Source organism: Hypanus sabinus, chromosome 1 (genome assembly GCF_030144855.1).
Source record: "Hypanus sabinus isolate sHypSab1 chromosome 1, sHypSab1.hap1, whole genome shotgun sequence".
Lineage (NCBI taxonomy): Eukaryota > Metazoa > Chordata > Chondrichthyes > Myliobatiformes > Dasyatidae > Hypanus > Hypanus sabinus.
This window is the reverse complement of record NC_082706.1, coordinates 97,843,227-97,915,315: the sequence shown is the minus strand read 5'-3', so window position 1 is coordinate 97,915,315 and position 72,089 is coordinate 97,843,227. Positions and strand designations below refer to the sequence as shown.

The 72,089-nt window shown below is 44.6% G+C and overlaps 1 protein-coding gene across 1 annotated transcript; it reads right to left on the bottom strand.

The window, feature by feature from the left end:
- Nucleotides 1–36,546: 36,546 nt before the first annotated feature.
- On the bottom strand, nucleotides 36,547–48,779 carry LOC132406667 (uncharacterized). Its single transcript, XM_059992532.1, has 2 exons — nucleotides 48,695–48,779; nucleotides 36,547–39,190 (listed from the first exon to the last, which is right to left on the bottom strand). The coding sequence occupies exon 2, from the start codon at nucleotides 38,763–38,765 to the stop codon at nucleotides 37,392–37,394; it is 1,374 nt and encodes a 457-aa protein (XP_059848515.1). The 5' UTR covers nucleotides 38,766–39,190; nucleotides 48,695–48,779; the 3' UTR covers nucleotides 36,547–37,391.
- Between the last annotated feature and the right edge of the window lie 23,310 nt (nucleotides 48,780–72,089).

Genomic DNA, 72,089 nt, shown 5'->3' with positions numbered 1-72,089 from the left:
CAACATCCAGGGATATTCAATATTCAGGAGGGATAGACAGGAAAGAAAAGGAGGTGGGGTAGCATTGCTGGTTAGAGAGGAGATGAACGCAATAGAAAGGAAGGACATTAGCCTGGAGGATGTGGAATCGATATGGGTAGAGCTGCATAACACTAAGGGGCAGAAAACGCTGGTGGGAGTTGGGTACAGACCACCTAACAGTAGTACTGAAGTTGGGGATGGCATTAAACAGGAAATTAGAAATGCATGCAATAAAGGAACAGTAGTTATAATGGGTGACTTCAATCTACATATAGATTGGGTGAACCAAATTGGTAAGGGTGCAGAGGAAGAGGATTTCTTGGAATGTATGCGGGATGGTTTTCTGAACCAACATGTCGAGGAACCAACGAGAGAGCAGGCCATTCTAGATTGGGTATTGAGCAATGAGGAAGGGTTAGTTAACAATCTTGTCGTGCGAGGCCCCTTGGGTAAGAGTGACCATAATATGGTGGAATTCTTTATTAAGATGGAGAGTGACATAGTTAATTCAGAATCAAAGGTTCTGAACTTAAAGAAGGGTAATTTTGAAGGTATGAGACGTGAATTAGCTAAGATAGACTGGCAAATGATACTTAAAGGGTTGATGGTGGATATGCAATGGCAAGCATTTAAAGATCGTATGGATGAACTACAACAATTGTTCATCCCAGTTTGGCAAAAGAATAAACCAGGGAAGGTAGTGCACCTGTGGCTGACAGGGAAATTAGGGATAGTATCAAGTCCAAAGAAGAAACATATGAATTAGCAAAAAAAAGCAGCACACCTGAGGACTGGGAGAAATTCGGAGACCAGCAAAGGAGGACAAAGGGCTTAATTAGGAAAGGGAAAAAAGATTATGAGAGAAAGCTGGCAGGGAACATTAAAACTGACTGTAAAAGCTTTTATATGTAACCCCCTGGGTCGCCTCAGGCTCGCTCAGCTCGTTCTCGTCTAGGGGGAGCAGCCTTCGGCCCCACCAAACTGGGTAATCAGCTGGTGTGGATGCTGTGTGATGTCCCCGCCTCGCCCAAAAACAGACAGTACACCATATGCGATTAAATGAGTACAATTTATAAAGGTTACTATAACTAAGTGATTAATAACGATACGGTATATATGAAGAGAAAAAAAAATAAAGAAAAGGCGCCAAACTTATCAAAGTCCAAACCACTTCGTGCACAACCGTTGGAGCTCAATTTCTGAAGTCTTCTGCCACCATTCGATCCCCTCCGAACTCCTCGACTCACAGCTCAGGACCCTCCGAGTGGTCAACCAAGCACATCTAGCTTCATCCCCCCTCCTTCGAGAACCTCCCGGCCTCGGACCCCCGCTTGGGGTCCGATCCTCGCCCAACTTACAGCATTGCGTCCTCTCTCTCGACCCCCTCGCGCTGATCTGCCCAAAAGCCCGTCAACAAAAGCTTACAGACTCAGAAGAAAGAACATTAATCCCCACTTGGTTTACAAAGGAATACCATTCTCGTTATCAGTAAATTAGCATTCCTGCTAGTTAACAAAAAGAAGAAACCCTTTCCCAACAGTAACAAAGAAAAAAAGAAACCCCCTTTACATATAGATACGTGAAAAGAAAAAGATTGGTCAAGACAAATGTAGGTCCTTTACAGTCAGAAACAGGTGAATTGATCATAGGGAACAAAGACATGGCAGAACAAATGAATAACTACTTTGGTTCTGTCTTCACTAAGGAGAACATAAATAATCTTCCGGAAAGAGTAAGGGACTGAGGATCTAGTGAGATGGAGGAACTGAGGGAAATACATGTTAGTAGGGAAGTGGTATTAGGTAAATTGAAGGGATTAAAGGCAGATAAATCCCCAGGGCCAGATGGTCTGCATCCCAGAGTGCTTAAGGAAGTAGCCCGTTTGTTCCTGAGGATTGGAGGGTGGCTAATGTAACCCCACTTTTTAAAAAAGGAGGGAGAGAGAAACCAAGGAATTATAGACCGGTTAGTCTGACATCGGTGGTGGGAAAATGCTAGAGTCAGTTATCAACGATGGGATAACAGCACATTTGGAAAGAGGTGAAATCATCGGACAAAGTCAGCATGGATTTGTGAACGGAAAATCATGTCTGACAAATCTTATAGAATTTTTTGAAGATGTAACTAGTAGAGTGGATAGGGGAGAGCCAGTGGATGTGGTATATTTAGATTTTCAAAAGGCTTTTTACAAGGTCCCACATAGGAGATTAGTGTGCAAACTTAAAGTACACAGTATTGGGGGTATGGTATTGATGTGGATAGAGAATTGGTTGGCAGACAGGAAACAAAGAGTGGGAGTAAACGGGACCTTTTCAGAATGGCAGGCAGTGATTAGTGGGGTACCGCAAGGCTCAGTGCTGGGACCCCAGTTGTTTACAATATATATTAGTGATTTAGATGAGGGAATTAAATGCAGCATCTCCAAGTTTGCAGATGACACAAAGCTGGGGGGCAGTGTTAGCTGTGAGGAGGATGCTAAGAGGATGCAGCGTGACTTGGATAGGTTAGGTGAGTGGGCAAATTCATGGCAGATGCAATTTAATGTGAATAAATGTGAGGTTATCCACTTTGGTTGCAAGAACAGGAAAACAGATTATTATCTGAATGGTGGCTGATTAGGAAAAGGGGAGATGCAACGAGACCTGGGTTTCATTGTACACCAGTCAGTGAAGGTGGGCATGCAGGTACAGCAGGTGGTGAAAAAGGCAAATGGTATGTTGGCATTCATAGCAAAAGGATTTGAGTACAGGAGCGGGGAGGTTCTACTGCAGTTGTACAAGGCCTTGGTGAGACCACACCTAGATTATTGTGTGCACTTCTGGTCCCCTAATCTGAGGAAAGATATTCTTGCCACAGAGGGAGTACAGAGAAGGTTCACCAGATTGATTCCTGGGATGGCAGGACTTTCATATGAAGAAAGACTGGATCGACTAGGCTTATACTCACTGGAATTTAGAAGATTGAAGGGTGATCTTATTGAAACGTATAAAATTCTAAAGGGATTGGACAGGCTAGATGCAGGAAGATTGTTTACGATGTTGGGGAAGTCCAGAACGAGGGGTCACAGTTTAAGGATAAAGGGGAAGCCTTTTAGGACCGAGATGAGGAAAAATTTCTTCATACAGAGAGTGGTAAATCTGTGGAATTCTCTGCCACAGGAAACAGTTGAGGCTGGCTCATTGGCTATATTTAAGAGGAAGTTAGATATGGCCCTTGTGGCTAAAGGGATCAGGGGGTATGGAGAGAAAGCAGGTACAGGGTTCTGAGTTGGATGATCAGCCATGATCATACTGAATGGCGGTGCAGGCTCGAAGGGCCTAATGGCCTACTCCTGCACCTATTTTCTATGTTTCTATGTTTCTATCAGCAACCTTACAATCTTCCAGAACCTCTCCCGTCCCCGCAGATGATGCAAAGATCATCACCAGAGGCTCAGCAGTCTCCTCCCTTGCCTCCCACAGTAGCCTGGGGTACATCTCGTCTGATCCCAGTGACTTATCCAACTTGATGCTTTCCAAAAGCTCCAGCCCATCCTCTTTCTTAATATGTACATGCTCAAGCATTTCAATTGGCTGCAAGTCATCCCTACAATCGCCAAGATCCTTTTCCATAGTGAATACTGAAGCAAAATACTCATTAAGTACCTCTGCTATCTCCTCTGGTTCCATTCACACTTTTCCACTGTCACACTTGATTGGTCCTATTCACTAACGTCTTATCTTCTTGCTCTTAACATACTTGTAGAATGCCTTGGTGTTTTCCTTAATCATGTCTGTCAAGGCCTTCTCATGGCCCCTTCTGGCTCTCCTAATTTCTTTCTTGAGCTACTTCCTGCTAGCCTTATAATCTTCTAGATCTCTATCGTTACCTAGCTTTTTGAACCTTTCATAGGCTTTTCTTTTCTTCTTGACTAGATTTACATTGGCCTTTGTTCACCACGGTTCCTGTACCCTACCATCCTTTCCCTGTCTCATTGGAACATACCTATGCAGAACTCAAATATCCCCTGAATATTTGCCACATTTCTTCCGTACATGTCCCTGAGAACATCAGTTTCCAATTTATGCTTCCAAGTTCCTGGCTGATAGCCTCATATTCCCCTTACTCCAATTAAATGCTTGCTTAACTTGTCTGTTCCTATCCCTCTCCAATGCTATGTTAAAACAGATAGGGTTTTGATCACTATTTCCAAAATGCTCTCCCACTGAGAGATCTGACACCTGACCAGGCTCATTTCCAAATACCAGATTAAGTGCAGCCTCTCATCTTGTAGGCTTATCTACATATTGGGCCCAGAAACCTTTCTGAACATACCTAACAAACTCCACCCCATCAAAACCCCTCACTCTATGGAAAAGTCAATCAATATTTGGGAAATCAAAATCTCCCACCACAACAACCCTGTTATCTTTGCACCTTTACAGAATCTGTCTCCCTATCTGTTCCTCGATGTCCCTGTTACTATTGGGCTGTCTATTCAAAATACCCATTGGAGTTATTGACCCCTTCCTGTTCCTAACTTCCACCCACAGACTCCATAGACAATCCCTCCATGTCCTCCTCCTTTTCTATGGCCTTGACACTATCTCTGATCAACAGTGCCATGCCCCCACCACTTTTGCATCCCTCCCTATCCTTTCTGAAACATCTAAAGCCTGGCACTCTAAGTAACCATTCCTGCCCCTGAGCCTCCCAAGTCTCTGTAATGGCCACAACATCATAGCTCCAAGTGCTGATCTACGCTCTAAGCTCATCTGCCTTGTTCCTAATACTCATTGCATTAAAATAGACACATCCCTTCCCAATCACTTGCCTATTCTCCCTCTTGAACTGTCTCCAAGCTTTCTCTATTTGTGAGCCAACCACCTCTTCCTCCATCTCTTCAGTTTGGTTCCCATCCCCCAGTAATCCTAGTTTAAACTCTCCCCAATAGTCTTGGCAAACCTCTCCACCAATATATTAGTCCCATGCTTCTGTACTGGTCACTCCTGCCCCAAAAGAGGTTCCAATGATCCAGAAATCTGAATCCCAGCCCCCTGCTCCAATCCCTCAGCCACGCATTTATCCTCCACCTCACTCTATTCCTATGCTTACTGTTGCATGGCACAGTCAGTAATCCCGAGATGACTACCTTGGTGGTCCTGCTTCTCAACTTTCTTCCTAACTCCCTGTAGTCTGCTTTCAGGACCTACTCCCTTTTCCTACCTATGTTGTTGGTACCAATATGTACCACGACCTCTGGCTGTTCTCCTTCCCACTTCGGGATATTTTGGACACAATCAGAAACATCCAGGACCCTGGCACCTGGGAGGCAAATTACCATCCATGCTTCCTTCCTGTGTCAATAGAATTGCCTGTCTGACCCCCTAACTATAGAGTCCCCTCTCACTGCTGCCATCCTCTTCCTTTCCCTACCCTTCTAAGCCACAGGGCAGGACTCTGTGCCAGAGGCATGGCCACTGTTGCTTCCTCCAGGTAGGTTGTTCCCCCCCAACAGCACTCAAACAGGAGTACTTATTGTCAAGGGGTACAGCCACAAGGGTGCTCTCTCCTGCCTCTGACTCCTGCCCTTCCCTCTCCTGACTGTTACCCACTTATCTGTCTCCCCAGGCCCCGGTGTGACTACCTGACAATAGCTCCTCTCTATCACCTCCTCACTCTCCCTGACCAGGAGAAGGTCATCGAGCTGCATCGCCAGTTCTCTAACAAGGTCCCTAAGCAGCTGCAGCTTGACGCACCTAGCACAGCTGTAACTGTCCAGGAGGCTGGGAATCTCCCAGACCTCCAACATCTAATGCTGAGCACAGAAAACCAGCCTCACACACATACTTCCTATCTGTATTCTCCTCAGGCAAACTGCCTCTCCTTGACCCATTAATGCCAAAGCCCCATTGAGCCAAAGCCTTCCTACTCTGTCTCCCTCTACTCCTACGCCCGCCCCTCCGACGCCCAACAGAAGTGATGACCTCCTCCTGTCAGAAATATTATTTTATTCTTTCTTACTTCTCTTCTAATATTTGTATATTTGTATATCTATGCTATTGTAATGCTACTGTGACACCATAGTAGAAAGTATCAATCTATCTACTGCTCTCTTTCCAATGTTCCCACACCACTGTGTGTAGCGGAACTGCATACAATGTTCCAATTATAGCCAAACAGAGGCCATCAGACATGAGAGCAGAACTAGGCCATTCTGCTCATCGAGTCTGCTCCACCATTCCATTACATCAGAGTTGATTTAGTATCGCTGTCAACCACATTCTTCCCACTTCTCATATCATTTGACACCCTAACTAATCAAGAATTCATCAACTTCTGCTTTAAATGGACCCAATGAACTGGCCTCCAGAGCTGACTGTGGCAATGAATTGCACAGATTCACCACCCTCTGGCTGAGGAAATTCCTCCATATCTCTGACAGAAGTGTGTGGTTATAGCCCAAGTGCAGCGGGAAAGATGCAGAAGTGGATGAACACTTCACTGATTTTTCATAAGAACCATGTAGAGTTAAAGGAAAAACCTACAGCACAGTCTATGTTTGTGACAACATCCTTCTATTCTGAGGCAGTGCCCTCTAGTCCTTAAGTTCCCCACTATGGGAAACATCCTCTCCACCTGTGCCTAAGGAGGCAAGCAAGCAAAACAACTACTCCACATCCTATCCACCTGTAACTATCAACTTGCAACATCAGGTCCTCTCCTTTGTATATCAAAGGTATCGAAGCCCCTGGCATTACTGTACATGTCTGGCCAGAAGTCGACGATCCAGGATGCATTACCTCACACTTGCCTAGATTAAATTCCATTTGCTTCTGCTTCATCCAATTTTCCAGTCTATCTATGTCTGAATTAGTCTATGAATTAATACTATTCTTAAGCAACTCTCCTCACTACCTACAACTCTCCTCACTATCTACAACAGCATCAGTCTTTGTGTCATCAGAAAACTTACTTTAATCGGACCACATGTTCCCAACCTGTGTCAAAAACGGTTTAGTTTGAAGGAAACTATAAGATCAAGTGTCGATTCTAATAATTAAGGCTGACATTTCAGTACAAAACAAGAGAGAAAGCTGGATTTATAGAGGTGCTGCGAGATGAGGCCTTGCATGGATAGAAAAGACCTCATGGTAACACTTCAAAGAAAAATGGTTGAATTTTCCGTGGTGTTCTGCCAGCATTTATCCTTCAATTAGCATTCCTAAAAGTGGATTATCTCAATAGTATGAGAGTTTGCTCTACTCAATGTGGCTGGTCTTATATTAATATAATACAATTATTATATTTTGAGAAGAATTAATACAGATCAGTAGTTTTCCAATAGGATTGCAAAATCGTACAGCCTTGTTTTCTCCTCAACCCTCCCCACAAAGTTTCTTGATTAAAGCAGGACTATCAAAAAATTTACAATGTGGCTTTGACCCAGGAATACTTCATTAAAAGGAGACTGTCTTTTGGTAAGTGGCTTTGTAAAATGATTTACCAGATTGCTAAACGTGAATGTTATTGGTACCACCTGTGGAGTGCTGCAGCCTTTTCTGATTCAAAAAGAACAAAAATGAATATTGAGAAATAAGAATGTATTTTCTCCAGTTCAAATCCAAAATGCAGACAGGAATGCCAAAATGAAGACGTTCAGAAAAGACTGCACATGGCAGGATGTAATCCATTTTCCCCTGTAAATTCCTTACTGATATGACCCTTTAAGGAAAGAATTGGCAACCGTACATCTCTTTGAGAAACTACCCCTTCTGTAGAAGTTGCTCAAACAGTTAAAGCGCTAGATGTGCCTCGGTGTGGACAGATTGTCTCCACAATTTCATAATGTGGACCTTTGAGGGGAAGTACTGAAACCCTCATTACGTGAACACACATAAAAAGTTTGCAACAAACTTCTTTATCCTCTCTTTTCTGATGTAGCTCACTACCCTCTATGCAAATCTCTGTGAATAGCATCAATAGGATGGAACTGAAGGCATGAATAGCATCCCCACAGAATGCAGAGTCCTTTGATTGTAATTGTCTTAACGCCGTGAAATGAAGTAATGCATAAAATTGATAATAAACGAAAATGCCCGTCCCCTGCGTGCAAATGAGCTGCAGCATAGACACGGCCATTGTTTCCCATGGAAAAGGAGTGAAAATATTTACAGAGTGATTTCAAAGTACAGCATCTGCATTTTTATTATTTCTGTCTTTCAAAGGAGGAAGAAAAAGAGGTGTCCCGCACTCATGATGGATCAGGCCTATAAATACCTGACGCAGCCATAAAAAAAGCACACACACATACTTTCCAAGGGCTTGCCCACTAGTAAACGAATCATTGGTAGTAAAAACCCTAAAGAGAAAACAGAAAGGCAGAAGAGTGATACTGTCTTAAATGCCAATCAGCCTAGGGAGTGCCAGCGTAAACTTTCCCAGAGTCCTCCAGTTACAGAGTGAAATTAATGAATACTGAGCTGAAACTCTTTCGATTTTCTGTGTTGTTATCCATGATTTCACTCATTTTTTCATCTTGTTATTTTTCTTAGTGAGTGGAAGTTGATATTTTTGTTGCTGTTTGTGTGATTTTTTTTGGGGGGGTTGATGTTCTTGTTGCTGTTTGCATGATTTGTTTATTTGTGTGTGGGAGGGGTTGATGTTCTTTGCAAAAGTTCCATAGTTTTCTTTGTTTCATTGCTGTCTGTGGAGAAAATGAATCTCAGTGTTGTATAGTGCATACATGCTTAGATAATTAGTGTACTTTGAATCCTTGAAACTTCCTGACTACTGGAGGAAGCTTTCAAAATTTGGAGAAACTTTGTCCTTTTATTTTACACCCACAACAGCATCAGTCTCTGTATGAGCCAGGTTTTTCAGGTTTCTGTATCAGGAGAATACAGAGGCCATGGGGTAAAGGAAGGGTGCAAATAAAGCTAAAGAGGGTGCAGGAAAGATTCACAAGGAGACACAAGAGACCGCAGATGCTAAAGCCTGGGGGGGATAAAAAGCAAACAGCCAGAGAAACTCAATAGGTAAGAGAGCATCTCAACCAACTGACAATCTCTCACTGCTCCAGTTGGAGGTTCCCACCTAATTTCAAAAGGGCAACAAACATACCAGTGCTCAAGAAGAGCTGGGTGAGCTGCCTCAATGACTATTTCCCAGTGGCACTTACCCCTACTGTGATGAAGTGCTTTGAGAATTCGGACATGGCTAAAATCAACTCCTTTTAAAGCAAGGACCTGGACCCACTGCTATTTGCCGACTGCTGCGTTTGGTGTACTGCGAATGCGATTTCACTGGGTCTCTACTTGGCTTGGATCACCCACACAACAGTAAAATCCTATGTCAGTTGTTTTATTATTGACTACACCTCAGCGTTCAACACAACGATGCCTCCGCTTCTAAACAAAAAGCTCCAAAGCCTGGGCCTCTGTATGTCACTCTGCAACTGGATCCTTGACTTCCTCACCAACGACCACAGTCTGTGCGGATCAGAAATAACATCTCCTCCACGCTGACAATCAACATGTGCATCCCAAGGATGTGTGCCTAGCCCACTGCTCTACTCTCTCAACGCCCACAATTGCGTGGCTAGGCACAGTTCAAGCACTATCTATAAATATGCCAACCACACAACTATTGTTGGCAGAAATTCAGATGGTGACGAGGAGGTGTACAGATTATAAGATCCATTTTCTCAGCCAGCCAGGAGCACAAGTGCCCTGTGAGGCTTGACTGTCTGAAGAACTCAATGAGTAAAGTGTTAGTAATTGTTTACATATTAATCTGTTGAAGTTTTGTATCATTTTATAGCTGTAGAAGATTATGTACCAATTAAAAGATCCTGAAAATTAAATGAAAATTAAATGTTAGATTAAGTTAGAAAGACATGATGTTCCAGCAAAAGGGTAAGATTTAAAAGGCACTTGAGGAGCAATTTTTGCATGTGTAGGATGGTGGCTATATGAGCTAGCTGCAACTTTTAAAAGATATTTCGAAAGATTTAAACAGATCCAGGCCAAATGCACGCATGTGGGATTAGCTCAGGTAGGCACCTTGATTGGCATGGATGTGTTGGGCCAAAATGCCTGTTTCTGTACTGTGTAACGCAATGACTCCAAGAAAAGATATAAATGAATTACAACCAATCAGAGAAAAGGTGATGAAAGATAAAGGGAGACTTAAAATATTCAAGATCCGGCAAATGCTCCTTTGAAAACTTGGAACTGGCTTAAAAAAATCGTTCCAAAGAGTAGGATTTGAGTAAATGAGTTACAGGGAAAGGCTGGACAAGCTGTGACTTTATTCTTTGGAGCGAAGGAGACTGAGAGATCACATGATAGAAGCGTATAAAATCATGAAGGGGATAAATGGGGAAAATACACTCAAACTTTTTTCCAGGGTTTGAGAAACAAGAAGTTGAAAGCATAGATTTGAGGTAAGCAGGGAGAGTTTTGATCGGAACAAAGGGTAACTTCTTACTTAAAAGGTGGTGTCTAAGTGGAATGAGCTGCCAGAGGAAATGATTGAGGGAGGTGCAATAACAACTTTTAAAAGACAGTCAGACAGGTACATGAATTGGAATGCTTTAGAAGGACACGAACTAAATGCTGGCAAATGGCGCTAACTTAGATGGGGCATCTTAGTAAGGACCAGCTGGGCCTAAGGACCTGTATCTGTTCCAAGTAACTCAATGACTCTATGTGTTGCTAATTAATCATTATAAGAAAGGGATTATAGCTCCTTTGTACCTGTAGATAGCAAGTCAAACTGGATCAAAATTAAACATGATGCTGTGGCGACCCATTTCCTGGCACATCCGAACCGGCTCACAATTAGATAGCCTGCGGGGGTTTGCGAGCACAGAGCTTTGGAGCCTCTGCGCCACGGGGGGCAGGTTGAGGGAGGCTTCAAAGTGAGGCTGAGGATTTCGAATAAAGTTTTTTCCTTCGACTGCAGTTACCGACTCCGTGTCGTAATTTTAGCGCTGCGTGTAGCACACCGCTACAATGCATCCTATAGTACTACAGTGCATACTATCGAAGACTTAACTTTTTTTTTCCTGTCTGGACTCTCCAGAAGAAATAGACCCAGACATTTGTGTTCATTCTACTTTCGATGTTTTATGAAGCAAAATGGAATTAACACTTGTTCATTGCATTACATTAAAGAGTGGAGCAGAGAGATCAGTGAAAATTGCTGTAGGATCAATGGTATCACAAGTGATTAATTTGAGCAGATACTGATTGGCATATATTGATGGGCAGCATGGATAGCACAATACAGTACAGATGATACCGGTTCAATTTCCACTACTGCTTATAAGGAGTTTGTACGTTCTCCCTGTGACCGTGTGGGTTTCCTCCGGGTGCTCCAGTTTCCTCACAGTCCAAAGGCATACCAGTTGATAGGTTAATTGGTCATTGTAAGTTGTCCCGTAATTAGGCTCCAATTGAATCGGGGAAGCGTGGTTCGAAAGGCCAAATGGGTCTATTCTGTGCCTTATCTCAACAAGCAATAAATGAATTTTTTTTTGCTAACCTGTTGAATGACTTCACATTCCATCACAGTTGATACCTACTGAAGCAATAAACAATTAGATAGAGGATCTCAGTGGGTTAAACAGCATCTGTGGGGGGGGGGGGGGAAGAATTGCCAACCGTTTGGATCAAAACCTTGCAATGGGATTGAGGGTACCAGTCTAAACAGGTGGAGTGGTGAAGATGGCGTCTGAGGGGACTGGTGGGCTGAGGAAGGGTTATGGCAGGTAGGGGAAGGGAGGGGTAGAATTGGGAGACAGCAGCAGGCAAATAGTAAATAGAGACAAACAAAGAGAGAGAATGAATCAGAATCAGGTTTATTATCACTGGCATGTGATATGAAATTTGTTAACTTAGCAGCAGCAGTTCAATGCAATACATAATGTAGCAGAGAGAAAAAAATAATAATAATAAAAATAAAATAAAGCCTAATAATAATAAATAAACAAGTAAATCAATTACAGTATACGTATACTGAATTGATTTAAAAAATGCAAAAAACAGAAATACTGTATATTTTAAAAAGTGAAGTAGTGTCCAAGGTTTCAATGTCCATTTAGGAATCGGATGGTAGAGGGGAAGAAGCTGTTCCTGAATCGCTGAGTGTGTGCCTTCAAGCTTCTGTACCTCCTAGCTGATGGTAACAGTGAGAAAAGGGCATGCCCTAGGTGCTGGAAGTCCTTAACAATGGACGCTGCCTTTCTGAGACACTGCTCCCTAAAGGTGTCCTGGGTACTTTGTAGGCTAGTGCCCAAGCTGGAGCTGACTTGATTTACAACCTTCTGCAACTTCTTTCAGTCCTGTGCAGTAGCCCCCACCCCCATAGCAGACAGTGACGCAGCCTGTCAGAATGCTCTCCACTCTGCAACTATAGAAGTTTTTGAGTGTATTTGTATTCATGCCCAATCTCTTCAAACTCCTAATGAAGTATAGCTGTTGTCTTGCCTTCTTTATAACTACATTGATATGTTAGCACCAGGTTAGATCCTCAGAGATCTTGACACCCAGGAACTTGAAGCTGCTCACTCTCTCCTCTTCTGAACCCTCTTTGAAGATAGGTCTGTGTTCCTTTGTCTTACCGTTCCTGAAGTCCAAAATCAGCTCTTTCATCTTACCTGAGTGCCAGGTTGTTGCTGCAGCACCATTCCAGTAGTTGGCATATCTCATTCCTGTACACCTTTTCATCACCAACTGAGATTCTACCAGGAATGGTTGTATCATCAGCAAATTTATAGACGGTATTTGAGCTATGCCTAGCCACACAGTCATGTGTATATAAAGAGAAGAACAGTGGGCTAAGCACACACCCCTGAGGTGCACCAGTGTTGATCGTCAGCAAGGAGAATATGTTATCACCAATCCGTACAGACTGTAGTCTTCCACTTAGGAAATCGAGGATCCAATTGCAGAGGGATGTACAGAAGCCCAGGTTCTGTAACTTCTCAATCAGGATTGTGGGAATGATGGTATTAAATGCTGAGCTATAATCGATGAACAGCATCCTGACATTTGTATTTGTGTTGTCTAGGTGGTCTAAGGCTATGTGAAGAGCCATTGAGATTGTGTCTGCCATTGACCCATTGCGGCAATAGGCAAATTGCAATGGGTCCAGGTCCTTGCTGAGGCAGGAGTTCAATCTAGTCATAACCAACCTCTGAAAGCAAATCATCAATGCTGATGTGAATGCTACCGGGCAATAGTCATTAAGGCAGCCCACAGTATTCTTCTTAGGCACTGGTATAATTGTTGATTTTTGAAGCAAGTGGAAACTTCTGCCCGTAGCAGTAAGAGGTTGAAAATGTCTATGAATACTCCCGCCAGTTGGTTGACGCAGGTTTTCAGAACCTTACCAGGTACTCCATTGGGGCCTTCCACCTTGCGAGGGTTCACTCTCTTTAAAGACAGTCTAACATCCGCCTCTGAGACAGAGATCACAGGGTCATCAGGTGCAGCAGGGATCTTCACAGCTGTAGTTGTGTTCTTCCTTTCAAAGCGTTGAGTTCATCTGGTAGTGAAACATCGCTGCTATTCTTACTATTGGGTTTTGGTTTGTCGGAAGTAATGTCTTGCAGATCGTGCCAGAGTTGCCGTGCATCTGATAAAAAGTGAAAAAAAGTAATGGAGCAAGCTGCATGTGCAGCCTCTTGTGTCTCCATTCTGCCTGCTGAATTGCTAACACATCGAAAATTCTAAAGAACATTAATCCTTATTTCAGGATAATTTTGAAAGCGAAGTGGAAGAGAAGCAGTTTGGGCAAAAGAAAATAATTATTCAAGGAGTAGACTGAGACAAATGGTTTGATGAAGATCCCATATTACATTAACTAGTAAATCTGGCATTCAAAAATGGATGGGATAGGGAAATGACAAGGGGAATATATAGGCATAATGATATCTTGTGAAAAGAGGAGATGGTATTAGACCATAAGTCCATAAAACATAGGAGCAGAACTAGGCCATTCAGCTCATCAACTCCGCTCCACCATCCTATCATGGCTGATCCTGGATTCCAATCAACTCCATACTCCTGCCTTCTCGCCATATCCTTTGATGCCCCAACCAATCAGGAAACGATCAACTTCCACCTTAAATATACCCACGGATTTGGCTTCCACCACAGTCTGTAGCAGAGCGTTCCATGAGTTCACTACTCTACTGACTAAAAATATTCCTCCTTCCCTCTGTTCTAAAAGGTCACCCCTAAATTTTGAGGCTGTGCCCTCTAGTTCTGGATGTGCCCACCATAGGAAACATCCTCTCCACATCCACTCTATCTAAACCTTTCAGGATTCAGTAGGTTTTAATGAGATTCCCCCCCCCCCCCCCGTATTATTCTAAATTCCAGTGAGTACAGGCCCAGAGGTGCTAAACGCTATTCATATGTTAACCCCTTCATTCCCAGAATCACCTCTGGACTCTCTCCAATGACAACGCATTCTTTCTGAGATATGGGGCCCAAAACTGTTGACAATACTCCAAGTGCGGCCTGACTAGTGCCTTATAATGTATTAGAAGTTCCCATAAAATATCTGCAAGAGATATCCAAGCACATTGCAAAGGTTTATGTGGTTGAGAGTGAATTCCAAAAGTTAATCCATAGGACACCCTGGAAGAAATGAGAAGTGATGCCTTCCCCTAGTCATGAAATGAATGTAACGTCAACAGGAAATGTCTCCTTGAGTAGATCAAAGAGATCCAGGAAAGCTGTAAACAACAAGCATGTGCGAATTGGTCCTCCTTTTCAAAGGCAGGAATGCACTGTTGGCGTTTTTAATAGGCAAGTAATCCGGGCCTGTGTTGTATAGTTGCAACAGAATATACAAGGTACATGTGTTTCAGTAGTCCTCCATGTGTTTTGCTGATTCATTATACTCTCAGCACCTCATTCATGTTAGAATACAAACCCACAATACTAAATTAGCCAACACATTTTACAACTACAATTTGAAAGGATTCTGTTGGTTATTAACAGTTCTGAATGAAGGGATCTATTTACCTAAAACATACAATGCAGCACTTCCCTCTGATAACTCAGAGGAAGTGTCAACTTATTTTCAATATTTAAAATAAGTTGACATAAGTCCGAACTCAGAAAACTTCCCACTTAGAGTTGGAAGTACTACTTGCTTGGTCAGAGATCAACTATTAGTAATCATCAATGTCTTGTTGGCTTAATGTTTATATTTAAAATTAATTTAAGTAAACCACTTCATGAGGAATCACAGGATATACCTGGAAAGCAAAACTGCTTTTGCTTCTCAAAAGCTTCAAGCTGGTATCCGCCTTCTCCTAGACCGAAAAAGTGATATCTTAGTCAATAATCTGTCAATGTTAAACTTAACATCAGGTGCAGCAGATCTGTCAAGGCTCTAAGTGTGACCTGTGTGGATGTTAGTCCTCTTTCTGGATTTGACCATCTTGGCAGAGCCATTAGACACTGTCAGTAGATGTTAAAAAGGGTCAGGTGTCAATTTACCTGGAAAAATATTGACTTTAGCCGAAGATATCGATCAGCTTGCTCCAGCAAGAAGGGAAGGATAAAAATGTTTAAAAACAGCCTGCAAAGGGGCACATGTCTCTTCATTAGAAGGTTATTTGGATCTGTCCTTTCCAGCTCTGAGCCACAGTACTTTAAAGCTTGGATCTGCTCACAGGCTATTATTGATTCAGGCAGACATTATTTGGGTGATCACTTTGAAATCAAACGCATAAGTGTCAAAGTTTGCAAGTTAGGATGTGGACATTTGTTTACCATTTTATTCCCCTCGCTGACTTTTAATACTTCCCTCTATTCAAAAAGACAGCGCCTCAATCCTAGAATGCATTTCCTGGGGTAATGGCAACCCTTTGATAGAATCATAGAACACTACAGTGCAGAATCAGGCCCTTCGGCCCAACCATTCTCTGCTAAAACATTAATCTTCCTCCCCCCATCAAGCTGCACCTGGACCATAGCCCTCTATTACCCTTTCATCCACGTACCTAAGCAAATTTCTGTTAACTGTTGAAATCAACACTACATCCACTACTTGCACTGGTAGCTCATTCCATACTCTCACCATCCTCTGAGTGAAGAAGTTCCCCCTCATGTTCCTCTTGAACATTTCACATTTCCCCCTTACCCATATCCTCCAGTTCTAATTTCACCCAACAGTGGAAAAAGCCTGCTTACATTTACCCTATCTATACCCCTCATAATTTTATCTACCTCTATAAAATCTCCCTTCAGACTTCTATGTCCGAGGAAATAAAGTCTTAACCTAATCAATCTTTCCATACAACTTAAGTCTTCAAGTCCCGGTTACATCCTTGCAAATTTTCTCTGCCTCTTTCAATCTTATTTACATCTTTCCTGTAGGTAGGTCACCAAAATTGGACGCAATACTCCAAACTGGGCCTCAATGACATCTTATACAATTTCAATATAACACACAACTACTGTACTTAACACACAAAATGCTGGTGGAACACAGAAGGCCAGGCAGCATCTATAGGGAGAAGCACTGTCGACATTTCAGGCCGAGGCCCTTCGTCAGGACTAACCGAAAGGAAAGATAGCAAGAGATTTGAAAGTAGGAGGGGAAGGGAAAATCCCAAATGATAGGAGAAGTCCGGAGGGGGTAGGGTGAAGCTGAGAGCCAGAAAGGTGATTGGCAAAAAGAGCTAGAGAAGGGAAAGGATCATGGGATGGGAGGCCCAGGGAGAAAGAATTTACAAATTGAGTGAACCCAGCCATTATCAATATTCTTCAGTTGTGCCTGACATCAGTTGTCGCATAATCAGGGCTTGTGATATGCACCAGTTTTCTGTATGACCGTCCACCACCTGCTCCCATTGCTTCACATGACCCTGATCCAGTGGAGGTGGGTGCTAAACAGGTAATGCACTTTACCCAAGGTTGGCCTGCAGAGGGAAGGAATGCCTTACACCTCCTTTGCTGGAGATGTATTTCCATCCTGCCACCCATTAGGTTAATTAGACAATGTAAATTGTCCATAGTGTGTAAATGAGTTGTAGAATTGATAGAATTGGTGGAGGTGTGGTTGTGGTATGGGGGAAGGAATAGAATGTGGGAAATTAAAAAAGGGTATTAATTTAGAGTTGCTCTATGCGGGTGGTTGATGGTTGGTACAGATCCTTTGGGCTGTCTCCATGTTTCCATGCTGTATCCCTGTCTCTAAGTCCCTGACTCAAGCTGTTCTTAGAGTGAGGTAAAGAAACAAGCAACATTTCATCTGATGCAGACAGAAGAGGTTCTGAATACCTGTCACACTAGCTTTTAAATCGTATAGAGGGAGAGATAGATGAGATTTCCCACTGTTTGAGTTCCTAGGATTGAACCTACACTGAATCTTGCCACCAGACTGGAGATATCGTGCTTCAAAATCTGTAATAATAAAATCAAGATGGACAGGAACACTTCTGAAGCAAAGTTCTGTATGGAGCATTGAAGTGAAAATTGTGTTCAATTATAAACTAATTCATTAGCTGTAACATTACTTGAGGTATCATGGGGTTCAGAAAGATACTATATAAACACAGGATTCCTTTCCTTTCAAAGAAGTGCTCGATGAATGCATGGATTGTGTGACATTATGTTCTGTCATATAAACTGGACTTGTATGTTTCATGGCTGATCTTTATGATATGAATTCTGTTGTATTAAAACAGCAGTACTCTGCAAAGACATAACATTTTCATAAATTACAGAATAAATAGATAATACAAAAGAAAACAGTCAGATGAAATAAAAGACAGAGAACGCAAGGAATATTCAGCAAGTCATGTAGAAATCTGCTGAGTCAGGTTTTCAAGCTAATGATTTGTCTTCAGATAGCATTTTTTTGAAGAAACTCACATTTGAATTTCAATTTTGCAGGATAGGGTGATTTTAAGTTTCCTGGGGTTGAGGTGGTTCTATATGGAGCTTAGAAGAGAAGCAGTTATCTGAATGCATACTAAGGACAGATTGATGGAATGTAAGATGAGAGATTTCCTCCTTTTAGTTGGAGAGTCTAGGATGAGAGACCCTAAACTTAAGCCATGGTGGACAGAAAGGAGATGAAAACTCTTTTCTCAGAAAGTTGTGAAGATTTGCAATTCTCTATGTCAAAAACTGTGGAAGTTCACTCATTGGCTGTATTCAAATTTGGAAGTGGTTAAAAGGATGTGCTTGATTGAGGGACCAGGAATTGAGAGAAATCAGATAAATCACATGATTTTACAGTTTACAGTAAAGTCAACTTTCTCTTCTTTTATTCTCAGTCAGGATAGACTGGAGAGCTTGTCTAAGAAAGGAATAAGAAAACGTGTCACCATATTAATGGCATTGTTTTATAGACCAGACAACAGTCAACAAGATTTTGAGGAGCAAATTTCTAAGATACCACAGACTTTTGCAAGAAAAATAGGTTGTGATAGGTGATTTTAACTTTTCACATATTAACTGGGACTCTCATACTGTAAAAGGGTTGGATGGGAAAGAGTTTGTTGAATGTTTTCTGGAGAATTCCTTAATCAGTGCATAGAACTCCCAGCTAGAGAGAGGGTGATACTAGATCTCCTATTAGGGAATGAGACAGAGCGGGTGACAGAACTTTGCGTAGGGGAACACTTTGAATATAGTGATCATAAGGCCATTAGTTTCAAGATAATTATGGAGAAGGATAAGTCTCGTCCTTGGGTTAAGATTCTAAATTGGAGAAAGGTCAATTTTGAAGGTACCAGAAAGAATCTGGCAAGTGTGGATTGGGACAGGTAGTTTACTGGCAAGGGTGTACTTCATAAGTGAGGGGACTTCAAAAGAGAAATTTTGAGAGTTGCTGGTTGAGAGTTCCAGTAAGAGTAGCATAAATTGGGAGATAGATTGTCTGCACAGACTTGATGGGCTGAATGGCCTGCTTCTGTGCTATTTCTCTCTTTGACTGGATGATCCTATCAATGTCAGTATTCCATCCACTCAAATGTTATCATGCTGCAGAGCATGTTTGACTGCAGAACAAACAATGGCCAAACTGCATAACTGTGTTTATATTTTCTCAATGCTTGTCTACAAGTCGCTTTTATCCTTATGTTTGTGTCAACTTTGTCCCTTCACTTTGCCAAGGGAAGGGCACTGCAATGTCTCCAGCTCCTGCTTCTTTGTGGTCACATTGGAGCCTCTGCTGCTGTTCGCTGTACCTCTGTGAGGTAGATCATTTTACACGGTAACAGAACATTGTCAACAAATTGCATCACTTCTGCCTCAGTGACACGGGACAATGACATGCCATATGCCAGTGGCTGGGAAATGAATGGAGCTTATTTACACTGGCACTGGGTGTCTTGAGCCCTGCCACCCTCCCAGAAGAACAAGCTAGTCATTGACACAGACTCTGAGGAGGAAGAAATGCAGCAACAAGGACATAATTAAACACAGGGGTGAAAAATCTACACTCCCCTCCAGCCCCACCGCCTTTTAAAGTTAAAAACTTGCAATTATTCCATATCAAAACAGGTTTCCCTGTTAATCTGACCTGTATCTGACCCCTTGCATCTTTTCGCACTGGACTTATAGGCGAACCTAAACTAATATTTGACCTCTGACTTTCTAGTAACAAATCGTTGCTTCCCTTCCTGGAAGCATTTGATGATGGGTGATGATTAAAGATCAGACTCTCCGTTGACGTTAGGACGTTTAATGAGGATAAAATGAGAAAGTCACTGATCAATCCCACTTGGCAAGGATCTAACCCAGTGTTAATTGTCCCTCACATTTTTAGGGTCTACAGTACACACAAGTAGCAGTCATATAGCTCTTGACTTCATAATTGCTATAATTAGCTTTATAACTATTACAGTAATTTTGATTAAACATTGGGGTCAGCAATGTTTCATTTTGTCAGTAGCCACTGCAGACAGTCCCTTGCAATAGCGCTTTTTTTACCTCGAGCAGGCTGCTTCCTGACAATTAACACGCACAGGAAAAAAAACACTTTGCAACAAACCATTTCCTTTGCTTACACCTGCAGCACATAGCCTCCTGCAGTCTTGTGTAGCCACAAGGCAGCCTCAATCTGCCAGGATGACCCATATCTTGACGTGTTGATGAATCACAGCCCTCGCAAGGGCCAGCAGAAATTCTCCCCCAATATCAAGGCTTCTTTTATGGAGGAGGTTGTTCCTACCCTGTCAGTTTAGTCCTTGCTCTTAGTTCAGGGACAAAAATAGGTAAAACAATAAGTGTGTGTGTGTGTGTGTGTGTGTGTGTGTGTGTGTGTGGTTGAGTATGATTGAGACTGCAAATGTATGTACTTGTATCAGTGATTGTAAGAGCATGACTGTGCTTAGTTGTGTGTAAATCTGAGTATGACTGTGTGCGGTCAGCACGTGGAAATGTGAATGGACACGCAGATATGTGTAATGGCGTGTATGTGCAATTATGAGTATGTACATATAACTCTGAAATTGCATATCCCTCTGTGTGTGTGTGTGTGTGTGTGTGTGTGAGAGAGAGAGAGTGTGCATGCCCTGAAATGCATGTTCAGATCTGCATGCACTTTTGTACGTATGAACGTCGTGCTTAAAAGTCTCGGCATCTATCTGTACAAGAGCCAGTGCTTCTTCTCAGGGACTTTTTCACTGCTTCATTATTATATTCAACAAGGTGATGGAGTGTAAAGCTAGCAGCAGTCAAACCTTTTACTGAAAATCAAATACCCACAAGTCTGTTTGTAATTGAGTGTTTACATGCAGTCAGGGACATCAATGGCTGGATGCTGAAAGCTTCAGAGGAAGAGGGAGAGAGAGACAGACAGACAGAAAAAATGAGCCTGCCAGTAGTTAATTGAGCATATAGATTCCTAATGTGTCAGACATTGCCCTCCCCGATGAAGGATGACACTTTTTAGAAAGCATCTTCCTTTGTTACCATTTTAAGACTAATGAAGCTTACAATTCATAAACCTGATGCTGGGCACTAATCTCCTAGCAGGCAATGCAAACAGAATTGAAGAGCCCAAACTCCTTTCCTTTATATCACCACTCCCTCTCCCTCCACACACAGAAACAGGCCTTTGTACTTGTAGAGGCTTTTTGTACTTTTTTTGGTTAAACGGGTCTGTTTACTTTTATGGCCTTTAAACAGCGAGTATCCATTATACAACAAGTTTAATGCCTCCGGTCACTTATTAATGAGCTAAGTAATGAGAAAGGATGGAAGCTATTAGACCAGGATATGGGCAGCGACATTCTCTGTGTGTATGCTGAACACTTTACAGGCTTTCCTGGAAAATAGGAAAATAAAAAGCTTACAATCATATCATTTGGCATTTCTGAAGTGAAGGAGATACTATTTTGCATTGGTTTGGTCAGCGTAGCTTGGTTCGTTGGTTTTCAGGATTGGGCTATCCATGGCCACAGGGACAAACAGCTCCTGACCTTTGTAACCTTATTCAGGGCCGCTTTTATGGGTTTCCCATCCAGATGTCCAAGCCATCAAAGGTTTATAGGCGAGCTTCCTTTAACACCCCTTCAGCCCATAGCCAAACTGATTAAAAGTATGTAAAGTGGGTGATGCTGATGTCACCTACAGAGAGGCACATCTTCTCTTATTTATTTGCTCTGTCTCTCTATCTCTTGATTTTTTTCTCTCCCCTTTCACTCTCTCTCTATCTCTGTCTCCCTTGTTCTTATTTCTCTTTCTCTACTCACTTTACTTTTTTCTCTCTCTCCCCTCCCTCCCTTTCTCACTCTGTCTTCCTCATTCTCTTTTTCTCTCTCTCTCTCTCACACTCTCTCTATCTGTCTCTTTCTTCCTCTCTCTCTGTAATTTTGACTCACTCTTTCCCTCCCCCTCTCTTGCCACACAAACACATACACTCACCCCTCTCTCACCACCAGCTTGGTCTTTCATTCCTTTCTTTGCTGTTGCCTCTTTCTCCTCATTTCCAATTTCTCCTCTCGTTTCCTTTCATTACTGCACTTCAGGTTTATCGTTCTGGTTTGTCACTTTCCTGCCCGTACACTATTCCCTCATTAATAACGTGTCAAGGCTGCAAAAGAATCACCACAATCAACTAAACCTCCAGTTTCATTAATCGTGTTCTTATGCTTTGTATCTTCAAACCATTAAACTAATTCAGAGGAAGACTCGGGAGTCCGAAATGCAGGTCTAACTTCGAGTTTATGTAAGTGAGGAACGCACGTATCACATAGTAGCATGATGATGTATGCAATTCATACATTCATACATATAACCCAAAATGAATTATTTAGAAGAACAGGAATGCTTAATACAAGATTACTCAAATATTATAGTAATATTAAATACACAACACGTGTTAAATCCACAGTGAAACAAATGGTTGAAGTTTAATCCTAAGATTTGGCTGCACTTTTGAAACATTGAAAGATTTTGATGATTAAAGGACTTAAGGCGTGCTACCATAAACAGTTAATTAAGCAGTGGTATGAATTTTACTGCAGTTTTTGGGAGAATTTAAATTCAAATAATTTACAAAATAAGGAACTAAAAGGCTAATATCAGTAACTTCACTGAATTGTAAAAACCCATCTGGCTCACTCAATATCCTTCAGGGAGGCCTTTATGTGACTCCAGGCTTTGCCTCTGAAGTGGTGAAGCAGAGGGCAATTAGAGACAGGCAATAAATGATGTCAGCTGATATCCATTAGGAATTAAGTTGTGCCAAGCCAATGAGACAATTCTGACGAATGACTGATGACGGAGGTGGTTGTAAGGAATCAGAGCCACAGGAGAGAGTGGAAAGCTGAGAGATCACACAAGCTTATCTGCAGCTACACACAGGGATGTATATAAATGCTGCAAGTAACTTCAGCCCCTGAGAAAGGTCTGAGGAAATGGATACGTGAATGCACATTTGAATAGAATATTCATACCTGTGAGTGTCACTCCAAAGATCAACAGATGTAAATTCAAGTGGGATCCCCTGCCTGTAACATCCCAAGAAACATCATTAAAGTTATTACTCCTCTCCTCCAGCTTATTCCTCATTAACGTACAACAGAGGAACTGTTGTAAGGTACATAAAAAAACACACTTGCTTTTCATCACAACGCAATGTTATTTCATGAGATAATTCAACAGTGATGAAGTGAGGAAAAGAAAGATTGACTTGCCTTTACATAGCACCTGTTGCAGTCTCAGCGTGTTCACAAAACATATTACTTATTGGCCGTCCTGGTAAAGCTGCCATCTCCTGGCTCGTGTGATTGGAGTTCAATATGTCCTCTGATGCTCACTGCATGGAGCTTGCACGTTCTCCTTGTAAACAATGTGGGTTTCCTCTGGGTGCTATGATTTCCCCCAGTATCTCACAGGGTTAATTGGATGTGTTCAGTGACTGTTGGTGTAGCTGGATGGTAGATTCTCTCTTTCTCTTGCCCCCTTGCTCAGATGAAGTTATGGAGTTACAGAGTATATCTCACGTGTGACTCCCATTCCATACACCCACGTGCATCATTAGTCAACTATTCCATGCCAAACAAGGTGGCCATCCAAACTAGTCCAACTGGCCAGAGTTTGGCCAATAACCTTCTAAACCTTCCCAATTCATGTACCAGTCCAACTGTCTTTTAAAAATTGTTATTGTAACCACTTCTTCTGGCAGCTCATTCAAAATAATGACCACACTCTGAGTAAAAATGTTGTCCCTCAGTTTTCTATTAAATATGTTCCCTCTCACCTTAAACCTATGCCCCCATAGTTCTTGATTCCACAACCCTGGGGAAAAGAGTGAATGCATTCATCTCCTCTATGCCCCTAGTAAGTTTATACACCTCTACACCTCTCAGTCTCCTACACTTCAAGGTATAGTGTCCAGTTTCTCCCTATAAATCAGTGCCTCAAGTCCTGAGAACTTTCTTGTAAGTCTTTTCTACACCTTTTCCACTATAATAATACCTTTCCTGTAGCAGGGTGGCCAAGAGTGATACAATACTCTGTGTCTTTTAGAACTGCATCATAAACTCCTGACTGCTAGATTTGGTGCTCTGACTGATGAACGACGGAAATTGTTGGAATATGCAAAGAAGTTAGAGGGAAATCTCTTGGGGAAGGGTATTACCATGTGAGTTGTCATGGGCTGAAATGGCCAGTTTTTATGCTGTAAGGGACTATGAGATGTAAAATGCTCCCTTACAGGAACACCTTAAGTCAGCAACCACAGAACATGAAATTGCTTGTGTTTTATATCTTCAGCACAACACATTTTTTAGCAATATTTTTCATTAATTTTTCTTCCTGTGCATCTGGAGTGTAATGTTCGTCCTCAGCAGAAATGCTGGGTTCCTCCAGCATTTTGTGTGTGTTGCTTGGACTTCCAGCACCTGCAGATTTTCTCTTGTTTGTAATGTTAGTCCTGTCCTGACTTACTTACTGCCCATTATGCCGCTGACATTTAGGGCAGCGATGAGTGTCCTCCATCTCAGGTGGTCCTTCATCGTGGCAATAGCTTCCTTGCAGTTTTCACTACAGTCAGTCATGCAAGTCCTGGCTGGAGACTCAGTAATACCATCATACTGAGATGCAGGAAGGTTCTTCATTGCTGTTTCTGAAGCCATTTTGTTTTACCAGTCAGGGTTGTTAGCCTTGAGCTGAACTCCCAAACCTGGATGATCAGTGGACTATTCTTAGCCTGGCCTCTACCCTTTGATCAATTTGGCATGAGTGACACTACCAAGAGCCAAAGCATAAAGCCCAGACTTTAGCCAACATAGCTTTCTGGGTCATCAAGGCACACAGGCCTCCAAACCATGACAAGGTTGTTGTCTTCTTGGAGGAGTCCTGTCCTGTGCTAGATATTAATTTCCCCTTCAAATTGTGAATTGGTGATGGTATTAACTCTCTCAGCTCCTTCCCTTACAGTGGCCATATTCCTTAGTCTGACCAGTCTTAGAACGACGACAGATAACCAAATGTATTATTTTAGCATTGCAATGAGAGAGAATGTGAATTAGGGCAGAGGCCTACTGTTATGGAATATGGACATCTGTGTGCAGAACTCCTAATGATTCCATAAAATAGGTTACACTTCTTCCAGCAGTGTGGTCTGCTGATGGAGCAACAAATTCAAAAGACACGTCAACTAAGTTATAAGTTCCCATTCTTGCAAAAGGCAAGCCTGCAATTGTTTGTGCATGTGTGAATGTATGTTCGTAGTTATATACATATGTGTGTGTGTGTGAGTCAGTGTCAGATTATGTGTAAGTGTGTACATGGTGAGTGTGAGCATGTGTGTGTATATCATTTCTACTATCTGTTCATATTTTCTGTTTATTACAAAGCAATTTGTAGCTATTGAAGTACTGCTGAAGTGTATTGACTGTTGTGATGTGGGAAGTTTGTGCACGTCAGAAGCAATGAGATGAAGTGATGAGTTGTTTCACTGACAATTGATGGACGAATGCAGTACTAGCCTGGATGAGGGATCTGAAATCACCCTGCTCACCTCCAAGATGGCATCACATGATCATTAACACACACGGGGTATAGTTTACTACATAGTCCAAAAGAGATTGGACAATGCAGCACCCCTTCCGAACTGCACTGTAGAGCCATACTCGATACTTGCAAACATGAGGAAATCTGCAGATGCTGGAAATTAAGCAACACACACAAAATGCTGGTGGAACACAGCAGGCCAGGGAGTATCTATAGGGAGAAGCACTGTCGACGTTTCGGGCCGAGACCCTTCGCCAGGACTAACTTGCACTCTGGAATGGGACTTGAATTCCATGATATTCACACCCAGAAGCAGAAGCACAACCTGATAAGTCGTGAATGACTTCAATACATTTGCGAGTGCATGATCAGGTGTTGATTATGTATGATTATATGGTATGATTGTATACAAATACATAAATATACTTACATACATAGCACATGTAAAAGTACAGTGAATGTGAATGCTGGGAGCATGCAATGAATGCTGGGAAGTATCCTTGATGACTTACTTTGGCAAAAGCAGACGAGGATTCCACAAACCTTAACAACTTCTTAATCAAAAAAGAATCAAACCTGACAGCAGTTCAAACCTGACGTCCCAGTACATTGTGAGAGACACTGTCTCCCCAAGAGGAGATAAAGGCTTCCATGGCTCTATATTGAAGATGAAGATGTGTCGTGAATATCACGGATCAGTGAAACTCACTTTAAAGTGGGCAATCGGCGCAATGGGATTTGTGGGATCTTGCTGTGCACCAGTTGTTGGCTGTGTTTCCTGCCTTACAGCAGTGGAGACGTTTGACTAAAATACATAATGGATGCTGGGGAAGTATACAAGTGTAAGTGTCACTTTCATTTAGAAATTTTGAATTCATACATTATGAATTGAAAATGAAAGACATTTGGCTCTATGCACTGCACACGAGCAGCTGACAGTGTGTACTTCCAGCAGACACATCTCCACCTCAGCAGGAGCAGAGGTCTGTAAAATCCACCAAATAATTGATGTACATTAACACAGGTAAAGAGTAATCATAGGTTAATATGGTCTCAGCAAGGAGCCTCACCTCTCACAATAGGGTGGAAACAGGGAAGAAAATTGGACCAAAGCTGTTGTTTCAGGGAATATTCATGATTGCTAATTGTATTCTTTTAAGTAAAGACATGCCTTTCACAAATGGCACACAGTTATAGGCCCAGCCAGCTCCATTATGTTAACACCCACCCCACCATTGAGGACATCTGTAAGAAGGTGGTGCTTCAGGAAGATGGCATACACCACCAAGTACTCTCACCATCTGGCACATGTCTTCTTCTCATTGTTACCATGAAGGAGGAGGTACAGAAGCCCGAAGACTAAACAATTCAGGAACAGCCTCTTCCCCTCCACTGCCAGAATTCTAAATTGTCCAGCTTTACCAAGGTGACACTGGAGAACAGACAGACATACTTTATTGATCCCGATGGAAATTGGGTTTTGTTACAGCTGCACCAACCAAGAATAGTGAAGAAATATAGCAATATAAAACCATAAATAATTAAATAATTAAATTGTTCATAAATAAATACATACATACACAAACAAACAAACAAATAATAACCACTGCAATGTGCTGCAGGCTGCACATGGTGCCACAACAACAATCTCTCACTCGATGGCAGCAAGACCAAGGAGATGATTATTGACTTCAAGAAGAGGTCCTTGAGCCAGTCCTCATTAAACGATCAGAGGTGGAGAGGGTCAGCAACTTTAAATTCCTTGGTGTCATCATTTCAAAGGACCTGTCCTGGGCCCAGCACATAAGTGCAATCATGAAGAAAGCACGGCACCTTAGGAGTTTGAGAAGATTTGACATGACGTCTAAACTATTGAGGTGTGGTGGAGAGTATATCGACTGGTTGCATCACAGCCTGTATGGAAACACGAGTGCCTTTGAATGGAAAATCCTACCAAAAAAATAGTGGACGTGGCCCAGTCCATCATGGGTAAAGCACACCTACACCAGTGTGCACATCTACACAGGGTGCTGTTGCAGGAAAGTGGCATCCATCTTCAAGAACCCCATCACCAAGGCCAACTCTCTTCTCGCTGCTGTCCTCAGGAAGAAGATACGACCAGGTTGAGAAACAGTATTGCCTCTCAACTTTGCTCCTGAACCAGTGGTGATAACTTTACTCAACCTCACTCACTCTATCACTGACCTGTTTCCACAACATATGGACTCACTTTCAAGGGCACTTCATTGCATGTTCTCACTATTTATTGTTTTTTTTATTTGCTATTTGCAGTTTGTTGTCTTTTGCACATTGATTGTTTGTCCACTCTATTGGGTGTGGTCTTTGATTGACTCTGTTGTGTTTCGTGGATTTACTTTGTATGCCCGCAAGAAAACGAAACTAATTGGTGACATATATGTATTTAGATAATAAATTTACTTTGAACTGTGGTCCATGAACCAATGAACACTATCATGTTATTGCTTTTATTTGCAATTTTTTTTTCAATTTTATAGTAACTATTATTTTATGTGGTACTGCTGCCACAGAACACCAAATTTCACATCATATAAATCGGATCCTGATTTTGACAGAGGACCTCATATTGAGGCTGTGCCAGATCCTAGGGCAATTCCATTAATTCTATTCTCCAACTTTGTTCCCTGTGACCTACCCTTGCACACAAGAATATCATATTCTCTTGGCTGTCGTTGTCCATGCCAACCAAAATGCCCATTCCAAGCGAATGCCCTTAAACTTCTAAATCATTCCAGTCATGTACCCATCCTACTGTCTTTTAAAAGCTGTCATTGTACCTGTTACAACCCCTTCCTCTGGCAGCTGATTTCACATAGATTCCAACATTTGTATAAAAAAAGTTGTCTCTCAAATTCCTATTAAGTCTTTCCCCTGTCACCATTGTTTTCCAGATCTTTATTCCCCAAATGCTGAGATGCTGAGAAAAGGATTGAGTGTACTCACCCTGTCTCTGCCCCTCATGATCATTGTTTCATCTCATTTTCTCCAAGGAATAGTCAAATCAAAGTAAATTAATAAGATAGATAGATATTTTATTGTTCCCAAAGGAAATTACAGTGTCACAGTAGCATTATAAGTACATAGATAGAAATATTAGAAGAAAAGTATAAAGAATTAAAAAATAAGTTATCACAAACAGTCTAGCAGGAGGGGGTGATCACTTCCCCGGCTATAGGTTGGCTCATTATAGAGCTTTGTGGCCAAGGGTAAGAATGACCTGATATAATGCTCTTTGAAGCAGTGCAGTTGTCTCAGTCTAGTACTAAAAGTGCTCCTCTGTTCAGCCTAGGTGGCAGGCAGAGGGTGGGAAACATTGTCCAGAATTGCCAAGATTTTCTGTAGGGGCCTTTGTTCTACCACAGCCTCCAGTGTGTCCAGTTTGTCTCCTATAATGATCTGGCCTTGCTAATCAGTTTATTGAGCCTATTGGCATCACCCATGTTGATGCCATTGCCCCAGCACACCGCCACATAGAAGATTGTACTGGTGCCAACAGACTGGTAGAACATGTGAAGGAGAGGCCTGCAAAGGCCAAAGATGCGACTCTGGCCAATCTTGTACACAGCCTCTGTGTTGGTGGTCCACACAAGCCTGTCATCCAGGCACACCCCCAGGTACTTGTAGGTCCTCACATCAATAGTAACAGGGAGCAGTGCAGGCTGAGTCTTCCTAAAGTTCATCACCATCTCCTTTGTCTTACCGATGTTGAGCTGCAGAAAATTCAGCTCACACCATTTGACAAAGTCCTCCACACCACAGCCCTGTATTCATCCTCCTATCCTCCCTATATACACCGAACTATTGCTGAGGTGTCAAAGAACTTCTGCAGATGATGACTCAGGCTACATCCGCATTACGCCGGATAAATCCGTAACCGAAGCTTTCTCTCTTCATTTTTACCCTCCGTCCACACTAAAACGGCGTTTTCATTTCCTGAAAGCAGAGCTTTTCAAAATCGCTTTCCAATGTGGATATTTTTGAAAACGCTGCTCGGGCAGATCAGTGTGGACGGGGTAACCGGAGACTTCTGAAAACGCTATCAGACGGCAGCGTGCTATTTCATTGTTTTCTTGAACGCAACCTAGCTATTTCAGAACAGACGGCAACAAGACTGAAGCCAGAAGAGTTAGAAATATACTCACCAAATACTTTGACCCATAAATTGCTGCATAAATAAGTGTACCCACTTTGCTCTGTTTTTTGTCCTTGCTCGTATGAAGGTGGTTTACCTATTTATGCAAGTATTTCTCTGACAATAGACGTGTAACAGACTAATGTAACATTGTATGGAAATACAAGATAACACTGATGCAGACATGTTTTATACATTTAATAAGGTGCTTTATTAATGCAACAGAGTTAGTCAGTTTTTCAATGTGCGTCGTCAGCCGGGTCAATCTCTCCGTGAACACCCTGTCGGTTGCCGCCGTACGCTCCAGTATTTGGTTTTTTTTTAGTTTTAAGTTCTCCTGCATGATAGCCATCAGCTGTCCGTCATTTTAAGTTTTTCTAGTCTGTAATTACACAAACGCGCACTTTTACGGTGAGATTCGACACCAAACATGTCGCTTGTTTTCGGTAGATCTGTCCTGTGCATGCGCAGGAGGAGGAGATTCACCAAAATATCCATTTCAGTGTAGATAGAGATATTTTCAAAAATGCATAGTGTGGACGCCTATTGTTTTTACGCGAAACCGGTGTTTTCAAAATTTTCCGGTCTAGTGTGGATATAGCCTCAGTGTTGTATCTAAAGTCTGAGGTATACAGGGTAAACAGAATGGGAGCCAATACAGTCTCCGTGGGGCCCCTACTTATAGCCATGTCTGACACACAGCTCTGAAGCCGCACAAACTATGGCATGCTCAAACACATTTTCAGTTGATTGAATCTCCCTGACACACCTTTTCAACTTGCAGAAGAAAGAGGGAAACAAGTTTCAAGTCAGTTTGAGGATGTACGAGCATGTATACCTTGCAGATTCTCCTTCCATTTGCTGTATTAAGGGGGTGAGAGTTGGCATTCGTGCCTGTGAGCAAATGGAAGGAGAATCTGCAAGATACACACCCTCGTACATCCTCAGCCACCTTTGACTAAGAGTATAAGCACACCTGGGAGATACGCACTCAGTCCTTGTACTGTGCCTGTGGACAGTTAAAGAGCATGTGTCTCCAGAGATCTAGCATCTCTGGCATCAGTAATGCTGTGTGAGAACATACAAAATGAGAGAGTGGGATGTGTACTTCCTGGCATTTAATTGTATCATTGCTAAAGGCAAGCCCTTACTTTCCTCAAGCTCCTTTTCCAGTTCACAGAACTCTCCTAGTGCCTTGGAATCTATTCTCAGTCCTGAATACACCTGATGATCAATGGGGTAGAGGACATAAATGATTCACACACCTCTGAGCAAAGCTTTTCCTCATTTCACTTCTAAGTATGCAGACTTTATCGATGAGCATGTATCCCTTGATCCTCGATACTCCAAACATAGGAAACAACTATTACTGGTTCAATCTCTCGCAGGAACTGCCTACTCTCAATAAGATCTCCTCATGTTCTTCTAAACTGTTATTTCTAAACTTGCAATGTTTGAGAGACCTTTTCTATAGATATATTGATGAAAAAGTTTTGTAGCAGGGGTTCCCAACTTTTTTATGCCATGGACCCCTATCATTAACTGAGGGCTCCTTGGACCTCAGGTTGGGAACCCCTGGTTTAGAGAGATGCATAACAATGGGACTAGCTTAGATAGGCAACCTGGTCAGTCTGGGCGAGTTAGGTCAAAAGGCCAATTTCTGTGCAGTAATGCTCTGTCACCGGTCTCTACATATTTATTTCTCAGATTTCATTAAAACAAAGAAGTTGACCATACAGGCTAGTAAGTCTAAACCAATTCTCATAGCAACCCCATCAAACTCATCCCTCCCACTTGTATCCCTGTAACCCTTTCCCTCACAAATACCCTTTAATATTTCTCTATTATCTGCACTCAGGATATCTTTGTGATGTGCAAGGAAACTGGTGCACCCAGAGGAAATGTAGATAGAGACGAGGAATGATACAAAGTCGAACCCAAGTTGCAGAAACAGTGAGGGGACATCCCATCCTGGAAGGCCACTCTTATGTTCAATTGCATTCAATCTCCTCTCCTTTGCTTCAAGAATGCCTGCAGATAATGTCAAACAAAAAGCATCAGAGGCCATAACCTTCATCTTCTAAAATCTTGGAACCGTCCTAACAAGGAGAGCAAACAAGGCATCAGTGACACTGATTAATGACTTGTTGGGTTGTTGTAACACCCAGCTACCCAGTCCCCTTCCTCTATGCTGATTTACCCAGTCCCCAACACCCTGGTTCTCTTCCCCAACTGATCCCATCTGCCCTCCGCATAAGGCCCATGATTCTGTCCTCCACATTCCTATTATAAAATCCCATTATCTTTAGCCCTATGATCACTCCACCTACACCTCTTAGCTTCTGACAATACTCCTACTCCCCTAACTGTCTATCACCTCTCCTTCGCTTGGATCCTCCCATCACCTGCTGTCTTCTGCTCTAACCTATCCCTCTGCAATTTTTTTACTGGTTATCTCTCCTCTTTCTCTCCCCAAAATACCCACTGTCCACAGTCACTGCCTGCCTCAATGGCCTTTCAATGGTGTATTGAAAGCAAGGAGATCACCAATGAGAGGGAAGTGTTGTTGTGATTGTTAATCAGCAATGATGATATTGAATGATAGGCAGGCTCAATGGCCTACAACACCTTATATTCTTCCCGTACTCTCCAGCATGGTAGCCCTACACAAAATTCTCAAAGTTCCAGTAATGCTCCCCCTGGACCTTTTGTCTTCTTTCCTCTCCTCTCTCCTCCTGATCCAACTAACCGCCATCTCGCAATCTCTCCAGCTCTCCATCTCCCTTTACCCTCCCCCACTATCTTCATCTGCCCTATCACCCACTCACTTCCACCAGTCATTTCCCTCTGTTTATTTCATGCTCCACTTCCCTCTCTTATAAGATTCCATCATCTTCAGCCTTGAGTTAATTCCACTTAATACATCCCAGCTTTTGACAACATGTCCACTCTTTCCCCTCCTACCCCACCGTCATCTATTAATCTACTCACATGGACCACTTGCCAAGTTCTTGCTCTACCCCCCTCCCTCAACTTTTATAATGGCTATCTCACTTCTTCTTTCAGTCCAGAGGAAGGGGCACAACCCAAAACATCAGCTGTCCATTTTGCACTATTGATGCTGCCTGTACTGCTGAGCATTTGGTGTGTTGCTCCATTTTCCAGCACTCGCATTCTCTTGTGCCTTTATTTGATTATTTGCTAAATCAGAAAATAATGGCTTGTAGCCTTATCCTTCAATACCCTGCCGCAAAATATTTCTGTTGGAAATATAAAGAAAAAGTAAGCTGGAAAAGGTCTTGAAACAAAGACAAGAGACTTGAAGGTATAAAAGACAAGATACATTTTATTTGATCCATGTTTAGGTCTAATCCTCACATCTGTATTGAAATAGGAAAAAGTTGGCTTTCATGAAATCAAAATGACAATTTTATTCAAATATAAGCAAAGCCCTGGCAGGTCTAATTTTTTTTCATGCATGAGCTGCAGCATTTAAACAAAAGTATGTAAATAGGTGGTGAATGAATCAACAGTTTGATTGCTGTCGTTTATAATATAGATCTTTGTCTTAGCTATTCTATTTGAAAGACCAGTCTAAATTAGAGCAGTTACATTAATTACCCAGCAAGGTGAATTAAATTTATTACTGTTTGATTCTGGGAACTTTGCCATCAGATTGCTGGGAGGTCCCATTTATATACTCCAAGTACTTTATACTAAAAATATCCAGCAACATTTATTCATTCAGCAGTGAAAGAACTCTTGACTTTCATTCGTATAGCACCTTTCACAATATCGGGATTTTCCAGTTTGTTTCCAGCCAATTAAACATTTTTCTGGAAGACAAGACGCAACAGACTGCAGATGCCAGAATCTGAGGCAAAAAAAAGCAAGATGATCCCATGGGTCAAGTAGCATCCATGGAAGTAAAGGGACGGTCAATGATTCGGGTGGAGATCCCTCACCAGGGCTGAGAATGTAGGTGGCAAATGGCCAGTATAAAGAGGTGAGGGGAAGCTGGGGATAATGGTGAAACAAGAACCAAAAAGCAATAGACAGATCCCGATGAGGAGTGTTTGATGGGCAGATGGATCCAGATGGGAAAAGGAAAGATAGAGAGAACAACAAGCGGCAGCAAGTGATACAGGAAGTCCATAGAGGGCTACAGATAATGGAAGTTGTTGAGAAAGGAGGGTGAAAAGTGGATCAGACAGGTAAGGGATAATGTGCGGATGGGAACAACAGGGAAAGCGGATGAGGAAATTCTGGTCACTCTTATATGCACAGCTGGATCCCAGTAACAATAATGACATAAGGACACGGTAATGTATTTTGGTGATGTTTCTGAGGATTAAACTTTGACCAGCGCAACATATAGGAGGGAGATTGAAAATCTAGCTGAGTGGTTCCATAACAACAACCTATTATTCAATATCAGCAAGACTGAGGAGATGATTATTGACCCCTGGAGAAGGAAAACAGAGGTCCATGAGTCAGACCTCATCGGAAGATCAGAGGTAGAGAGGCTCAGCAACTTTAAATTCTTCCATGTTATTATTTCAGAAGATCTGTCCTGGGCCCAGGACATAAATGCAATTACAAAGAAAGCACAAAGGAGTCTTTACTTCTGTAGGAGTTGGAGAAGATTAGCCATGACATCTAAAACTTTGACAAACTTCTATTGATGTGTAGTGGAGAGTATATTGATTGGCTGCATCACAGCCTAGTATGGAAACGTCAATGTTCTTGAACAGAAAATCAACCAAGAAATTGTGGATATGACCCAGTCCATCACGGGTAAAACCCTCCCAACCATTGTGCACATCGACATGAAAAGAAGGAAAGCAGCCTCTGTCTTCAGGGACCCATGTCATTCAGGACATGTTCTCTTCTCACTATTACCATCAGGAAGAAGGTACAGGAGCCTCAAGACTCATTCCACCAGATTCAGGAACAGTTATTAACTATCAGCTATCAGGCTGGCAAACTAGAGGGGATAACTTCACTCAACTTCATTTGCCACATCACTGATCTGTTCCCACAACCTATGGACTCACTTTCAAGGCCTCTTCATCTCATGTTCTCAATATTTCTTGCATACTTAATTATTTTTCTTTCTTTTTGTATTTACACAGTCTGTTGTCTTTTTCACACGGACTGAACAGCCAAGTTGGTGCAGTCTTTCATTGATTCTGTCATTATTACTATTCTATAGATTTGCTGAATATGCCTACAGGAAAATGAATTTCAGGATTGTATATGGTGATGTATAAATTTATTTTGAACTTAGAGAGGCCTTCCTTTCTAGTCTTCCAGATAATGACCAGGGATATTTCAAAGTAATCTCTCAGAATTACATCTTGTTGGAGAGCTGCATGTCAAAGTGTTTCCTCGCTTAGTCAGTCTCAGGGCTGAGTTGCAAGATGCAAATCCACAATTATCGGTCTCAGAGCAGAGAGCCCTGCCAGCTGAGACTTTTCCAACTGTGTTGAATGTGGACCAAAGTCCTATTGCCTTTGGCTACTATAAGATAAAGTGTCTATTTACATAACGCAGGAATTCACACAATCAGGAAATGGACAGATAGTTGTAGTCAGTGTAGTTTCAGTCATCCCATAACTAACTCAGGTATTCCTTAAGACAAGAAATTCTGTTGATGCTGGAAATCTAGAGCAACACACACAACATGCCGGAGAACTCAGCAGCTCAGACAGCATGTACTGAAATAAATAGTCGACATTTTGGGCCGAGGCCCTTCTTCAGGACTGGAAAGGAAAGGGGAAGATGCCAAAATAAAAAGGTGGGGGCAGGGGAAGAAGTCGAAACTCGAAGGTGGTAAGTGAAGCTAGGTAGGTGGGGGAAGTGTAATGAAGAAAGAAGCTGAGAAGTGAAAGATGGAAAAAAGTAAAGGGTGAGAGAAAAAGGAATCTAACAGGAGAGACAAGTGGACAATGGGAGAAGGGGAAGGAGGAGATAAGCAGGTGAGGAGAAGAGTAAGAGAGGGCCAAAGTGCAGAGATGTAAAAAAGAGAAAGGGGAAGGAGAAAAAATCTTACCAGAAGTTGGAGAAATCTATGTTCATACCATCAGGTTGAAGGCTATTTGCTATTGCACCTCCAACCTGAGAGTGACCTCATCATGGCAGAAAAGGAGACCATGGACTGACATTTCAGAATGGAAGTGGAGATTTGAATTGAAATCACAAACACAAGAAAATCTGCAGTTGCTGGAAATCCAAGCAATACACTCAAAATGATGGAGGAACTCAGCAGGCCTGGCCGCTTCTACAGAAAAGAGTACAGCCAACGTTTCAGGGCAAGGAGGGAATAAGTGCCAGGAGGGAGATGAGTGAGGTGTGATGAATGGACAAGGGAATGATGGTGAGTGAATCCCGGCAGAAAGCAGAGAGTGCAGGGGAGGTAAAGATGCGCCAGGTATTCCTTGTCCCAGATGATCAATGCCTGAACTCTTTAGAACAATACTAGTTTAAAATACATGGAGACACTCAAGTAACAGTATCCTTCTTTCTTCTCTGAGGCTTTTTTCAACATTTTCATCCCTGTGTTCCTGAGGGAGAAGACTTCTGAAGGAGTGGACTCTGCTTCATCTCTCGACACACTCCCCATTCTTTAAAGACGAGTTTGACAACTATTGCAATCTTTTCCTGACCCAATGTCCTCATACAGTGATTTGATCTTATGTCACAGTACAGAAAGGAACCATTCAGCCCATTGGGTCAATACTGGCTCACATTTGAGGACTCCCATATATCTTATTCTCCCCTCTTGAGCTGAGACAAGAGTCTTTGATAAGTCCTTGAGTATCCAAAGCAAGGATCGACACAAGGTATCAAAATGGAGCAAGGACTAAGCACAGAACAAATTCAAGATTCAAGATTCAAAAACTTTATCGTCATTCTAACCATACATCAGCTCTGCAGGGCAGAATGAGAGCATTTCCCAGGAGCAGTGCAATCATAACATAACAAACGCAACACTAAATAATAAACATAACAATAAATAGTAAAACACAACAGCCACATGTCAGTTAAAAACAAGTTATAAGTGTCCAAAGCAGAGTCAGGTAGAGCAGTTATTTAGAAGTCTGACTGCCTGTGGGAGGAAGCTGTTTAGTAGCCTTGTGGTTTTAGTTTTGACACTCCTGTAACGTTTGCCTGATGGCAGAAGAACAAACAGTTCATGGAGAGGGTGTGAGGGGTCTTTAATGATGTACCTGATGCACCGTCAATAACTCTCAGAGACATGAGGTGAGATATAGGCTTTTATTGGCTGGAAGAAAGAACAAGCAGCAATTGACCACCACACTACCTCCTGGAGACTGAGGCCGGGGCTGTGTCTTCAAACGCCTTTATACCGGGGTCCGTGGGAGGAGCCACAGGAGCAGTCAGCAGGGTGGGCGTGACCAGACAGGTATATGTAGTTCACCACATTCACCCCCCCCACCTTTGTTTTAAAAGTGATTCCCCATGGGGCGAAGTTTCTTACAAGTATAGTTACTTGTTAGTCTATCAGGTGGTCGAATCTGTCGCTGCGATCTATGTAGCACCGGCTGTGATTGCACAGGTGCCGGTGGTGATTGCATCGGAGACGGTGGTTGTGCTAGTTCTGGCCTGACTGGAGGTGTCAGCCCACTAGGTGTCAGTGAACCCTCATGCGTGTACGAGGCGCCCGGTATGCGAGTGTCATGAGGAGTCTATGTAGGGCTTGGTGTGCGCGGTGTCAGGTGGGTATACACCTCGGTGGGTACAGGGTTCATAGTTACCATGGAGTGTTCGGGGTAGTGGTCTGCTGCTCCTGCGGGCGCCAGGTCGTGGACGAAGACTGTGTCCTCCTGCCCATCAGGTAAGACCACGTAGGCATACTGGGGGTTTGCATGTAGTAGGTGAACCCTCTCGACCATCAGGGAGTATTTATTGCTCCGCACATGTTTCCAGAGCAGCACTGGCCCTGGGGACGTCAGCCAAGCCGGGAGGGTGGTCCCAGTGGCAGACTTCCTGGGAAAAGAGAATAGGCGCTCATGAGGGGTGGCATTGGTGGACGTACATAACAGAGAGCGGATAGAGTGGAGTGCCTCGGGGAGGACCTCCTGCCATCGAGAGACCGGCAACCCTTTTGACTTAAGGACTAAAAGTGTGGCCTTCCACACTGTGGCATTCTCCCTCTCCAACTGTCCATTACCCCGGGGATTATAGCTCGTGGTCCTACTAGTAGCAATGCCCCTTGCCAGCAGGTACTGGCGCAGCTCGTCACTCATAAAGGAGAACCCTCTATCACTGTGGATATAGCAGGGATATCCGAACAGAGTGAAGAGCTGGCGCAGGGCTTTTATGACGGATGTGGTAGTGGTGTCGGGGCAGGGGATGGCAAAGGGGAACCGCGAGTACTCGTTGATAATGTTGAGAAAGTAGACATTGCGGTCGGTGGAGGGAAGGGGGCCCTTAAAGTCAACACTCGGTCGCTCAAAGGGGCGGGTGCCCTTGATAAGTTGCGCCTTTTCAGGACGGTAGAAGTGCGGTTTACACTCAGCGCAAACTTGGCTGTCCCTGGTCATCGTCCTGATGTCCTCAAGGGAGTACGGCATGTTCCAGGCTTTCACGAAATGGTAAAATCGGGTGACCCCTGGGTGGCAAAGATGTGCATGGCGGGCGTATAGCTGGTCAAGCTGTGCGTTGGCACACATTCCCCAGAATAGGGCATCAGGGGGCTCATTGAGCCTTCCAGGCCGGTACAGGATATCATAGTTGTAGGTGGAGAGTTCGATTCTCCACCGCAAAATTTTATCATTTTTGATTTTGCCCCGCTGTTGGTTGCTGAACATGAACGCAACCGAGCGCTGGTCGGTCAGCAAGGTGAACCTTTTGCCGGCGAGATAGTGCCTCCAGTGCCTAACAGCCTCCACTATGGCCTGGGCTTCTTTCTCCACCGCGGAGTGCCGAATTTCAGGGCCTTGAAGGGTACGAGAAAAGAATGCTACTGGCCTGCTTGCCTGATTGAGGGTAGCAGCAAGCGTGAAATCGGAGGCGTCACTCTCTACTTGGAAGGGAATGGTCTCATCCACCGCATGCATCGTTGCTTTGGTAATGTCCCCTGAAGGCCGTGCAGTCCTCGGCAGAGGGGAAATGTGGTAGACTTGACCGGGGGCGGGCCTTGTCTGCGTAATGGGGGACCCATTGGGCGTAATAGGAAAAGAAGCCCAGGCACCGTTTGAGGGCTTTGAGAGTGATGGGAAGAGGGAGTTCTAACAGGGTTAATACGGTTGGGATCAGGGCCAATGACCCCGTTCTCCACGACATACCCAATGATAGTGAGTTGGGTGGTTCTGAACACACACTTGTCCCTGTTATAAGTAAGGTTCAGGGCTTTGGCCACTTGGAAAAATCGCTGGAGGTTGGTGTTGTGATCCGGCCAGTTGTGACCACAGATGGTGATGTTATCCAGATAGGGAAATGTGGTCTTCAGTTGGCACTGGTCCACCATCCGGTCCATTTCCCTCTGGAAGACAGAGACACCATTTATGACATCGAAGGGGACGCGCAGGAAGTGATAGAGCCTGCCGCCCGCCTCGAAGGTCGTGTAGGGGCGGTCCTCCGGGAGGATGGGGAACTGGTGGTAAGCGGATTTCAGATTTATGGTCGAGTACACCTTGTACTGAACTATCTGGTTGACCAGATCTGCGATGCGGGGTAGGGGGTACGCGTCGAGCTGCGTGAACCTATTGATGGTTTTGCTATAGTCTACGACCATCCTATTTTTCTGCCCGGTCCGAACAACAACCACCTGGGCCCTCCAAGGGCTTGTGCTTGGCTCAATGATCCCCTCCCTGAGCAGCCACTGCACCTCCGACTGAATGAAGGCCCTGTCTCCCGCGCTGTACCTCCTGCTTTTAGTTGCCACAGGTTTACAGTCGGGGGTCAGGTTGATTAACAGTGGTGGGGGAGGGATCTTGAGGGTGGAGAGGCTGCAAGTGGTGTCAGTAGCGCAGCTGTCGGCATGGTGCTCGGTGGGATGTGTGGGTCAGTGTGTGTGTGTGGTCAGTAGCGGGGTATATGATGAAGTCCCACAAAACTGAGGATTCCGGACAGTGAGTGGTGGGAGGGGCCCGTCATATGCCATAGTCATACTTCCAAGGTGGCTCTGGAAGTCCAGCCCCAATAGCACAGGCGCGCACAGTTGAGGCATGACCAGTAGTGCAAAGTCCCGATATTCTGTGCCCTGCACCACCAATGTTGCTACACAACCCACCCGGATGTCTGTGGAATACGACCCAGAAGCCAAGGTGACCCTCTGGCTACCGGCCGTGTCACGAGTCCACTGCGTTGCACCGTGTCCGGATTAATAAACCTCTCAGTGCTGCCCGTGTCAAACAGGCATCTAGTCCTGTGCCCCTCCACCAGGATGTCCATCATTGACCTTGCAAGCTGGTGTGGGGTGCTTTGGTCGAGGGTTATGGAGGCCAGAGTTGAACCGCCGTCTTGGTGCCCGGTAAGCACCGGTGGGTCGGGGGCGGGGCGAGGTGGCGCCGACAAAGATGGCTGCCCCCATGTCTCGCACGAGGCGGGCAGGCAAGATGGCGGCCCCCATGCCTCACACACGGTGCTGCCCAACCCCGCTCATGGTTTAGACTTACAGACCTCGGCGAAATGGCCCTTCTTTCCGCACCTGGAGCAGGTCGCTTCTCGGGCCGGGCAGCGTTTTTGGGGGTGCTTTTCGAGTCCTCAGAAGTAACACTGCGCGGACTTGCGACTGGCAGCAGCTGTGGTCAGTTTCAGGGAGTTCGTGGACTCGCAACTGGCAGCAGCCAAGGTCGATTTGCTCGCGGGTGGTGGGGTCTGCGGTGTCCACGGGACCAGCGAGGGATTGCATGGCTGGACAGCATCAGCATTGTGCAGAGCAGCCTCCAGCGTGTCGGCCGTCTCGATCGCTGAGCGTAAGGTAAAATTGGCATTTTCCAGCAGCCACTGGCACACGTACACTGACCTGATCCCTGTAAGGAAGGCGTCTCTTACCAGGAGCTCCACATGCTGTTCCGCTGTCAGTCCCTTGCAGTCACAGGCCCAAGTGAGTGTCTGTAGGGCTCGGAGACACTCAGCACTCGACTCGCCGGTTCACTGCTAAGCGATGTCTTGCATAGACGGTGTTCACCGGCCACAGGTACTGTCTTTTGAGGGCGTCCAGTGCCCCTTGGTAGGTCGGCAGGTCTCTGATAAGGGAGAATACTTTCGGACTGACTCTGGAGAGGAGGATTTTGTACATTGTGGCAGGCTCAGTCACTGGAATCACTTCCAAGTATGATTGGAAGCATGCAAGCCAGAGTTCAAAGGCAAGAGCTGCTTCTGGAGCTTGAGGGTCCAAGTCTAATTTTTCCGGACGTAAAATACTCTCCAGTTTTAAAACTTCCAGCCAATAAAATTGATGCATCAATAACTCAATAACTCAATTGAGGCATCAAGCCTCAATAACTCTCGGAGACTTGAGGCGAGATATAGGCTTTTATTGGCTGGAAGAAAGAACAAGCAGCAAGTGACCACCATACTACATCCTGGAGACTGAGGCTGGGGCGGTGTCTCCAATCGCCTTTATACCAGGGTCCGTGGGAGGAGCCACAGGAGCAGTCAGTGGGGGGGGGGGGGGGGGCATGTCCAGACAGGTATATGTAGTTCACCACAGTACTGTGTTTTCTGGAGGCATCAACTCTGAAAGAGGTCTTGGACAGAAGGTAGCAAGACCTCAATAACCTTCTCTGCTCCCCTAACCACTCTCTGCAAGGCTTTTTTGTCAGCAGCATTGCAGCTGGAGTACCAGGTTGTGATGCAAAAGGTCAGCACACTCTCAACCACGCCTCTATAGAATGTAGTTAAGATGTTAGTGGGGAGTGATGCTTGTTTAAGCTTCCTCAGAAAGTGCAATCTCTGCTGGACTCATTTCACAATTCCAGTGGTGTTCCTGAACCAGGTGAGATTGTCCGAGATCTGCACCCCAAGGAACTTGATGTTTTCCACTCTCTCCACTGTGGAGCTGCTGATGCTGAGGGGTGTGTGCTCAGGCTGTGACCATCTGAAATCAACGATCATCACCTTGGTTTGGTGACATTATGCATCAAGTTGTTGTCACTGCACTAGCTCTCTAGGTGTTTGACCTCCTAGATGAAAATGCTTGATGAAAACACTAGTAAGGCTTATGACTGAGATTGAACCAATGTTCAAATGTACCTTAAATGCCCAATTATTGGTGCCCCAATTCTTGATATCATAGTTCCGCTCTGCCAGTCATAGCTGCCTGGAGAGAAATGCACAAGGGTGCAGTTTACTGTCCAAAAGTGATCGTTGAGACAAGACGGCACCTATTCCAATGTCTGAGGTGTCCACTCCTTAATGAAGGGAAGGTCCGGGTTAGGAGAAACCAAGATGGGAGCTGTAGGAAACTGCGGTTTAAGCTCTGCAAAAGCAGCCTCTGTTTCAGTAGTGCAGACAAAAGGGCCCATGGATTTCCAAGGTTCCTGATGAACCTGTGGTATAAGTTAGCAACCCACCAGGAACTGTTAGGACTATTTGATACTGAACGATGATGGCCAGTCTCTGATTGCCCAGGTCTTGGTAGGCTCCATCTCGAGATCGCTATTAGAAATGATGAAACCCAAAAGTAAACAGTCTTCAAGTGAAACTCAGACTTTTCCAACTTGACGTAAACTCCGTGGTCTAGTAGTTTCTTTAAAATGTCCCTGATATGAGTGATGTGGACTTCGAGAAGATTAGATATCTTTCAAGTAGATGAAGGCTTACTTACGGAGAGTATCCTGGAGCACTTTGTTTATAAAGACCTGGAAAACAGCTAGGGCAGTTACAAGACCAAAGAGCATTACCTGGTACTCGTAATGACCGTATTGAATGGTGTCTTCCACTCATCACCCTTCACAATATGGACCAGATTGTAGGCACTCCAGGGGTCTAATTTTGTGAATACCCTCACCCATTGGAGCATCTCGAAAGCCATATTCATAAGAGGAAGGGGATAGTGATTTTTAATTGTAATGCTGTTTAATCCCCTGTAATCAATGCAGTGCCTCAGGCTCCCATTTTTTTGTGTATGACGAAAAAACCTACTAAAGTCTGAAATTCAACCGCATAGTCAACCACTGACTGGCTCCTCTGTTGAATCTTCAACAGGTGGTCTGAGGCTCAGCCGGCCCTGGTGGGGAGATGTAACACCTTCCTCATGGTGGCCATGAGCTCCTCCAAATCTATCCAGAACTCTGACCTACGATCCCAATGCACAGTGGACCAGACCAAGGCTCTTCCAGTCAGGAGAGAGATAATGAAGGCCACTTTTCTGCACTCTGAAGGGAACTGGGATGGCTGGAGTTCAAAAAATAATGAGCATTGGATGAGGAAACCATGGCAAGAGCCAGGGTCACCATCAAATCTCTCAGGGGTTGGAAAATGTACTGAGTACATCTCCAGAGTGGGACCAACTGGTGCTCTCAAGCGACTCTGCTTCTTCCTTGCAAAAGTTGACCAATGTCTACCTGGAGGTCGTGAATCTCTGGGCTCTGTCTGGAAATATCTTTGCTGTGGCTGGTCACAGCGGGTGATGGATTCTGATACCCCGCTAGGTTCATGTGGGCTCAATCGCACTTGAGGAGGATGGCTTGGACCTGAATGCTAGAGTATCCGAAGCAAGTATCGAGACGTGGTATCAAAATGGATCGAGAAGCTGAGCACAAAAGAAATGCTAGACAAAATCAATGCAGGCTTAAGATTGAGCACTGAACCTATATTCAAGTGTTCCTTAAATACGCAAATCTTGCTGCCCAAAACGGGATTATCAATGAACAGAAACATCCCAAGCAACATCCCAAGCCCTTAAAGAAGCCAACTATACGTACTCCAGAGAATTAGAGCATTTAAATCTCGGCAGCTGGTGTGGTTGGGAGTGTCTCGTAACATAATCTCCCACCACCAAAGCAACTTCATTCTCTCTCACATACACCCACCAATTCCAAATTGATGCTTTTTGCTATTAATTCATATCAAGGGTCAATGTACAATAACCAATTAACATACCAAAAGAAGCCAACTCCATTTCAGAGAGAACATGCAAATCCTGTTTTGTTCAGGTCCTCTGATATGGTAAGATGGACTCCTGACGTCACATTCCACTTTGTCTTGGCCTTGCATCTTATCTGTCTACCTGCACTGCACTTTCTCTGTAATTGCAGAGCTTTTAGTCTGTATTCTTTTACTGCTTTTCCCTTGTATTACTTCAATGTACTGATGTGATGAAATGACCTGTATGGATGGCACACAAAACAAAATTCTTCTCTGTATCTGGAGATGTGACAATAATACACCAACGTACTAATATTTACCTGAGCTCAGGATCAAAAATGGATCCCTGGAGGTGTAAGAAAACTGTGCTAACTGTTGCTCCATTATCAAAGGGAGCAAAATTATTTAAGGAAGATAGCAAGATTGTTTTGAAAACAGAAATAATGCCCATAGCAGTGATAAGGTTCTCAGAAAAGTAACAAAATATGACTTAAATGTTGTGCGGAGTGTTCCTGGAAAATGCGTTGGTTCTCTCTGGAATTCAGAATGTGCTTGATACAAGTTTGTTAAACAGTAAGTTTAACCATACACCTAATGCACGGAAGATGAGCGTCAAGTCAAAATTGAGTTCATTGTTCTACGCACATTTCATACCATCCACAGGTGCAATGTAAAATTTACTGCAGCAGCATCACAGGCACATAGCGTCAGATAAGCAGCATTCACAAGAAAAAGATAAATTAAACATAAATGTTACAAGAATGAACACAACCTTAATCGCTACGGTTTAGCATCACTATGATCACTTTGCACTAAAATGGACCTTTTTTTTTGTTTTAATTGTATGTTTGGAAGTGCTACCTATCAGCCTTGTCTGCTCTTACAGATAGGCAAATCAACTCCCTATCAAAAGATTAAGTAATCTTCAGTGCACTCTGTTGGTAATTTGAGCCCTGCTAAATGGATATTTCCTAAATGTTAGTGGAGAATGGAGCTAAAGGATAATAAATCAGCCATGATAGAATGACAGAGCAGACTCTTCGGGTCGAGCGGCCTAATTCTGGTCTTATGTCTTATGGTCTTACAATCTTATGGAGAGTATCTACCTCCTTTGTCTGAATTGAAAGCTGACTCAGTGACCAATTAAAAACAAGGATGCTGCTCCCTAAGAGAAAGAGAACCCACATTTAAGGATCACCCCTTTGCTTCTTCAGGATAAACACATATGACTTGTAAACGACAAGTAATACCTTATGATGGCATTGAGGTGTTTTCTTGCTTATGTCATTAGATATAGGCATCAGATAAGGTCATTCACAGCATTGCTCATGACGTCCTGGATTATGCCTTGTTTCGTAATGCATCTGGCATGTATTTACTCAGTCCATTGGCCATACCAATTGAAGCACTATGCATCTATTTATTCAGTTCAATACAAACATCATACACTAAGGTTAAAAGTCTATAGGTCACATTTGCACATGGTGTGACTGGAATTGATAATCTGATCAAAAGTCTGATTATCACAACAAAATAATCCCTTCTATCTTTTGCTCTTTTGTGGAGATCCCCACCACCTAGATCATGCTCTCTTCTCGCTGCTACCATCAGGTAGAAGGTACAAGAGCCTCAGGACTCATATCACCAGGTTTAAGAACATTTACTACCCCTCAGTCATCATGCCCTTGAACCAAAGGGGATAACTTCACTCAGCTTCGCTTGCCCCATCATTGAAATGTTCCTACAATCAATGACCTCACTTTCAGGATCTCTGAATCTCATGTTCTCGTCATTTATTACTATTTATTTTAATTTGCATTTGTGTAGTTGTTGTCTTCTGTACTCTAGTTGATTTTTCATTGAACCTGGTATAGTTAGTATTCTATAGATTTGCTGAGTATGCCCACAAGAAGATGAATCTCACTGGCTGTATATGGCAACATATATATATATATATACTTCGTTAACAAAATTTACTTTGAAATTTGATTATGATATCCCCTCTCTGTTACTTGAGAGAATGTTTACTGTGAGATATTCTTGGAATTCTCCCATCTTTGTTTGTAGTGCTGGCTCGTGGGTTCAGAGCTGACTGCTGACAGCAATGGAAAGTGTGTTATTTCCTCAGTGCATTAATTAAAATTCATTTGTTTGGCTAGATCTAGAGTTTAAAGCTCAACGTTAATTGTTCTTGAAAAGAAGATGGTGAGCCACTTTCTTGTCTTCTGGTTAAAGTGCTGTTGGGGAAAAAGGTCCAGAGTTTATATCCTACAGCAAAAAAAAGATCAAAACACCAAACGGAAAAACTTGGAAAAAGTTATGGATATGATTCAGTCCATCACAGGTAAAGCCCTCCCACCATTGAGCACATACACACAGAATGTTGCTACAGGAAAGCAGCATCCATCATCAAAGACCCCCCCATGCTGCCACAGGAAGAAGGTACAGGAGCCTCAGGACCCCTCAACAATCAGGTTCTTGAACCAGATAACTTCATTCAACTTCTCCCCAACACTGAACTGTTCCCACAACATATGGACTCACTTTCAAGGACTCTTCATCTCATGTTCTTGATATTTATTGTGTTGTTTTTTTTGTATCTGCACAATTTATTGTCTTTTGCACATTGGTTATTTGTCCGTCCCCTTGGGTGCAACCTCTCTTTTGAAACTGATTCTATTGCGTTCCTTGTATTTACTGTGAATGCCCACAAAGATGAATCCTGGGGTTGTATCTGGTGACATTTATGTACTTTGATAATAGATATACTTAGTACTTCATTGTATTTCCAACCAGGTCTGGTTTGGGGGGAAGTATGCAAGTGCTGATATTCCCATGCACCAGCTAGCCTTGCCGTTCTCAATGTCAGAAATTCTGGGTTTCAAATGCTGTCATACAGGCCTAGGTGCGTGACTTCTGCACGTTTTGCAAAAGCGGGTGCACTGTAAACACAGAGCAGCAGCGGTGGGGTGCAAATGTTTAGGATGGTGGAGGGATTGCAAATGGAATAAGTCACTTTGTCCTGGATGATGTAAAGCTGCACGTCCTGGCAGGAAGGATGCCTTCCAACAAAATCACTGGCATGCTTTATAACTCTTGCTCTCCCATTTCAGCTCCTGCCAAAATGTAGTGCCCATCACAGTGTAATATCTGATAATCTGATATAATTCACTAGATTCAATGACCCAAAGCCAATTTTACTTCCAATATGAGTTGCCAGGCAGTGCCAGCTATGCCTCCAAGTGGCACAAGGGTTGATGGGACTTTGGTGCAGACAAACACTGAAGAAAAGCCATGGGGGCATTAATCATAAACCTTGTGAGGCAACTCTCCTTCCTCTATTGCATGCTCCAAGTACATGATGCAATACTGTGGGTACAATTAACTCTGCTTCTGAAATAAACAGTGTCCAATATGCAATGCTCCTGCATCACATATATAGCATTTACAGCAGAAAATAACTTTCTACCTCTGCACAATCTTCATTTTCAGATTAATCCTGATACAAGAAAGATATTTTTAATGACAACAATGAGAAAACTCAATATATTTTTTGAAGTTCAAATGATGCCTCAAGAAGGCAGCATTTATCATTAAAGGTCCCCACTGTCCAGACCATACATTCTTTTATTGGGCAGGTGGTATGGAAGGCTGAACACCCACACCACCAAGTTCAAGAACAGTTACTTCCCTTCAACCATTCAGTTCTTGAACCAACCTGCACAGCTGATTGATCTTAGGGTCCATTGAAAGGCTGGCACAACATCATGGGTCAAAGGGCCTGTACTGTGCTCCAATGTCCTATATACAATGTCCCAATCATCTCTACATTACAGCAAAGCTTTGACCACTTTGACCGCCTTGCACTCCAATATACATTTTTGTTCCTTCGGATGCGTTCTTACTTTTAAAAAGACGTCTGAAATTTATAACCATGGTATATTCTTCAAATGTTTCAAATCCAGAGCAATGCACACAAAATGCTAGAGGAACTCAGCAGGTCAGGTAGCATTCTATGGAAATGAATAAGCAGCCAAATTTTTGGACCAAGACCCTTCTTCAGGACTGGAAAGGAAGGGGGAAGATGCCAGCATACTTAATGTTTAGTCAATGGTTTTCTTAATTGAATGCTGCTCATCTGATCCAATGTGCAATGTCTGTGCTGCTGCTTAAGGTTTTTCATTGTATCTGTACATACATGTACTCATGCATGTAACAGTTAACTGAACTCTCACTTTTACTTTAAAGGTGATCTCAAGGGATTTGTTTTGGTGAGTGTGTCTCTTTGAGAGCCACTAAATGACTCATCCTGATACAGGGTTTCTACCTGAAACTTCAAAACTTCCTTTCCCTCCTCAGATGCTGTTTGACCAGCAGATTTTGTATGTCATATTCTATCATCTGCAGCCTCTTCCATCTTCATTTTCTTCTGTTCATTAATAATAAAATCTGAAAATAACGGAAGGCCAATACCTGAGAGAAGGTAGACAATGCTTTGTCTATTAGTCAGTGCAAAGGCAGTGTGTTGGGTCTATGAGTGAGCCATGAAGAGCAGGAGCAAGAGAGAGCTGAGTGATACAAGGAGAGGACAGGCTGGGAGGAAGCAATGTTTAGTACTTAAGATCAGAGGCACGATACTTACTAACAGGAGAAACACCACCTTAACCCTCTACCCCTGTGCATCGACTAAGGTTGTTATTGTACAATAAAGGTACTTGGAACCAATTTTAGTGAGCAACATCCTCACCAGAGGTAAAATGGTAATATCCCGGGCAGCTCAGTTATACGTTTTAAGAATGACAGAAAGAATAGGGCTGATTACTGGTGAGGGAAGGGGGGGGGGACAAAAATCACTTATCACACAACAATAAACTTTGATTTTGAATAGAAAATGTATTGTCCTCACACTAGGAGACAGAAGAGATGATTAAATATTTATGCATGAAGGCACCTTTGAAAAGATCTCCACCGACTTCTGTCAACATCCCGTGGCTCGATTTTTTTCTGCAAGTTGAACCAAATATATATAAATTTCCTAGGAGGAATATCAGAAAGGCCTAGAGCCCTACTGTGAGTAATTGCCCTTTTTCTTAGGGAGGGGGATGCAATGAGAAGGAGAGGGAGGGGTGTTCCCCAGGGATATGTGTTTTCTACACTGTAACATGACACATCAGAGCTCCAAGCTGGCAAATAATTAGCTCATACCGGAGGACAAAGGTCTTATTTGCAGGAATTTCATACATTATGGAATGAATAATGCATCACTGTAATGTGTAGGGTCATGGGAACCTGAAATACTAATCAGTGCTGCAGAAAACTGGGAAATTAGTAGATTATAATTTAACTTCTAAGGAAATGATTATTTTCTGAGGGAGTCGAAAAAACTCAAATGTATTTTTTTGAAATTCAAATGATCTCAAAGGTTTTGTTTTGATGAGTGTGTGTCATAGAGCACCACCAAATCTTTTTAAACAGAAATTCACCTTCAGCATTGTTGCTGAAGCCAGTGGGGTTAATTTTAACCCAGGTTGGATGACTGTAATCCATTTAAAATCTCAAATTTCTTTGATTTGCAGAGTAGTCCAAAGTCTCTGTTTAATTAAAATGATAAATGGAGACAATAAAGTAGTAAAAACATAGTACTTTTGAATTTAACTAAGCACATTTCTCATGCTATTGTATGCCTTGAAATAACCCACCAGGCTAATTTACTCAAATTGATAATTATTACAATTAGATTCAGGTAAATTTTAATCTCTTTCACACAAGAACACAGTGGGAGTAAGAAAGAGCTTTTGTCTCCTTAAATCTGTCCCATCATTCCATATCTATCCCATGATTCTAACCCTAACCCTCAACTCCTCTTTTGTGCCAGTTCATCATAGCCCCCAATTTGCCGATCATTCAAAAATGTATCTAGTCCACTGTAAATGTCAAATGATCTAATCTCAGCAACTCTCTTGACCAGAGAATAACAAATATTCAATACTCACTGTAAAACAAAATGCATATGTTGCTCTGTCTTAAATAACTTATCCCTTGAAACTTGATCCCATGCCTTGAAACTCTCTCCTTTCATTTGAGATTCTTCGACTCGTGAAACATCTCAACACTACCCTACATTCTCACTTGGATCTTATATTTCAATCGGGTCACCCATGTTCTTCCAAACTATAAGTGGACTGTCAGAAACTTAAACTGCAAAGTTATGCTATTCATGACTTTCCCTCTGTGCCTTTACCACAGTAATTCCAAATGTCTCTGTGCTTTCAGCACAATTTCCTGCAATCCCGAATAAATTCTACTTTTATTTCTTCCTGAGTTGGTGGAGATGGTGCAAATTTAGAAGTGTTTCTAAAATTGGAGAAGTTTTATTGCAAGAGGCGCACTGTTTTGGAAATCCGGAGGGAAACAAATTGTCAGAATCATGAACGCAGTCCTCAAAACCTTGGTAAATATCAGCAGAAGAATTTGTCCTCAGTACTGCTCCTAAAATCAGGCTAAAAGCAATCACTGGCTAGCTTCCTACCTTTAGTTTCGTCTAAGATTAAGGAGATACAGCATGTCACCAAATACTTCAACAAATTTCTACATAACATATCCTGGGTGGCTGCATCAGAATCAAATTTAATATGTCATGAAATTTGTTAATTTTGTGGCAATAGTACAATGAAATATATAATAAATAGAGAGAAAAAACTGAATTACAGTAACTATATATATGTCTATTAAATAGTTAAGTTAAAATAAGTAATTAAAAAAAAACAGAAATAAAAAGTAGTGAAGTGGTGTTCATGGGTTCAATGTCTATTTAGAAATCGGATGGCAGAGGGGACCATGACCTATCATGGCAAGTCCAACTCATTGGAGTGCAAGAGGCTGGAGAGTATAGAGGACGTAGACAAGTCCATCATGGGTGCATCCCTCTCCACCATTGGCAACATCTGTAGGAGGTGCTGTGTCACAAGGTGACATCTCTCAACAAGGATCCCCAACACTACCAAACGGGCAGGAGGTTTAGAAGCCTCAAATCCCACACCAAGGAGTTCAGGAATACAATTCTTTGCTATAACCATCAGGTTCGTGAACTGACCTACACAAATCTAACCCTACCTCAGCAATAGAATATTACTGACTTCCTCTTGCATTTGCATAAAGTTGTTTCTAATTGTGTTTTTGTATTAATGTCTTGTTTTCCACAGTCTCTTTTTTCACTGTCCCATATAAATTACGTAAAATTTATGTTCTATGTATTGTCTGAATTAGGACGAGCTGATGTGAGTGTGCCAAGAAAAAGCATGTCAGGATGTATATTGCATACACTTCTCTGACATTAAAGTGAACCTTTGACCTTTGCAAGTTTTTCAGTGTACCTCATCATACTTGTGCCTATGACCTCAACTTGTTTTTGCTCCATTAGCTTCAATGGGTGTGGAGCTGAGTTATAACTAGGGACATGTTCAATGCTACCAAGCCAAGACCGCTTTTACTCTTTGGTTCATTGACTATGGACATTACTGGCAATGCCAAAACCTTTTGTCTATCCTCAAATGCCTCAGAATTAGGAAACAAGTAAGACACAACTATGCTGCGTGGGTCTAAAACCACTTTTTTAAGCTGAATAATGGCAGCAAATTTCCTTTCCTGAACGGAATTAGTGAGGCAGGCCAACCTTCACAAAAATGCAGTCATTTTTTGTGTAGACCATTACTAATGCCATCATTTTAACTTTGTACTTATTTAATTACTCCCATTTAAACTCCTCTTGTGCCATGATGGGGATTCAGACTCACACCAGAGCTTAAGCTTCTGAATGCCAGCTCAATAACTTAACTGCTAATCCTCAAGGCTTTGAGAAATCAGTCTTGTTTTTTCATCAGTCCTCCGGTCCAATCAAGGAGATGGCTTCTGGAAAAGATTGAGTAATAGCCATTAATGTGTTGTCCTGTGATGCAACTTTGTGTTTTATATTACAATATACATTTTATTCCTAAAAAGGGGTTAAGGGTTACAGGAGAAGGTGGGAGAATCAGCCATGATTTTGGAGCAGACTCAATGGCAAATGGATATATCAGCTATATCTTATGAACGTGTAGTCCAGTTTCAAGTGTATATATTACAGAAAACTTGTCAATATTTTTGTCACAAGTCACGTTTTTCTAATTATTTAAGGTTGGTGCGTCATTAGTTATCATTTATACATAACATTCGACAATTCATTTATAAGTTTTTAATGTACAGTAGACTGACTAGTTAGGACCAGGTGATGGGAGGATGTGCAAATTCTCCCACAGTAGGCCTTCATTCGCTGTATAAGAAATATTCACACTGTGAAAACCATCTCCCTTTTAATCAAAGTGACTACAATAATGTAACTTTGCAGCACATCAAATTCCAAGTACATATTGCTTAGGCGCAATGAAAAACTTGCTACCACAGAATCACAGGTACATGAGTTCAAAGGTTCAAAGTAAATTTATTACATTTATTATTAAAGAATGCATGCATTATAGAATCGTGAGCTTCATCACCCGACAGGCAGCCACAAAACAAAGAAACCCAGTAAAACCATTAAAAAGACCGTCAGACACCAAGTGTGCAGAGAGGAAAAAAAATCATGCAAGCAATAAATGCAAGCCAATAGCATTCTGAACTGAAGTCCATAGAGAGACCACCAACAGGCCATTAGTTCAATACAGAGCGGAGCAGCAAGCTGAACCAGCCCATCCTTCACCTCCAGTCACGACACCCTGACCTTTTCATTTTGGCTTGCTACCTAAATTACCGTTCAAACACTGGGTTCAGCTTCTTCGATACGCTCTGGAGCCTGGATCCCGTCACCTCGGTTCCACCTACACCCGACCATTCTGATTCGGCCCAGCGGTTAAATCGATCAAACCTTGGGTCTTTCTTCCTCTCTCTTGGCAAAGGGCCCACTGCCTCATCTCGCCTCGGTTCTGCCACATCAAATTGCCTCTAAGTCCAAAGGGAAGCTACAGACTATTGCTTGTGATGATCATTTGCCAGAAAAAGAGTGATTAACAAAGTATTTAGTTGTTTTCCCTGTTTCATCGACCACCAGACAGAAGTTGCTGAGATTCACCAGCTGCTGTAGCAGCAGTCACAAGAAAAATAAATGATACACAATTTTTACAAGGAAACACAATTAGCACCAAAAAAGAGGTCCATTTTAATGCAAAGTGATCAGTGTTTTTATAGTGTTGCTGTGCTGAAGTGATTAGGGTTTTGCTGGTTGGTTCAAGAAACAAATGGCCGAAGAAAAGTAGCTGCATTTGAGCCTGCAGCTTCTGTACTGCCTGCCCAACTGTAGGTGTGAAAAAATGGCATGATAATGTTAATGGGCAAAATGCAGTGGAACATCGGGGTCAAACAACTCTGGTGCATCATATTTGCTAGCATTATAGTAAAAATAGCTTTGACTGGAAATATCTCAGACCACAGTGTTTTATAGTAATCAAGAGCATTTAAACATGCAGTTAGAGTCAGAATCAGGTTTACTATCACTGACATATGTTGTGAAATTTGTTATTTTGCAGCAGTAGTAGAGTACAAGTCATAAAAATTACCATAAGGGACATAGTAAATAGTGCAAAAGATGAATAATGAGGTAGTGTTCATGGCTTCATGGCCAATTCAGACATTTAGTGGGAGAGGGGAAGATGGTTTTCCTAAAACATGGAGTGTGGGTCACAAAGCTCCTCCACTTCATCTCTGACAGTAATAATATGACGTTGACATGACACTGATGATGAGAGTCTTTAATGATGGATATTGCCTTTTTGAGGCAATATGTATTGAAGCTGTCCTTGATGGTAAGCTGGGTCTATGATGCACCATCAATAACTCACTCTGAGATGTAAGGCGCGATATCGGCTTTTATTGACTGGAAGAAGGAACAAGCAGTGAGTGACCACCATACTACATCTTGGAGACTGAGAGGCCGAGCTCAGGCCTTGATCGCCTTTATACAGGGGTCTGTGGGAAGAGCCACAGGAGCAGTCAGCAGGGGCGTGTCCAGACAGGTATATGTAGTTCACCACAGTCTATAACCCTTTGTAGCCTTTTGTGACCTTGTACATTGGAAGCTCCATACAACCAATCAGATAACAAGAGTCTTTGGTGACATGCCAAATCTCCTCAAACTCCTAATGAAGTAAAGCCATTGCATGTGTGTGAGGATCTAGGACATGTCGTAGTCAATCACAGACAGCAATGTGATAACAAGTTGCCTACATACATGCCTTCTCAACGGATCTAAGTACACAGCATAAAGGAACAACACTTTAAATTAAGGTTCAAAGTTCAAAGTAAATTTATTATCAAAGTACCTATAAGCTATCATATACTGTACAATCCAAAGATTCATTTTCTTTTGGGCATACTCAATAAATCTATACTGTGGCGACCCACTTTCTGCACAGGCGAACCGGCTCACAAATAGCCAGCGCGCCAGGGGGAGACTTTGGCAATGCACCTCTGACGTCATTTCCGCTCGCAGAGGGCAGGCGCTAGGGATTTAAATGCCAGCGCCGCGAAGTTTGAATAAACTAGTCTCGAAAAGACTTACCGACTGCGTGTCGTTATTTCAGCACTGTCTGTAGCACATCGCTACATTGGTGACCCGGACGGTCCAAACGGGATTTGGACCAAAGATGACTGACTCTTCATCTGTTCACACAGTTTTGCTAAAACTGCCGACTTTCTGGACGTTGCGACCAAGCGTGTGGTTTAGCCAAGCAGAAGCCCAGTTCCAGATTCGGCAGATATCCTCTGATTCCACGCGTTTCTACCGCGTGGTGAGTGCCCTTGAAAAAGGAGATGGCCGCCCAGGTTGCGGATTTCATACAGTCACCCCCGGAAGAAGGCAAACATGGAGCATTCAAAGCGCTTATCATTGGGACCTTTGGCCTCTCACAGCACGAGCGAGGTGCCCGCCTGCTTCACCTGGACGGTTTGGGAAACAGACTGCCGTCAGCATTGATGAACAAGATGCTGGCCCTGGCTGACGGACACAAGCCCTGCCTCATGTTCAAGCAAGCGTTCCTAGAGCAACTGCCCAAGGACATACATCTGCTGCTGGCCCACGCAGGTTTCAGCGACCCCCAGAAGGTGGCGACCCGGGCAGACATGCTGTGGAAAGCCAAGAGGGAGAGCGTGGCGTCCGTCCATCAGATAACCAGACCAGGCCCGACAGGGGGGCGCACACAACACAGAGGCAGGAGTGAGGAGGACAGAACAGTGGTGTTTCTACCACCAGTGTTGGGGCACAAAAGCCCACCATTGTCGCCTGCCCTGCAAGGGCCAGGGCCAGCTGCCGCTAATGACTATGGCGGCTGGCCACCAGGACAGCCTCTTGTACGTCTGGCACAAACAGTCGGGACGCCGCTTCTTGGTCGACACCGGAGCAGAGATCAAAGTCTTGCCCCCAACGGGGTACAACACCCGCAACAGGAAGCCAGGATCCACCCTGAGGGCCGCAAACGGCAGCATGATACAGACCCACGGCACCCGCACAGTGCAGCTTCAGTTCGGCGCCAGCTGGTTCACGTGGGACTTCACACTGGCCACAGTGGCCCAACCATTCCTGGGGGTGGACTTCTTGCGAGCTCACAGCCTGCTGGTCAACTTGCAAGGGAAAAGACTGGTACATACCAAGACTTTCCAGATGTTCTCCCTGGGTGAAGCCAAGTTGCCAGCCCCACACCTGGATTCCATTACGCTGTCGGATAATGAATTCACCAGAATCCTGGTGGACTTTCCATCGATTCTGGCACCGCAGTTCACGGCAGCCATGCCCAGGCAGGGGCAGGAGCGGATGGCAGTACAGCACCACATTCTGACCCAGGGACCACCCCTCCAAGCCCATGCACGAAGGCTCCCCCTGGGAAAGCTCTGCCTGGTGTTCAAGAGGATGGAGGAATTGGGGATCGTACGGAGGTCCGACAGCCCATGGGCCTCCGCCCTGCAGATGGTGCCCAAAACAGCCGTGGGTTGGAGACCATGCGGTGACTACCGCAGACTGAACGAGGCTACCACTCCAGACTGCTACCCCGTGCCGCACATACAGGACTTTGCAGCAAACCTGCACGGGGCAAGAATCTTTTCCAAAGTAGACCTCGTCCGGGGATACCATCAAATCCCGGTGCACCCTGAAGCACCCTGAATCCCCAAAACAGCACTCATCACCCTGTTCGGCCTGTTCGAGTTCCTCCAAATGCCGTTCGGCCTGAAGAGTGCCGCACAGACGTTCCAGCAGCTAATGGACACGGTGGGACGCAACCTGGACTTTGCGTTCATCTATTTGGATGACATCCTTATAGCCAACAGTTGTTGTCAGGAGCATCTGTCCCACCTCCACCAGCTCTACCCCTGCCTGAGTGATTTTGGCCTCACGATCAACCCGGCCAAATGCCAGTTCAGTATCGATACCATTGACTTCCTGGGCCACAGGATTACCAAAGATGGGGCAACACCTCTGCCCGCCAAGGTAGACGCGATCCGCCACTTTGCTCAGCCCAACACGGTCAAAGGCCTGCAGGAGTTTATGGTATGGTAAACTTCTACCACCGTTTCCTCCCCTCAGCAGCCCATATCATGCGCCCTTTGTATACCCTGATGTCGGGTAAAGGCAAGGACATTTCTTGGGATGAGGAGGCCGCGGCCGCTTTAGTTAAAGCCAAGGAAGCCTTGGCAGATGCCGCGATGCTGGTTCACCCCAGAACGGACGTTCCGACGGCCCTCACGGTGGACGCATCCGACACAGCAGTCAGTGGGGTGCTGGAGCAGCTCATTGAGGGGCGCTGGCAACCTCTGGCATTCTTCAGCAAGCACCTACGACCACCCGAACTCAAGTACAGTGCTTTCTACCGGGAGCTGATGGCACTGTATCTGGCAATCCAGCATTTCAGTTACTTCTTAGAAGGCAGGCCGTTCACTGCGATCACAGACCACAAACCGTTGACCTTCGCGTTCACGAAGGTGTCCGATCCCTGGTCGGCTCACCAGCAGCGACATCTGTCCTACATCTCCGAGTACACGACGGACATCCAGCATGTCTCGGGAAAGGACAACGTCGTGGCGGATGCACCCTCCAGACCAGCTGTCCAGGCCCTGTCCCTTGGTGTGGACTATGCAGCACTGGCGGAGGCGCAGCAGGCAGACGACGAGATGCCCAGCTACAGGACCGCAGTCTTGGGTTTGCAGCTGCAGGACTTTCTCGTAGGCCCAGGTGAGAGGACCCTCCTGTGCGACGTGGCTACCGGCCAACCTCGCCCCATCGTCCCGTCAGCCTGGAGGCAGTGAGTTTTCGACTCCATACATGGTTTGGCGCACCCATCTATCAGGACAACCGTCTGGCTGGTCTCCAGCAAGTTCGCGTGGCACAGACTTCGCAAGCAGGTCAGTGAATGGGCCAGAACGTGCGCGCAGTGCCAAGTAGCCAACGTGCAGCGGCACACTAAAACCCCACTGCAGCAGTTCGAACCCACCCACCAGAGGTTCGACCACATTCATGTGGATATCGTGGGCCCTCTACCAATGTCCCGAGGAGCACGGTACCTCCTAACTATGGTAGACTGGTTCACGAGGTGACCAGAGGCAGTCCCGCTCACCGACACATCTGCCGATTCCTGCGCTTGAGCTCTGATCGCAACCTGGGTAACACGCTTCGGGGTACCGGCCCACATTACCTCCAACAGAGGTGCCCAGTTCACTTCCAGCCTATGGTCGGCTATGGCCAGCCTGTTGGGAACGCAGCTACACCACACTACTGCCTACCACCCACAGTCGAACGGACTGGTGGAACGCTTCCACCGTCACCGTCGGCTCTCATGGCCCGCCTGAGAGGACCTAACTGGGTGGACGAGCTTCCTTGGGTCCTGCTTGGAATTTGCAAAGTGCCCAAAGAGGATCTGCATGCCTCGTTGGCCGAGTTGGTGTACGGCACGCTCCTGGCCGTCCCAGGAGAGTTCATACCAGCCCCAAGGGGGCAAGAGGAAGAACCTGCAGCAATCCTGGACAGGCTACGCGAAAGGCTCGGCAACCTGGCCCCCGTACTGACTTCACAGCACGGACGGACCCCGATCCATGTACCCAAAGACCTGCAGAACTATAAGTTTGTGTTTGTATGAAGGGGCGGACACCGGGCACCGCTACAGTGGCTGTATGAGGGGTCGTTCAAGGTGATCAACAACAACGGGTCCACGTACATTCTGAACATTGGGGGGAAAGAGGAGGTTTTCACGATGGACCGACTCAAACCAGCCCGTGTAGACTTGACGCAGCCGGTCGAGGTTCAGACACCGCGGCGCAGAGGCAGACCTCCCAAACAGAGGCTGATCCAGACTGTGGACATGGGGGAGGGGGGGTGTATCGCCGGTTCGGGAGGGGGGGGGGGGTGTATCGCCGGTTCTGGCGGGGGGGGGGGGGTGGTTTATGTGGCGACCCACTTTCTGCGCAGGCGAACCGGCTCACAAATAGCCAGCGCGCAGAGGGAGACTTTGGTAATGCACCTCTGATGTCATTTCCACCCGGAGAGGGCGGGCGCTAGGGATTGAAATGCCAGCGCTGCGAAGTTTGAACAGTTTCAAAACGACTTACCGACTGCGTGTCGTTATTTCGGTGCTGTGTGTAGCACATCGCTACAATAGAATAATAACCATAACAGAATCAATGTCCACCCAACCAGGGTGCTCAACCTGAGTGCAGAAGGCAACAAACTTTGCAAATACAATAAGAAGAAATAATAATAATGAATGAGTAAGTAATAAATATTGAGAACATGAGCTGAAGAGTCCTTGAAGGAGAGTTCATTGGTTGAGGGAACATTTTAATAATGGGGTTTGGTTGAGGGGTAGTAACTGTTCCTGAATCTGGTGGTGTGAGTCCTGATGCCCTTGTACCTTCTTCCTGAGGGCAGCAACAATGGTGGAGGCTCCTGATGATGGTTGCTGCTTTCTTGCAACAATGTTTCATGTGCTAATGGTTGGGAGGGCTTTAACCATGATGGAAAGGGCCATATCCAGTACTTTTTGTATTCTGCCTAGACAGCTACCAATCTGTAGGTGTGAACATTGAAACAGCTGATAACTGTTCTTCCTCTGTCCCCTTTATTCTCTTTACTCTTTTCTCTCTCTCTCTCCTCATGATCCACCAGTCCCGCCAACCCTCCCCCTTTCCCCTTCTCCACCCTCTCCTTCTGCCTATTACCCACGCGCTTCTCCTGCTGATTCCCTTCCCCGTTTCCCTCCTTTATTCTATGCTCTGCCTTAGAATTCATCATCTTCATCCCTTTATCACTTTCATCTATCACCTTTCAGCTTCTGACTTCATCCCTGCTTTCATCTACCTATCACCCCCCTCACCTGGATGTACCTATCACCTGCCAGCTTTACTCCACTCTTTCCCTCCGTTTTTTTATACTGGTTTCTCCCCTCCTTTTTATCAATCCATATAAACGGTCTCAACCCAAAATGTGAACTCTCCACACAGATGTTACCTGACACACTGCGTTCCTACACAGTCATATACTTGCATTGTACACTAGCTCAGAAATTCATTCCATCAAGACATATTTTATACATGGAATGCACACAAAATGCTGGAAGAACTCAGCAGGTCAGGCAGCATCTGCAGAAGGGAATAAATAGTTGATGTTTTGGGCCAAAACACTTCATCAGGACTAGAAAGGAAGGGGGGAAAGCGTAATAAGAAGATGGGGCGGAGAAGCAGTGCAAGCTCGCAGGTGGTGGGTGAAACCAGATGAGGGGGAAGATCGGTGAGTGGGGAAAAGGGGGATGAAATGAGAAAACGGATTGCTTTGGATTTCCAGCATTTACATAATCTTTTGTTATTTTTACGTGGATCCTTAAATCCATGCACTGGGCTTCATGTCAAAGGACACACTTTTGTTATGAGTGCTATTTGCTTATTTTTATTGCGTGCAGGATTTGTTTTTTTTTCTCTCTGAACTTCGGGTGTATGATGATCTTCTTTTGTTTCATGGGTTCTTTTATGATTCTTTGCTTTGTGGCTGCCCCTAAGGAGATGAATCTCAAGGTCATATACATACTTTGATAACAAATGTACTTTGAACTTTAAATCTCCTTTCTTCTACCATGCTAACATATTAAGAAGTTCCTGTTCTATACTCCTTAGGCCCACAGTCAAAGATTCCAGGCTATTCCACCTTGGAATCTATCTGGCACCATTTTGATGACTCATTGTCCATTTACCCTATTTCTGGTCCACATTTAGCACTGTACCACCTCATTATATGAAATATTGCATGCAACTCTATAAGATCAGATGCTTTGATCAGTCGCTACAGCTTAATGGGTTGCGTACAGGCCACTGTATCAGAGTGTCATGATTTAAAGCCCCACTCCAGGAACTAAAGCACATACAGCAAGTCTGATGATCCAATGTAATGCTGAAAGAGAACTGCACAATTCGAGGTGATGACTTTCTTATGTGGCATTAAACTGAGGATTTTTCTTTTCTCTCTGGTGGCAATTGATGCACCATCAATAACTCTCGGAGATGTGAGGCGAGATATCGGCTTTTATTGGCTTGAAGAAAGAACAAGCAGCAAGTGACCACCACACTACATCCTGGAGACTGAGAGGCCGGGCTCAGGCTCCAATCGTCTTTATACCGGGGTTGTGGGAGGAGCCACGATCAGCAGTCAGTGGGGGGCGTGTCCAGACAGATATATGTAGTTCACCACAGCAATAAAATAACATTACACCATTTTGAGACAATTTTTCACTGATCTCTACCAACATTCGTCACTCAGGATTACCATAGGTAGATTACACGCCGCGCTAAAATTACGACACGGAGTCGGTAACTGCAGTCAAAGGAAAAACTTTATTCGAAATCCTCAGCCTCACTTTTAAGCCTCTCTCAACCTGCCCCCCGTGGCGCAGAGGCTCCAAAGCTCTGTGCTCGCAAACCCCCGTAGGCTATCTAATTGTGAGTCGGTTCGGATGTGCCAGGAAATGGGTCGCCACATAACCCCCCCCCAGAACTGGCGATACACCCCCCAATGTCCACAGTCTGGGCCAGAACCTGCTTGGGAGGTCGGCCTCTGCGCCGAGGTGCCGGAAACTCGGCCGGTTGCGCCAGGTCCACATGGGCCGGTTTGAGACAGTCCACCGTGAAAACCTCCTCTTTCCCCCCAACATCCAGCACGAACGTGGACCCGTTGTTCCGGAGCACCATAAACGGCCCCTCGTATGGCCGCTGCAGCGGTGGCCGATGCCCGCCCCTTCGTACAAACACAAACTTACAGTTCTGTAGGTCTTTGGGTACGCAGGTCGGGTGCCGCCCGTGCTATGAAGTGGGTATGGGGGCCAGGTTACCGAGCTTCTTGCGTAGTCTGCCCAGGACTGCTGCGGGATCTTCCTCTTGTCCCCGTGGGGCTAGTAGGAACTCCCCGGGGACGACCAGGGGCGCGCCGTATACCAACTCGGCCGACGAGGCGTGCAGGTCGTCCTTGGGCGCTGTGCGGATGCCGAGTAGGACCCAGGGAAGCTCGTCTGCCCAGTTGGCTCCTCGCAGGCGGGCCATGAGGGCCGACTTCAGGTGACGGTGGAAACGCTCCACTAGCCCGTTCGACTGTGGGTGGTAGGCAGTTGTGTGGTGCAGCTGAGTCCCCAAAAGGCTGGCCATAGCTGACCACAGGCTGGAGGTGAACTGGGCGCCTCTGTCGGAGGTAATGTGGGCCGGTACACCAAAGCGAGATACCTAGGTGGCGATCAGGGCTCGGGCGCAAGATTCAGAGGTGGTGTCGGTGGGCGGGACCGCCTCTGGCCATCTTGTGAACCGGTCCACAATAGTCAGGAGGTGCCGCGCTCCGCACGACACTGGCAGGGGGCCCACGATATCCACATGAATGTGGTCGAAACGCCGGTGGGCGGGATGGAACTGCTGCAGTGGGGCTTTGGTGTGCCGCTGCACCTTGGCCGTCTGGCAGTGCATGCACGTTTTGGCCCATTCACTTACTTGTTTGCAAAGTCCGTGCCAAACGAACCTGCTGGAAACCATCCGGACAGTTGTCCAGATGGAGGGATGCGCCAAGTTATGAATGGAGTTGAAAACACGGCGCCGCCAGGCTGTCGGGACGACGGGACAGGGCTGGCCGGTGGCGACGTCACAGAGTAGGGTCCTCTCACCTGGGCCCACGGGGAAGTCCTGGAGCTGCAAACCGGAGACTGCGGTTCTGTAACTCGGAATCTCCTCATCCGCCTGCTGCGCCTCTGCCAGTGCCTCAAAGTCTACCCCTTGGGAAAGGGCATGAACGGTAGGGCGAGAGAGCGCATCCGCCACGACATTGTCCTTACCCGAGACGTGCCGGACATCCGTCATGTATTCAGAGATGTAGGACAGGTGGCGTTGCTGGCGGGACGACCAGGGGTCGGACGCTTTCGTAAACGCAAAGGTAAGCGGTTTGTGGTCCGTGAACGCGGTGAAGGGCCGACCTTCTAGGAAGTACCTGAAATGCCGGATTGCCAGGTAGAGCGCCAACAGTTCCCGGTCGAAAGCACTGTACTTGAGCTCGGGTGGCCGCAGGTGTTTGCTGAAAAACGCCAGGGGTTGCCAGCGACCTGCGATGAGTTGCTCCAGCACCCCACCGACTGCCGTGTTAGATGCGTCCACTGTGAGGGCGGTAGGGGTGTCCATTCTGGGATGTACTAGCATTGCGGCGTTCGCCAAAGCTTCCTTCGTTTGAACGAAAGCGGCGGCGGACTCCTCGTCCCAGGTAATGTCCTTGCTCGGACCCGACATCAGGGCGAACAGGGGGCGCATGATCCGGGCAGCTGAAGGGAGGAAGCGGCGGTAGAAATTGACCATACCTATGAATTCCTGAAGGCCTTTGATCGTGGTGGGTCGGGGAAAGTGGCGGACCGCATCTACCTTAGCGGGCAGAGGGGTTGCCCCGTCTTTAGTAATCCTGTGGCCCAGGAAGTCAATGGTATCGAGTCCGAACTGGCATTTGGCGGGGTTGATTGTAAGACCGTACTCACTCAGTCGGGCGCAGAGTTGACGGAGGTGGGACAGATGCTCCTGACGACTGCTGCTGGCTATGAGGATGTCATCCAAGTAGATGAACACGAAGTCCAGGTCCCGTCCCACCGCGTCCATTAACTGCTGGAATGTCTGTGCGGCATTCTTCAGGCCGAACGGCATGCGGAGGAACTCGAAAAGGCCAAACGGGGTGATGAGAGCCGTTTTGGGGACGTCGTCAGGATGCATCGGGATTTGATGGTACCCTCGGACGAGGTCTACCTTGGAGAAGATCCGTGCGCCGTGCAGGTTTGCTGCAAAGTCCTGAATGTGTGGCACAGGGTAGCGGTCCGGTGTGGTAGCCTCGTTCAGCCTGCGGTAGTCGCCGCACGGGCTCCAGCCTCCCGTCGCTTTGGGCACCATGTGCAGGGGGGAGGCCCATGGGCTGTCGGATGATCCCCAATTCCTCCATCCTCTGGAACTCCTCCTTCGCCAGTCGGAGCTTGTCCGGGGGAAGCCGCCGAGCACGGGCGTGGAGGGGTGGTCCCTGGGTCGGGATGTGGTGCTGTACGCCGTGCCTGGGCATGGCCGCTGTGAACTACGGTGCCAGAACCGATGGGAAATCCACCAGGACCCTGGTGAAGTCGTTGTCGGACAGCGTGATGGAGCCGAGGTGAGGGGCTGGCAACTGGGCTGCACCCAGGGAGAACGTCTGAAAGGTCTCGGCGTGTACCAGTCTCTTCCTGGGCAGGTCGACCAGTAGGCTGTGAGCTCGCAAAAAATCCGCACCCAGAAGCGGTTGGGCTACGGCGGCCAGTGTAAAGCTCCACGTGAACTGGCTGGAGCCGAACTGTAGCTGCACCTGACGGGTGCCATAGGTCCTTACAGTGCTGCCATTCACGGCCCTCAGGGGGGGACCCGGTGCCCTGCTGCGGGTGTCGTAACTCGTCGGAGGTAAAACGCTGATCTCAGCCCCAGTATCGACCAAAAACCGGCATCCCAACCTTCTATCCCACACATACAGGAGGCTATCCCGATGGCCAGCCGCCGTAGCCATCAGCGGCGGCTGGCCCTGGCGTTTCCCGGGAACTTGCAGGGCGGGCGACAACGGCGGGCTTCTGCGCCCCACCGCTGGTGGTAGAAGCACCAGTGTTCATTGGGCCGGGGATTGGCGGGCTCTGCGGCCGGGCCTGGACTGGTTTGCTGCCGGGAGCGTGGCTGGGAGATCTGTGCGATGGACGCCCCGCTCACCTTTTTGGCGTTCCACAGCAAGTCCGCCCGGGCTGCCACCTTCTGGGGGTCACTGAAATCCGCGTCGGACAGCAGCAGGCGTATGTCCTCGGGCAGCTGCTCCAGGAATGCCTGCTCAAACATGAGGCCTGTGTGTCCGTCGGCCAGAGACAACATCTCATTCATTAAAGCCGATGGAGGTCTGTCGCCCAAGCCATCCAGGTGCAGTAAACGGGCAGCCCGCTCGCGCCGTGAGAGTCCGAAAGTCCTGAAGAGTAGGGCTTTGAATTCCGTGTACTTGCCATCTGCCGGGGGCGACTGTACGAACTCCGCGACCTGGGCCGCTGTGTCCTGGTCGAGGGAGCTCACCACGTAGTAGTAGCGGGTGTCTTCTGAGGTGATCTGGCGAACGTGGAATTGGGCTTCGGCTTGTTGGAACCATAGGTTCGGTCGCTGTGTCCAGAAACCCGGCAGTTTCAACGAAACCGCATGAACAGAGGCGGCGTCGGTCATTTCTGGTCCAAAAATCGTTTGGACCGTCGGGGTCACCAATTGTAGCAGTGTGCTACACGCCGCGCTAAAATTACGACACGGAGTCGGTAACGGCAGTCGAAGGAAAAACTTTATTCAAAATCCTCAGCCTCACTTTTAAGCCTCTCTCAACCTGCCCCCCGTGGCGCAGAGGCTCCAAAGCTCTGTGCTCGCAAACCCCCGTAGGCTATCTAATTGTGAGTCGGTTCGGATGTGCCAGGAAATGGGTCGCCACAACCTGTTAATTGTCTCAGTGATATTTTGGGGCATTCCTGTGCACATGTTGCTAACTAAGAGTTAATATCAGAAGTACTTTATTGGCTTTAAAATTATTTGGAGGCATCCTGAGATAAGGAAATCTGCTTTGGAAATGCAAGTCTTTCATTTTCAATAGCTCCTAAATTTTGTGTGTGAAAGCAACAATTCAGACAGATTTAGTAACCCTGGTCCCTTCATTCTTTCTCTTTCAGCTTCCTGCCCTCATGATCTATCCATCACCTACACCTTTCTCTCTCTTGCTCCCCACGTCTTTCGCTTTATTCCATGGTATACTGTCCTCTCTTGTACAATTCCATCTTGTTTATCCCTTTGCCACTTCCACTTATCATCTCCCAGCATCTCACATCATTTTCAGTTCCCCCCCCCCCCCCCACCTTACCAACTTCCTCCTCTCACCTGGATTCACATATCGTCCACCAGCTCTGCCCCTTCCCCTCACAACCCCCCCCCCACCCTTTTATACTGCCATCTCCTCTCTTTCTTTCAAGTCCTGACAAAGAGTCTCAGATCAAAACATTGACACTCCCTCCATAGATGCTGCTTGATCTTATTTGATCTTATTTTTTTGTACTCTTCTCTGGATTTCCAGCATCTGCAGTTGCAAAAGTGATGATTTCGGGGGAGTTCAAGTTAAACCAGAGAATTGTGAGGCAATGCATTAGTGGAGGTGCAACAAATCAAAGGAATTAGAAGTAATGGGCTATGACCCCAAAATCTACAGACCTGATACTGAAAGAAAGGGTTAGACCAGATATCTCTTGATGAACTAACAACTGAATCAATGGGACAAATGGTGTCATTTTATCATTTTGTCATTCTATCAGCTTCTAGTGATTCTATAACCTTCCCCAAAACATTCTTTGATCAACGTAGGATGCAGATGTGAAAAGGAGTGATTATTCTCTGTGTGGACTTGGCACTTTGGTGGAAATGCTCCTATATTCCATCTTGGTGTGGGAATGCCACATGAGAGTCTGTACTCTGTGCTTTGGGGTATGGCTTTTGGTTTCGGGGTGAATTTGAAATTGGGGGCTTCCTTTCATGCTGTGCTTACTTCAGTATGATTAGATCACCAAAATTTTCAACCACAAAGGATTGGAAACCAATTTAAGATCATAAACTATAGGAGCAAAGTTAGGTCATTTGGCCCCTTGAGCCTATTTGCCTTTCAATCTCTGCTGACTTTTTACTCAACCCCATTCTCCAGCCTTCTCGCTGTAGCCTTTAACCCTTTACTGGCCAAGAACTTGTCACTTTCTTTATCATTCAATGTCTTGGTCTCCATATTCTTCTGTGGCAACAAATTCCACAGATTCACCACACTGGCTGAGGAGATTCCTCTTCATCTCAGTTCGAAAGTGATGTCACTTTGGGCTGGAGAGATTCCTTCCTTTCTGTCCCTTTTCCTTTCCTGCCCACTCGGTTTCACCTATCACCTTCTAGCTATTCTCCTTTCGCTCCCTCCACCTGTTTATTCTGGTATTTTACCCCTTCCTTTCCAGTTCTGAAGACGGGTCTCATCCTGAAACGTCAACTGTTTATTCACTTCCATGGATGCTGCTTGACCTACTGAGTTCCTCTAGCATTTTGTGTTCTTTACTTTGGATTTCCAATGTCTGCAGGATATCATATGTTCATGATTTGCCACATTTTTCTATTGTTGTGCCCTTGCATCTTAACCTCCCCTACTAATTAAAGCATCCTCTCCACATTCACTCTGCAAGTGTTTTCAGTATCTAATATGTTTCATTGAGATCCACCCTCCCTCAAACTTCTTAACTCCATTGAATACAGGCCAAGAGACATCAAGTCTCCTCACAGGTTAAGCTCTTCGTTCCTAGGGTCATCTTTGTGAACCTCCTCAGGACTCTCTTGAGGGCCAGTGCATCCTTCCTGAGAGATGATCCCCAGAATGGACCACGATAATCCAAATGCCTTTACCGGGTATTAATAGCCTATGGTAGATGTTTGGATGACTGCAGTCAAGATGCAAGCCACTCAAATCATTCATCTTTACTTTATCAGTGTTATCTGTGCTTAATTGGCACCATTCACCAGTAACTGCCCTTTGATCTTGATCAATAAAAAATTCCTGGTGAGAGGAACCAGGGAGAATTTCACAAATAGTTTGGACAAAATAAATTATTTGGGGCAAGAATCTGTTTCTTTGCAAACCTTAATCATCTCTTCCATAGCTTTGTTTTAATTATTTTTTTAACATAGTAGTTAAACGTAAGAAGCATTCGTGGGCTAGGGGTGACCCAGCATGGATCAGTTGCTGTAAAACCTGTTTGCTCTGTTTCTGCGCATTGTCCACTGATCCCTTGTATTTGCCTTTTACTCCAGAGGTTTTATATCCAGGAAGTAGCTGAGAGTGTTAATTATGATTGATTTGCTGTGGTCTGCAGATGACTGCTTATATCATTCTGTATTGCAGCTCTGCCCTTAATGACCTTTCTCAGACCAACGATTGAGGAGAGTAAAAATCTATAAGCCTTCAGCAGAACAACAATAACGCGAGAAGCCAGAAGAATACTGAAGCTCCAAATCTTTGTGATTTTTACATTAATTCATCGCTGCATTTTTTTTTCCCGCTGGGTATTAATGTTTACGTTTAAGGTTTTGCTTTGATACGTTAAAAGAAATAAATTAAATGTCCGAATTGTGCCCAAGGCTCATTGAAATGATTTACTGTGCACTTTTAATCCAAGATACTGGAGTTTAAAATGACTTTGCAAAGGGTTCAAAAATTAATAATGCTTCAGCAGTCAATGGCTTTCTTCAGGTGACGTATTAGAGGGGGTTAATGTATATTCCTTAGAGTGCTGTTTAAAGCTGCTACTTGGCCATTGTATTCAGCCAGGGAGTAAGCCTGACCTGAGACTGGAACCTCGTGGCCATTTTAGATAACAGTCAATGTGCTCTGTAGGCAGCTAGTAGGTAGATCAGCAGTGAAGTAAAAATGAAAGGATCACGTCCCTGTAGCATCCTTTGTGACTTGTGATATCACAAAGATTTTGCAGGCAATCAAGTAATTTTGCGATCTTGCCGCACTGCAGTAAACGTTAGCACAGCAAGATTCCACAAACAGCAAAGCTGAAGTCTATGGAGTGACACTAAACTCACAAACTCTGATAATCTATTGGCTCCCAGTTGCATCAACACAACTAGTGGTTGTGCAAGGCATGACAGAGAAAAAAAATGCAAGCCTTTTATTCTGGAGACTTAAGGGTGAAAACCTAGAATGAAGCTAGCCATGTGAGACTTTTAATTCACCAAGAGCTGAAGCGATCTCAATTCAGTGTCTCTTTTGAAAGACAGCACTTCTGACAGTGAAGCAGGCCATCAGCTCAGCTCTCCGCTAGAGAAACAGCGCAGATTTGTGTACTCAAGTATCTAAGAGTTCGCTTCGTAAAAGACACAGATTTACACATAGAGCGTAGAAAAATATAGCACATGATATCGGGCTGACCATGATCCCAGTTTAAACTAATACCATCTACCTACACATGGTTGATACCCCTCCATTTTCCACATATTCATATGCCTGTCTAAATGCCTCTTAACAGTACCATCATATCTGCTTCCATCCTGTTCCTTTGGCACCTAGCACTCTGCATCAAAAATATGCTTCGTAAATCTTTAAACTTTCCCCCTCCCACTGTAAAGGTACATCCTCTAGTATTTAATGCCAGGGGAAAAGACAATGCACTCATCTTGACTTGACGTTTCGAAGATCCAGAATGATACTCCATGCGCAGTACCAGTGCCGTTAAGCAAGAGGTGCCATCTTTAGAAGGAGAAAAAACACTGAGTTATCTGCTCCTGGTCCATGTCTCACAGTCGTCACCCACATTATTCCTGTGACTGCACTAGATTTTTGTGGCCACAAGCCTCCTGGAGTGCTGTTTTGCTCTTCCATTTTATCTTTCAGAATGTCCTCATGACGTACGTTTGAAATGCTCTCACAACTGTAAACAAAGCAGGCACTCACCACACAGTAGGCACCTTAAACAGTAACAGAATAATGACCGGATTGTCCACTTTTAGTGACTTTGGGAAAGGGATAAAGGTTGCTCGGGAAAGTGGGGGGATCCCTTTGATCATCTTTGTGGAGGATGTGAAACGCCCATTCACCAGAATGTGTGAGACAATAAGGATTCTATTATGACAGCAGATTCATAGAATTTTCCCCCTCTTAAGATAATTAGAGCTGGACAGGAAGAATCTACATGGTCTAGAATAAGATGATATCACCCTAAATTTAAACCAAGACCACTCAGAGATCACATCTTTATACAACAGAAAGAGCAAATTTGGCATTTGTCCCTAAGGAGCTAAATGAAGTCCAGTCAAGTCAAGTTTAGTGCCATGTGCACAAGTACAGTGAGGGACAGGTACTATAAAAAATCTGCTTGCAGCAGCATGACAGGCACATAGATTGAGTCTCCACACAGAACATAAATCGTACAAGACAGTGAAGGAGGAAGGTTGTGCAAAACAAGACATGACTGCAAACAAAAGATCAGAAAGAGGCCCATAGTTGTGCAAGAGGCAGACCATAGTGCTCTATTGATGGGATCAGGTTTGGGTTTTGCAGGTCGACCTGATGTTGGAGCAAAGTATTTTTTCCTGAATCTGTTAGTGTGGGATTTTAGGCTTCTGTGGCAAGAAGAGGACATGACCAGTGTTGTAGGATTGTTGAGAGACGCTAACTTCTTGAGGCAGCACCTCCTCTAGATGGTGCCAATAGTGGAGAGGACTGTGCCCACGATGGACTGCCCTATGTCCACCAACCTCTGCAGCCTCGTGCACTCCTGTATGTTAGAATGGCTGTTATAGGTCATGATGCAACCATTTAGAATACAGTTAATCTATAGAACTTCATTGAAAATTCTTGATAATAGACACTACCAATTGTAGACAAGGCCGTGCCCATGCTGGACTTGACTGTGAAGGGAGACAATAGATTTACGTTAGTCAAAGATCTTACAGATTATGTCACTAAGGAGTTAGGATACTGAGCAGCCATAACAAAGTAGGACTGAATGGCTTCTTACCATTCCTGCGAGTGGATCACAGAGATATACTGTTGTACAAATATGTCCGAAGAAATGTGTATTTACTCAGATCAATATTGCATACTGTCTGGGCTGTATTATGGATTTGACAGTGGTGATAAACATTACAAATGACTAACCGTATTGTAAGCTCGACTGTGCCATAAACATAACAAAAATTACGAATTGAGTTTTGATTTTATTGCTCAATAAAAGTCATTTGCTGAAATTTATGCTTTAAAACTTTAACCATTTTCGATTGCTGCAGTTAACTACTTAGTTTGTGAAGGGAGTTCACAAGAGGCCTACCAGAAGATGACCCAGTCTTACACTCCCTTTGAGGGAATTGGAGTAGCAAATTTTTTCTCAGAGTTTAGATCAATTCCTACTGTCTAGATAATTTCTTGTACTCATTTATAGTTATTTTCTCATTTATTATACTCAGTTATTTTCAGGATGTGGCTGTCATTTGTTGCCCATTGCCAATTGCTTCTGAGAAGGTGGCAGGTAGTCACTTTATTAACGACTGCAATCCTGATGGAGCAAGTGCTCCCAAATGCTGCTGGGTGTCAGGATGCTTTATATATTTTTATTTTATTTAGAGATACAGCGCAGAACTGGCCCTTCCAGCCTACCAAGCTGCACAGCCCCGCAAACATCAATTTAGCCCCTAGCCTAATCACGGGACAATCTACAAAGGCCAACTAAGCTACTAACCAAGATGTCCTTGGAATGTGGAAGGAAACCCATGGGGCAGAATGTACAAATTTCTTTCGGAGGACACTGGAATTGAAATCCGAACTCCGATGCCCCGCGTTGTAATAAGTGTCGCACTAACCGCTACGCTACCATGGCAACACCATAGCGACGCTGTGTTGACTCAGCGACAATGAAGATGACGCCTTTCCAAGACAGATGGTATGCAGTTTGGAGGAGATCCTGCAGGTGGTGTTGCCAAGAAACGTCTTCCTTTGCCCATCTTGAATGAATTCTTGAGGGGTGAAGGGTGGAGGATGGAGGGCAGTATCTTAGATGAGTAACATTTTGTGAGTATGAGTAACATACTACGCTGGTAGTGAGCTTGGATGTATAAAACAAACTGCTTTGGTATTGAAGGTGTCAAGTTTCATGCATGCTTTTGAAGTTACAGTCATCCATTGAACTCGAGAATATTTTTTTCATGCTCCTGTCTTGTGCCATGCAGAAGATGGAATGACACCGTCCCAGGGCGTGAGCTACATACCACAGGAAGCACAACCACTGACCTGCTCTTGACAGCATATTATTTATATTTATGTGGCTAGTTCAGTTGAGTGTCTGGTCAAAGGCAACCTCCAGGATGCTGATAATTAAGAGAACCACTGAGTGTCATGGGTAGGTTTTGGTGGTTGGACAGTCCTGTTGGACTTGGCCGTTGCTTGTCACATGCGTGGCACTTTTTTTTCTTTAGAATCGTAGAGTCATAGAGACCTACAGCACAGAAACAGGCCTTATGGCCCAACCTGGTCCATACTGACCTGGAATCTTATTCAAGTACCTGTCCAGTTGTCATTTAAATATTGTTAATGTACCTGCTTCAACCACTTTCTCAGGCAGCTCGTTCCATTCACTGAGCCCCCTGTGGGTGAAAAAACTTGTTCCTCAGATTCCTATTGAATCTCTTCCCTCTCACTCTAAACCTGAGCCCTCTAATTCTTGATTCTAAATGCTGGGAAGAAGGCTGTGTGCATTCACCCTGTCTACGTCCTCATGATCTTATACACCTCTACAAGATCACCCCACATTCTGCTATGCTCGAATGAATGAAGTCCAAGCCTGCCCTACCTCTCTCTAAAACTCAATCCCTTAAGACTTGGCAATGTACTTGTAGATCTTGTTTGTACTCTTCCCAGCAGCACAGTTGTGTAGTGGCCAGCACAACACTTTACAGCACCAGTGATTTGTGGTTCAATTCCCAATGTTGTCTGTAAGGAGTTCATATACTCACCCCTTGAATGTGTGGGTTTCCTCCGAGTGCTCCGGTTTCCATCCACATCCAAAACACGTACAGATTAGTAAGTTGTGGGCATGCTACATTGGCACCAGAAGCATAGCAACACTTGCAGGCTGCCCCCAGAATACCCTCGGATGGTGTTGGTCGTTGACACAAACAATGTATTTCATGGTAAGTTTTGATGTTTCGATGCACATGCGACAAATAAAGCTGGTCTTTGATCT

Excerpts from the sequence above, each read along its gene's own strand:
- LOC132406667 (XM_059992532.1), bottom strand. The coding sequence starts at position 38,765 with ATGCATGCGGTGGATGAGACCATTCCCTTCCAAGTAGAGAGTGACGCC.